This window comes from Scleropages formosus, chromosome 18 (assembly GCF_900964775.1).
Source record: "Scleropages formosus chromosome 18, fSclFor1.1, whole genome shotgun sequence".
In the NCBI taxonomy this organism is placed as follows: Eukaryota; Metazoa; Chordata; class Actinopteri; order Osteoglossiformes; family Osteoglossidae; genus Scleropages; species Scleropages formosus.
Window position 1 is genome coordinate 3259523 of NC_041823.1, and position 63574 is coordinate 3323096.

The following is a 63574-nucleotide window of genomic DNA, read 5'->3' on the forward strand; positions in this document are numbered from 1 at the left end:
ACGGTAAAAATTACCCTGCTGTGTAACTGGGTAAATTAGTGTAAGTAGCTTAATACTGTGAGTCACTTTGTGTGAAGGACTTCCACGTCCTTCTTGGGATTTGTGTCTAGCTCCTTGGCTCATCCATAAATGGGCACCACAAGGAGTGATCTGGGGTGGCTCTCCTCCCAGCTCAACCTTCTGGTCTAAACCGTGTCTCCCACCGATGGGCGCGGAACTCGTGGGTCCCCCGGGGGCCCTCGACATGGCCGTTTCGCCGCCCCCCGGCCGGACGGAGGGCCACGCACCGGCTCGTTCGCAGCCCACCTTCTGAACTGCAGCCCTCCTGCCCGGAGAGCGAGGGTCGGCCAGGGAGGTTCACTAAAGCCGTCAGCTGCCCCCATGACGTTAACCGGCAGCCCACGGCAGCAGCCGCGCTTCTCCACGAGTGACTCGAACCTGCAGTAATTGCTACGGCTAGCAGCAATAAAAATGTCCCTTCGGCGCAGCCGTTCTGCCCCGTCAGCGATGCCGTGTTTACGTTCGACGTAAAGGACTCGGTTCGGCTTTCGGGGAATGAGAACCACCGCAGGGAGCTGTTCGATAGTCCAAAGACGGGAGAGCAGCTCCATAGAAAGGGATCTGAGAAGAAACGCTAAAGACCTTCATCAGCATAAAGCGACGTTTTACTCACAGTATAAAAAAATACTGCGTTCCGCTCAAGAGTCAGACGAAAATACAGTACGATATTTGAGGGATAACTTGAGTGAAACATGGAAACTTAATCACGCATTGTTGTTTATGGATTTACTTCCCCAGGGTCTGTGAGCAGCCCTGCTGACCACTGCACCCCATAGTACCCCACTGTACCCTACTGTACCCTGCTGTACCCCACTGTACCCCACTGAACCCCACCGTACCCACCTGTACACCTCCGTTCTTCTCCCAGAAGACACTTAAATAAACAATTTCCTTTTATATTTTATTGCACTGGTAAAGCTTTTTTGAATGACATGCATAGTTGTAGCAGCAAACATTCGCAGATATACAGTATATGAAATAAACTTCCTTGCCGTTCTGTGTTGAGAGTTTAAGTCCAGATTATATTTTATGTTTAACTTTTTTCTCATACTGTAGATTAAAAATCCAGAAATTTGTTAAAGATTCATAATTTTATAGGCGCTGACTTTGATTTAAAGGTTTTCTGCGGTGGGGGGGGTTGGAAAGCTATTTGCTGATATGTCATTTGCACAATGATCAAGTGTGTGTTCAGTGTTATGTGTGTGTTGCTGGGACTATTTGCGTAAAAGGGGAAACTGGAATGACACTTAGAACTTAATAAAGTGTTACATTTCCCACACAAGTGATCTGCTCCTTCATCTCAGAGGATATGAATGAATGAATGAATGAATGAAACATTATTAACCACAGTGGGAAATCCTTCTTTGCTGCAGCACCATACAACGTACAACAGAAACAGAGACATACGCACAAACTTGCATACATTGAAGAAACAGAAATAAATAAGTTTGGTAACTATATTAATAACGCAGCACGTCGACACGTGCAAAGCTGGGTAAAAACAGAGCCGTTGTGTTTTCCACCCTCTGCTCTGCTTTTGATCCCAGAGGCCATGATGCTTTTCCAACCCGGACCGGAGCGCTTTGCACATGTCACGTCTGCTCGACTCCGACCCTTCGCGGGAAACTGGATACACCTGTCTGGGAGCGAACACTTTAAAGAGTCGAGGATCCGCCTTTGCTAAGTGGGAGAACTGCGCCGCACCGCACCTTCGCTTCAATTAACAGTTTTCGTCCCAGAAGAGCGCACGACCCTGGGGTCACCGTGCGCCGAGACCCCACCGCTGAAACGGCGAAGGAGCATTCCGCGCGACTTGGCTCCGCCCCCACCTCTTAGCATTACTTTACCACTTTTACATTTATTTTTCTTTTCAAATATCTGCAAGCCATCTTTTTGGTCATTCGAGCCAACGCTGCGGGGTAAAGTTTCAGAAGAACACTTGCGCTCGGGAGAAGGAGCGTTTCGTGTGTTTTCTGCGCTCTGTCATGCGCTTGATAAATGGCCTAAAGGTATTTTTCATGAAAACAAATGATTTTTCCTGTTTACCGGGGATCAGCGTCTGAGAAAAGGCAGATCCTCACAAATACATTTTTTGGGGTCAGAATTCCTCAGTTTTGCTGTTTACGGAAGAAAACTGAGCACTTTTCCGCGGGGTTTGTCTCCAGGCCCCGGGGTCTAGAACAGACACCGTCAAGTGCTCACGGCAGCGTGAACCACAACGCACCTCACTTTCGCTCTGTGTCCCAAAAAAACTTCAATAAAACACGAAAAAGAAAAGATCTGAGCCATCTTTTAGAAATTAAGCTCGTAACTTGTGCCAAAATGGAATATGGAGAGAAAACTGAATTAAAAGCAACGGCTCGAAAGTTTTCGTGTAACCAAGCTGGACGTTATTAGGACTTTCACATCCTGATGTTTTTGAGTAGGGTTCCAAGCACTCTTAAATAGCAAGAAATTGTTGAAAACACATCAAAATACAACAAACACCCGAAAATCAAACTGCTTTTCTACATCACAATCACACAAAAACTTAAATCCATAACCACGGAACAAACATTAGACTCCGGCTTATAGGGTTAAGCTACTTACGATTGTTCAGCCATTCACACATCAGGGTAATTTTTACTGCACCGGTTCAGGGTAAGTACTTTGCTCAATCTTATGGCACGGGAGGTGGGAGTCAAACCCGGGTCCGTCGGGAAGCGGCGACACTACAGCGCTACGTGACCTATTGCTATTTTTGTGTAGGTCATTAGAATCAATTAAAAATATTAATATGAAACATTTCAGAATCTGGATGAGTGCTCAGATCACGCTGTTCGGCCAAGAAATCATCCCAGTCCGAATGCAGAATCACACGTTTAAGTTGGGCTAAAAAGTTTCGCCTTTTCCTTTTTCCCTCCTTTTTCGTTACCTGGATCCTAGAAGACAGGACAGCGGTGGTGGTTGAGGCGGGGGGTGGGGGGGGGTGGATGAAAAGGGGCCGCGGACTGAAACGAAAGTAAAGGGGCCGGAGCACGAGGGGGGCGTTATTGAGTCGAGTGCTGAGTGATCTCCACCGGCGCTCCCCGCCACCCAGGTCACAGCGAGAACACCCAGACAGGAATTCCAGGCCGCCTTATCAGCGGCCCATCAGCAGGGAGCCCGACGCAGGGGAGCGGCCATTGTGCCGCCCGGGATTAGCGGGAGGAAGCTCGCCGCTCGGGCTCAGGGGGGAAGCGCTTCATTAGTGTTACCAGCAATCGCCGGAGGTATCCGTCAAACGCGGCAAAGGCGGCCGCCGGGGGTCGGCGGGCGGCCGGGCGAGTCGTTTTTTGGGGGAGGGGGCAAAAGTGAAATTGTCACAAAGATAACAAGAGTGCCCCCCCGCCGGAATCACTTTAGGCTCTCGATCTTCTTCCGCCGCCCCAGCTGGCGCGCCAAAGTTTTCGGAGGAACAGCCTCCACGATCGGCGTCGCTAATGCTTCATTAGATCTCTGTAACACGGCCCTTAACGGCGCTAATCCGCTCTCCCTGAGTCCGGGTGCGAGGCCAGGCTCCTCCGGGCCCGTGTTAAAGGTTAAACCCGCGCGGTTACCGTTCCGTTGACGCGGCCCACGTTGACGGCTAGGAGCCGTTAGCCCGCGTCTCTCGCTCCCGGAACCCGAGCGCAGACTTTGCCAGATGGCAACAAACAAGTGTTTGTTAAGCCGTTGTTCTTTTCACCATTTAATTGTCCCCCTTCCTGCATTCCTGAGATAGCGCTCCCCCTTTAGAGATTAGGCCTTAAAATCACTCGCAGAGAAAAAAAGCTAAGAGCACGTAGCAGAGATTTTCCAGAATCTTCTGTGCGTACCTACATTTACGTGGATGATGCTTTTCTCCAAAGCAACTTGCAATGTTAAGTTTACAATTATTTACCCATTTATACAGCTGGGTAATTTTACCCAAGCAATTTAGGGTACGTACCTTGCTCAAGGGTACTACAGCCAGAGGTGGGGAACAAACCTTTTGGTGGGGCTCCTGACTTTTGGGTCCAAAGGCAGCAGCTCTAACCGCTATGTTACCGACTGTCCCGGAGTAATTTTTGGATACAGATTTTGCTCAAGAAAACTACAGCTGGAGGAGGGATTTGTACATAACAGCGGTAGCTCTAATCACTCTTCCAGCAGCTTCCCCATCCCTCAGCATCATAAATTTGCAGTTCAGGGTAGGTTCCTCAGTCAATTGTACTACCACAGGAAGCGGGATTTGAACCCAGAGCTCTAACCACTACACCACCCGTTGTCCTTGGTGCGTGTTTCAAATGAGCGACTAAAGGATGTGAAAGCCAGTAGGAAGCAAGGTGTAAAGGCGCAGAGGGATACAGATTACAGGAGTTTCACACTGCAACATGTCCCACAAGTCAGAAGTTTCCACCTCATTTGGATTATGAGTTTTTATTTTGCAATGTGGAAGGCGGAGCACCCTTTCTTCAGTAACCAATGTAATACATCCCTGGAAATTCATTAATTAAGCACAAATTCATTCATCGAAATGGCAGATAAGCATTTTTAGACACATGGCATCTAGCTTGTTCCAGGCAAGAGCAAAAACCCAAACACAATAAGAAATAGTATTCCTGTCTCACCATTGTCAAAATGCCCAACAACCACAATTATCGTCTTTGTACTGTACGTATGGAGAAGGGAAATGGAGGAATATTAGACCAAAAACCTTAGAAAACAGAAAATGACTGGACTCGTCATAAATTATCCTAAAGAAACAATCAGTTTAACTAATTAGTTAAAGGAAACCAAGAGCCAAGAAGGTGAGTAGCGTAGCGAATGATTCAGATTCGTTCTACATTTAACAGTAAAAATTCAGAATACAGAGAGCACACGCAGCCACCTGGAGCAATTGTATGAACTAATAGAACCTTCATTCCCACAACGCTCAGCGCCAGTGACAAGTAAACACTGAATCGTTAGGTGCCAATAGGAAAGAGGGCTCCGACCAAAAAATTTGCCAAAATTTGCCTCGTACAAGAACGGAAACGTTTCTGCGTGCAAAGATCTTGATCGTAAATGAGAATTAAAGGTAGAAATTTGGCGGGATCGAAAATTTGAACGCTCGCAAACCAGGAAATGGCTCGTACAGTTATGACACGAGGGACCGACTTTTGTGTTCCCTCCTGTCTGCCTTGGGCTGGACGCACTGCTGCAACGGGCCCCTGCCCCCGCCAAAGAAAGTGCGTGTGTCCAACACACAGCAGATCCCATTGTTTTCACGTGCTGTCCGGTCGGGGGCCAGAGGGGGAGAGAGGTTTCTTCCCAGGACGGCTGCGGTGCCCTCCTCCTTGGCCTGGACACCCTGCCCTGCACCTTTGACCTCGTTCACCTGGTCGTCACCTGCCCGGTTCCTCCACCCGACTGCGGCCGAGGTCCAGCTCCTCCCGCAGTCCTTCCCGTGGACGTGTCTCAGCGGACCGCATCTTCCCATTTCCACTCAGTCATCGCAAGTCGTTCATACACGAAAGAGTAGCACACACTCTACCGCTTACTGCAGACATGTAGTAAATCACAAAATCTACCATGTTTGCAGTAAACACTGTTTAAATTGCTTTAGCCTAGTCTGCAATCGTTAATGATTGTCATGATCGTTACGTACGGGGGGGCGTAAGGCAGCAGGTGGTGTAGTGGTTCGAGTCACCGCCTGCGGAGGTGACAGGTTCGAGTCCCACCTCCAGCTTTCTCAAGGAACTCGCTCTGGATTGATATAGTAAAAGTTACACAGATGTATAAATAGGTAATCGGTGGAATGACTTAGAGTTCTTTGGAGAAAAGTGCCAAGAAAATTAATTATTGGGGTTGTGGTAGATTCTCCAAGGAGTCGTTTGGTTTGTTTTCTTTAAACTTCTCGCCCTGAGTTACGTCCCCCAACTCCAGCTCATCTCATTTTCTCAACATGCTCCGGAGGCCGACCATCCCGCCCGCCGCGGTAATGGACAACGTGTCTGTTTACAGCGTACAAATATTATCCGGCCCTCGACAGGAAGGCATCAGCAGGATCCGACCGTCCCTGCGTTCGTCTCGATTAATTCGCCGTATTTCTCCAAGTCAGCAGACTTACGAAACGCACCAGAGTGCTTCATTTTGCGAGAAAATAGGGCGCTTTCGCCACGGGGCGCCCGGATAATGCAGCTGTAAAACCTTTCTTTACGGCCAGCTTTAAAAGACCCTGTTCCGTAAAGGCGGCAGACGGAGGTGTGCGGAGAACCGAGCTGGAAACGGCACAAATATTCCGCATTCCTGTCCCTGTCCTGAGCGCGGCACTTCAAAGGCGCAAACGTGTCCTTAAAGCCGAGATCATCTTATCGCCTGAGAGAGCTCCTTGTTTACCCCTTTCACTGCTGACCAGAGTCCAGCAAAGGTGAAATTCCCCCTGCTTTCCCCAAGCGGGACCAGGAGGAAGGCGCTCTGGCATCCCAGCTGATGTTTCACATGTTATTTGTTTAGCTGGCTCTCTTATCAACCTCTTATCAGGACCAGTGAGGAGCTTTTTTTTTTTCTCCTCAATTTAACTTTGTGATGGTGGACAGCAGCCTAGCGCCTGCGTTGGCCTTTGGTACTCCAGCATTGCGAATTGGGCTCCAGACCTTTTTTTTTTTTTATTTCTCAACATATTCTTTCAGCACAAATAACTGCAGATTGTTCCTCCAGATAGAAAGGAAAGATCCACATGGTCGGGCGTAAGGCTCCTCTACAGAGTGGCGGACGAAATGATTTAACGTATTGGAGTAAATATGTTCTAGAATATAAGCGAAAACAAGAAAAAAGTTTTGGATTTAGTAGTGCAGTTGTACAATAATCCATGAACTTGATGTATGTTTTACTGTGTTTGGTAGCAGCCGAGGTTTTTCTTATGTCTTGTGGTGGAGCGAAGACTTGTAAAGATGTTGTGTGACACAGAGCCCAGAGTCTTGTACTGAAGGCAGATCATGCAGAGATGAATGAATGAATGAATGAATGAATGAATGAATGAGAACTTTATTAACCCCTAAAGAAACTGTGCAAACTTACAGCAGCATCCACAGAACAGCGTGGTGACCGAACAAAAAAAACATCAACACAACAACAGAAACGGAAACTGGACAAAGGCTGGACAGACGATGAAGCAAAGAAGCACATTTAGACAACTGTTTTACAAAAGGAATAAAGGTGTTTATACTGTAAACTGCTTTTACGAGGAGGAAGTGCTGCTACCTGGATGTCGGCTGCGGTTTGATCCGCCCGGGGCGGGCCGTCTGGATGCGGGCGTCTGATGCTGAAAGACTCCAAGTGCAATAAGAGGCTCCAAGGCGAACCGCCGATGACGCATCCAGGTGCGTCATGAAGTGCGTGTGTTTCGACGCCGTGATCTCACTCCTGCTCCGTGTGCGATGTGAAGACGGCCCAGGAGGGGAGGACCTGCCCTTCCGCAGCTGAGAAATCAGGACCCGAACCAGTTAAAAAAGCAAAAGCCAGAGGTTGACGATCAGTGTTTCTGACTGGGCAACCGATTTGGCCCTGAGTTCACCTTTAATCCCCAACAGGGCGGTCCAGGGAAGGGGTCACTGAGTGGTACGGGGGGATGATGGGGAGGGGGGGGGGTTTACCCTTATGACCGAACAGCTTCCGCCAAATCCTGCACAACACGCTCTCACCGATTGGACCTCCTTCCCGAACACAGTGCTCACATGTACACTTTCACCTCGGGCCAAACTGCAATCTGCAGAAAATAAAAACTTGGTCAAAGATTTTCTGTTTAAAAACGTGAGAAAGCGAAATGGAAACGGGCAGAAATATTGTTTTATTTTTTCCCCAATATGAAAACATCTTGAAATATTTTATCAGAATAATCACTGGATTTCTTTACTCAGTTGCTACACAGATTCCACCGAAGCATTTTTATGTGTCAGTGCAATGGAATTATTTATCGCTGCCGTTTACGTCCAGATTTTTGTCAAGGTAAGTAGTAATGGAAACAGTCTTTAGTGCTGGTTGTAACACTTGTAACAGCGGTAATAACGGTATTAGTGGTATTAGTAACAGCAGCTCACAGCGTTTTCTCAACAGGGAACCCTCCCCCAAACACAATCCCCTTTACATGGAAATATTCGAACTTTGGGGGCCAATTAGCAAGTGGCAAATACCTCTTTATCTCACATAGCATGTGATTAACAGACACCAGAGGTTGACACAGTGGCACGGTGACACAGCGACTAGCGCTGGTGTCTCAGGGTGCCTGGGTTGTGCAAGAGGACTTGGGTTCGATCCCCACTCGGTCTGTGTGGAGATTGCATGTTCTACCGTGTCCGTGTGGGTTTCCTCCGGGTGCTCTGGTTTCCTCCCACAGTCCAAAGACATGCTGTTCAGGTTCCCCCCATAGTGTGTGAGTGACAGAGAGTGTGTGTGTGTTCCACTGATGTATGGATGAGTGACCCAGTGTAAGTAGTGTATCAAGCAGTGTAAGTCACTTTGGTGGATAAGGTGTGTGGGCTGATAACACTACACAGAGTTCATTGGAAGTTGACTTGGAGAAAAGTGTCTGATAAAGAAATAAATGTAAATATCCAGCAGAGAACACAACATCTCTGCTGGCTGTCAGGGAGGAAGGCGCTCACCATGCTGGCAGGAAGACCTCAGACCTTGGCCACCGGGCGGCTTTCTGATAGAACCCATACATCAGCGGGAAGGTGAGGCAGCAACCATCTGGGATGGAATCAGGCTATTCATCGCACTGAATCTGACTTGTGTAACGCGGCCCGGGAACGAGTCGTGCTCCGGGTTTCACTTCGCTCCTCTCTGTTTATCTCAGTGCCGTTTTTCCATGAACAAGGGTGCGAGTGTGACCGTCACGTCCTTTCCGCATACGCAGGTGCTGTTGACGGCCTTCACGGCCGCTGGCCAAGGTTTCCCCGGGATTAATAAGTTTGAGTGAGTCGAACCCAAAGCCAGCCCTCTCTCTCTGAGCGACTGTAAATTACAGAAAAGCAGAGCTCGTGCAACCTGGTATTTCACAATGGAACAGAGCGTATTTTAACAGCTGCTTTGAAAAAAAAAAAACGGAGGCGTCCGGCTAATGCAGATTGTTATGTTAATATAACGCAAATCCGGAAATTTGAACAAAAAAACAGGGCCAGCGCTGCCCCTTCAAGTGGGCTCTGAGCCACAGGCAGGACTTTCATGTGAGAATCCTGTTTATGCTGGGGCTTAGCGCCCGCATTAGTGTCCGCTGAGCGTTTGGTCCTCGTCCCGCGGTACACGGGTCCTGCGCGTTTCCAGGCATCTGCCGTGTCGCCCGTTAACCAGGTCCTAGATTCAACAAAGCCGAAGAGTGGAAGCGCTGCGGGCGGAATCCCTTCACCAGCCGCCAGCCAGGGGACGGCCTGTCCCTCACCTGTGCTTGCGTTCGGAGCCGAGAACAAATGCTGCCCTCTACAGGCCGTTTCACTCGGCCGATTCGGAGCCCTCGTCCCTCCTCTGCACCACGCTCTCCCTCGGTGCTCACGTTCTCTACAGGACGGTCAGAAGCTTCCTTCAATGATGGCAGCAGCCATCCCTTGCACAACCACAGCGCTGTCTCTTTAAACACTGCGCCCCCTGCTGGTCTCTTTGAGACTGGAAAATCAGCCAGGGACACATGGTGTGGAGAAGACAGACCTACATCAAGACTTTTTCTGCCCATTTGAAACATAGATATTGAAATTCTTTCTTGTGCTGCTCTTCTATTTATGCGTCATACTGGAAGAGAAGAGAAATAGCTCAGTGGTGTAATATACTGAACACTATACACTGCAGTACCATAGTTCTGCTGATGAGCAGTAGTGTGAGATTGTTTGGTGCACATAATGTAGTAAAATAATTATTCATCATTTTTTATATGGCTCCTCTGTCCAAAGAAACTTGAAACGTTTGCATACAAACCTACTTACAATTATTCAGCTGCTTTGTACAGCTGGGTCATTTTTGCTCGGTCACTTTAGGGAAAGTACTTTGATCAAGGGTACAACGGGATGAACCCAGATCCTTTGACTGCAATGTGATGCTCTGACCTCTACAGAATGTTTTGTAGCTCGTGCAGAGAAGGAGGTGAAATGTGACGTGTTGTATGTATAATAGGTGAATCTGGTTTTTCTGCGATGTCACACGACTCGTAGTCATTTTTAAGACCATATTTTAGGAGGATCAGTGTAACATCTGGTCAAGTCTGACAGTGTTTTAGGAGCTCCATTGCTTTGGGGAACCGTTTCCAGCTGAGGTGTGAGAACTTTCCAGGCCGGTGACCCGCGGACGCCCTCAGGAAGGATCCCGAACGCTCTCGAGCCACACGGCTGGGACCCGCTACACGGCTGAGCTCTGCAGGATCCTTCACTCATGTGACAAATCAATCTGCACTCAGACTTGCACTCTGAACATACGCATCTGAACACACCGTCAGCTTCCGTTCATGTCCCCAGGCGTGCCAGCAAACAGAGTAAATCCTGGCTCTGGCTCAAACCAGTTATAGCTCTCATCCATAAGGAAAGTTAACATTAAAGTAAAAGTGGAGAAAGAGGACAAAAAAGGGCCGGAGCCAAATTCCCCGATTCTCTAATGTACCCCTGGAGGAGGCCTGAGCCGGAGCCAGAAATACGTGTTGAAAAGAAGGTGGACCGAGGAATAGAATGACACGTGCGGCACATAAAACAGCCGTCGTGGTGGGCCAGACCCTGGCCGTTTGTGAGACGGAGAAGGTTACGGTTCCCAGGTGCTGCCACTTGCTCTGTGGACATCCTGAGGTGTCACAGTAGTGTTCGACTCTGGTGGTCCGGCAGCACAATTCCCCCAACGAAAGAGAGAGTCCGAAACTCGTCGAGAAGACGTCAGCGATTAGCGAGTACCGGCGGCCGCCCTAATAGCATCTGGGAGCGATCATCTGACCCCGCCCACAATCTGGGGAGCACAGACTCCCTTTCCCGAGCAGCAGGCTTGCTGGCAGAGCCGCGACAGTCGTTCTCTAATGGGAGATGGGCGTGGACTGCGGCCGGTGGGTGTCCAAGCTGCGAGACCACCAGAGGAGTCAGCAGCCCTGTTCCTCCTCGTATGTTTACCCATTGTACTCATAATTGCATGTTTAGAGTTCATCCATTTATACAGCTGGATAATCTTAGTGAGGTAATGTGGGTGCCTTGCTGAAAAGAGGTGACTGTAGCTTTAAATCCACGGTACGTTGGGCCCAAGTCCATGTCTTTATCACAACACCACTGTCATCAAGTGTTGTGTACTTTCTTACGTGTCTCCAATGTGAATATTAAATGTGAAGTTTGTACGCTAAGCAACTTACTCCAATTTACCCATTAATACTGCAGGGTAATTTTTTTACCGTATCAAGGTAAGCACCTACATCAAGATTACTGCAGCAGGAAGAGTGGGGATTTGAACCTGAGTCCCTTCAGTTTTAAGGTAAGTCAAGCCACTACAGCAACCCCCCCCCCCCGGACTACCTGCTTTCATGAAAGTAAACTGGTTGAAGAGACTCAGATGGACTACAGTTCCCTTCCTGGGGTTTAATTCTGTAATCTGTTCTGCCATGTTTTGCATCTGGCAGCATGTGTTGCCAACCATGATCAGAAGACCAACCAGGTGGTGGATTCAACCGCATTGATGATAGACACACCCCTGAGGGTACAGGTGGAACAGAGAACTTTCTGGAAGAACTCTATATCTCAAATGATGCGAGTGAGCTTGTCGTACTTTGGAGACGTCATGAAGTAGCTTTGCGCTCCTCTTGAACACATCACACAGCTGACTGAGAACAAGCAATTTGCACCATTTGAAAGAGTTGCACAAAAACCCAGAGGATTGTGAGACATCCCTACGGGGCTGGATATGTGGCAAAGACTGAATAACTATCTTATTGGTTATCTATAACAGAAGATAAGAGATCAGAAGAATTCAGAAGGTCAATAATCCCATAGTGTTGTCAATTTTTATAAAAACAGTATCACCAGCACTGCTACCCAAAGATGGCACCCTACAGTCAATACCTTCTGGAACATTATCAGCTTCATCATTTTGAAGCTTCTTTATTCTTGTTTTCATGCAATGCGAAAGAATGTTGGAGATTCATTGAGCTCCCTGCCAGTCTCGCACCCTTGGTTGACCACCTGTGCTGGTGACCCCAACCATCCCACCTCACCGAACTCAGGTGACCCTCTGAAGTACAACCAAACACATGCCAAAGATCCTCAGCTATGGTCCTTCAGGGTCTTTGGGCATTCACTTGATCTGAGCTCTTAATTGTGAGATTAAGCCAATTGTTGCTTTAAAAGGGGGGCTTACTTCTCCACCACCCTGGTGGGGAACGCAATGACTGCTGAGAAGAGCCCTACCGAATAGAGCTGCCTCAGCTCGAGAGGCAGGGAGATAATGATGACAAGGAGAGCTACCTCAAGGGGTCAAGGTTGGTAGGGCCAAACGATGGTATGTTTGATTCTGCACTCATTTAAACAGAAAAACATTGCAAATTTCCTCAACACGGGAGACCTCAGGAATACAGAACTTGCACAGAACAGTAATCCCACCTTTGTGTTTCCACAGAGCTACTCCAGCAATTTTTGTTTTGTTTACACTCAACTCAGTGGACGGAAAACGGCTGCGGAGTTCGACTGCGGTTCTGCCATCGCTTTCTGGATAGTGCATCCCATGGCGGGCTGCGGTTGTGACACCAGCGGGGGTTTTGGGTGCACAGGCCATCCATGTTTCTATCCTTCTCCCTCCCAGCTGATACACAGGTAACTCATGTACTGCACTCTAGTCAGTTATTCATGGATTCTTGGATGTGGAACTTGGGGCCGAAGAATGATCCCGTGTAAAAGAAAAGTCAATTTCCATCTTATAGATTTATGGCTGTGCAGGTGGCAGCCAGCACTTTTATTATCGGAGCTCTGACTCCGTTACACTGCAGCGTAGTCGAGCGCCAGCGGGGAGGGAATCTGTGAAAGTTTCCATTTCCTTTTACACCCCGATTTACAGCGGACACAATCCCGTGGCCTCAAGTCGCACCCCAAATCCCTCCCCCCTGCCAGCTAACAAAAACACCTGTACAAGGACTGGGTCCTGCAGAGCTGCGTTTCCATGGTGATGCTTCACGCCAGCACATGGCGGAAGAAAGAGACGGGCCCGGGGGTGCAGGAGTGAGAGCGAGAGGGGCCACCGGATGGAAAGACGTCCCTGGTGCCATTTATCTTGGCCTGGCACCAACAGTGGACCGCTGTGTATGTTTGGTTGTTCCCTATGGCTTTACAGCAGCCCCTGAACCCCTTCATGTGGTGGACCGTCCTGAGTGTTCATCAGCAATCCTGAAACCGTGAAACCGCACTGCTGACATTTTCCACAGCAGGGGGTGGAAAGCACATCTTCCCAAACCGCAGAGTCACCTGGGGCTCGGGAGGGGGCCGCGTCCAAGGCTGAATCCGGGGCCCCTCCCTCTTTAATGTGTTCTGACAGCTTTGTCCCCGGAAAACTCCCATATTTCGACGTCCAGCCTCTTTCGTTGAGAGATGATAATTTTTGGAACGTCAATGTAAAAAGCATGCCTGTGCACTTAGGGATGTTTAAAAATAAACAAGTAATTTGTATTACCCTGGTAAATTTACATTTGTCCAGTTCTTAATCTAAGGCAACTTGCCATGTAAGGTTTGTATAGTAATTTAGCCATTTATCAAGCTGGGTAATTTGCATTGAATCAGTTTAGGGTAAATCTCCTGATTGTGTCACAACAGCAAGAATGACTATGTGAACTTAAAACCAGTCATAAGCTGACAGGTGTTGTATGTCTGCTCCTGCCAGGAAGACCGTCACACCACCGCTGCAGTGGGTTTGATCCTGGAGAGATGTCAGCACAAGGTGGTGTGAACCAGGAAAAGGTGTCCAGACCCCAGAGGGAAGTGTGATCAAGCACAGCACATCCTCGCCTAGGGATTTCAGAGAACCTCTCCTGCTTCCTGAACCTTTATCATGATAAGAGCAGCTGGGACCATAAGACTCGGGGGTTTTACAACCGGTCGCACGTCAATAAATGTCAATATCGGCGCGGCTCACGCACTTCCCGTGCCCACACAGAGTGGGTTTATGGACTTTAGAGCTGGTTGTTATCTGCACTGTAACGGTTTCCCGTAGCCTGGTGAGCAATTAGGAACTCGCACATCCTCATAGCGGCACAGCCCTGGAGGTCCGCAGCTCTCGCACCCTGGACTTTGGCCAACAGGAATTTAGTGGAATATTATTTTCACATTTCTCTGACCCCTTTAACCAAAGTTTGTACGTGATGCTACTTGCTTCATGCTACTGATTGACCTATTTATGCAGCTGGGCCATTTTACTGTATCAGTTTAGGGTAAGTACCTTGATCAAGGGTACCACAGTTGGTGGGGGGATTTGAATCCAGGCCCTTCAATAACAAGATGACACCTAGCCACTGCGCCACCTGCTGCCCTTAGAAGAAAGTCGCCAAATAACACAGAAAATGGGAGGGTGTTTTGCTGTCCTTCATTCTGCAGTGTGGTTGATGTACCTGATTACCGTGGTTGCGGTTATGGTATGCTAATTATTTTTTGGCTAGGGGGAACTGCCTGCTTTCCTCCAACCACGGAAACATTCTGCCCTCCCACAGCTGGTGGAACTGCGACAACTGATTTGTGTTTTCGTTTGGACTCCCCTGCCCTTGTGATGGAGCTGATGTGAGATGGGTGTGTGTGTGTGTGTGTGTGTGTGTGTGTGTGTGTGTGTGTGTGTGGGGGGGGGGGGGGGCGTCAGTCTAACTAGTCGATCTCCAAGCCTCCGTGATGCCGGACTCTTGCAGCGACCTGGCGGGGTCCACCCTGCCCGGCCCTCGGCGTCATTGCTTGGGAACTGAGGGAGTTTTGACAGCTGTGTGCAGATTGCTGCACCGGGGGCCTGGAGGCTCCAGAAAGGGGTGGCGTCTTTGTGTGTGTGTGTGTGTGTGTGTGTGTGTGTGTGTGTGTGTGTGTGTGCATGTGTGTGTGGTAAACCTTGCAAATTTATATCTATCAGCAGAAGTGAAGATCCCCAATATTTGATGCAGTATATGCTTATTAAGATGATTTGTATTGTGAGTCTTTCATATTTATATTCATTATATTAGATATATTATACTTTACTGTGTTAATGTTATGAAAAAGTGTTATGAAAAGGCAGGTCTTCCACCACCATGTACACCATCAATGAATCCCTGCAAAGTGTGTTCTAGTGTGTGTTCTAGTAGCCCCTTTCAGTGGTGTTTTGGCAAACTTATGATAACCAGTCCACCTTAAACATCTCCTTGGAGTGTGAGAGGAAACCAGAGCACCTGGAGGAAACCCACATAATCACAAGGAGAACATTTGATCTCCAGACAGGCTGGGCTGGATTTGGATCAGCATCCAAGCCCATAGCCCACCGTGCAAGGCTTCTTGATACAAAATGTTTTGCCTTTAAATAAAATGCAGAATGGGTGTGGTGGTGCAGTGGGTTGGACCACAGTCCTGTTCTCCAGTGGGTCTGGGGTTCGAGTCCCGCTTGGGGTGCCTTGTGATGGACTGGTGTCCCGTCCTGGGTGTGTCCCCTGTGTTGCTGGGTAGGCTCTGCGACCCCATATGGGACAAGTGGTTCTAAAAGTGTGTGTGTGTGAAATGCAGAACCAACACTGTAATCAATAGTGCAAGTGGGTAGAAGGTGGTATTATGGATTCATTAATCTTTTTCACTTTAATAAAGCATCTGCCACCCGCTCAACCCTGAGGCATTGAACAGTGATGGTTCTGCGGAGCAGGTGGAACAGCAGTAGGGCCCATTGCCTTACACTCATGTGCCACCTCCTGCTGTGGTACTCTTGATCAAGGCACTTACCCTGAACTGATATAGTAAAAAATACCCTTCTGTATAAATGGGTCAATAATTCTAAGTAGCTTACAATTGTAAGTGGTTTTGGACAAAAGAGCACAGCAGAGTAACTGCAGGCTTCAAAAATGCTTTATTATTTTTCTCAGTATAGAAACATCCATAGGAAAGAGTGGGTTGTCCACACTGCCCCAGTGGCCCATGGGAAACTCCACTTTCACACCCTTCATTCACTCACACACGCGCACACACACACACACACACACTTGTTTGGACTGGCACTGTGAACCACGTGGGCTGTCATGTGATGCCACCTGGAGGTAGATCTTTGTAACTGCAGCTGGTTGCACAGGTACGTTGGAGGAGGTAAAGGAGACCCAGAGACACCTGAACACCTGAACGTTTGAGAGGAAGTACTGTATCGGTGTCATTTAGCGCCCCCTAGTGCCGGAGTGCTGCTCTGGTAAAGACCACAGCAGGTGTGAACCCTCTTCTCCACCCTGAGCAGTTAGGATCTGTGAGCCAAAGAAAAGAACAGTGGTTAGAGCTGCTGTTGGATCCAAAGGTTGCAGGTTCAAGTCCCCTTCTAGCTGTAGTACTTGTAAGCAAGTTATTTACTCTAATCCTCACCAGTCTACCCAGCTGTATCAATGGGTAAATAAAGTCAGGTAACAACATTGTAAGCTGCTTTAGAGAAAAGTGTTAGCTAAACAAATGTAAGAAGTGGATGATGAAAGTGTTTACAGTAGTTGTGCTTCTTTGTCTTAACAAAATCAGAAAATAGTTACTGGCCCTCAAATGGGGTGTCTCACAAAGGGCGTTTTCCACAGTAAAATAAATGACATTGAAAAAGCTCTCAGAAAAGCTGGCAAGTAACAAATCTAATGAATTTATTTATGATCTAGTAAATGTATTTGTACAATTTAAAGTCACACACTGACATTGCTGCCTTGGCTCTGTGTGCAGGGATTAATTGACCATTTATAATCATCCAAAGGTTGCTTTCATTGTTGTGTCACAAAAAAAAAAACTTTTTCATAAACCATGATATGAAGCTGACTAGAAATTATAAATTGTGAAAACTTAAATAATTAACTGAACTGAAAAGATATCAGTCGAAACTTGACTTTGAAGGATGTGTGCAGTTTTTCGGCCTGAGTAAATGGAATAATGGTATTGCCCTTTCAAAAGAAATCTTATTAACTTATTATCTAAAATAACTTATAAACTCTTGCTCAAAAAAAATGATATTAAATAAAACTGGATGTTTTACTGGTATCCACTCAGTGAGTACCCTGCCTCGGCCCCGAGCTTCAGGGATAGGCTCTGGACCTCCATGACCCTCTACTTTACAAGTACTTCTTGATAATGGAAATGTGATAAAATGTAACATTTAAACAAACTCACAGATGTTTCACTTTACCAAAAAAGTTCAAAACTCTTGTTTTTCCTTGTAACTTTATCTAGATAACTGATCTTTCATAGTGAACAATACAACTGTGATTTTTTTTTTCTAAATTGCATAATACAAAGTATACTTAAAAGAAAAAATCCAAAATCTTGGGCAGCAACATGACAGAATTTTAATGAAAAAAAACTGTATTAAATGGGTTCATAATAATAGTCTTGGGGCAGTTTGTTCTGACCTCACTTGTTCCGACTCCCTGCTAAGCCTTTCAGTAAATCAGCAGAGGATCATGGGAAGAGACCCATCAGCTCGTGACCCAACCGAAAAAAGGTGAGGAGACAGCCAGTGAATCCACCAAATCCTCTAAAAGGGCGACGTGTGCAGCCAAAGGCACAGCCTGCGCAGCCGTTACACGTATATAAAACTGCGAGAAACCGTTTCCCACAATGCTTCACTCAACCATGCTGCTGGCACAGCTTTCGTGGCTCCCCATGACGGTATATGGAGCGCTCAAAGCTCCTGTGCATCGCAGTGGATGGCAGTCCTCTCCATTTCAATGCAGAGACACACCGCGTGTCCTGGTGTCCCGGCCCAGTTCTGCACATACTGGTCACCGAACGCAAAGTGAGCAAATAATAATAATAAACATTCGTAGGCATAATATGTGTCTGAAGCTCTTTGCCGGTGGTTGATGCACTTCTGTCGGAGAGATGCTATTAAAGCATCAAGGAAGCCACTCGTCCCGAATTGTTGCACGGATGAGAAAAGATGCCAATCTGCTCTAAACCGTGGGTTACGGCTGAAGTCCTTCTGCCGCCAAGTCGGCGCGAAAAGCACCGAACCGAATGCCAGCGGCCCGCAGATGTTTTCTGCAGCGCCTACACCCCCAGCGCACCGCGGTCGCGAAGCGCATGAGCTCAACGAGAAGAACGTGAAGTCATGCTCCGCGAAACTTTACACGCGTTTGCCGGTCATTACCTACGATGGCTTTGTGTTAACTTTGGCAGAGAGGCGCTTGGCTCGCTGACGAAGGGCGATGATGTATTTCCTCTTATTTATTGTTTGCACTCGGCTACTGCAGAAAAAAGGAGGGAACGCGGGGCCCGCGAGCGCGGCTGCCGGACGCCAGGAAAAACAGGGCCGAGCTTACGCCGGAGCCTCATTAGCGTGTGCGGGACGGGTCCCGGCGGACGACCCGGGGTGTAAATACACTTTAAACACAGCAGACTGCAGCGCCGTCTCCCGCCTCTTTCCTTCCGAGAACGCGGCACGAGCCCAGAGCGGAGGGTCCACGGCGCCGCGCCTCTCATAAACTCGGTCGAGGAATTCAAAGTGAATTTCGGGGTCCGTAGCGTACGCATGGGGAACACCAAAGAGAGTAAATAAAACGCAAGTTTTCCGCACACCGGGACGTTCCCGTGACCCTCGACTCTTTCCGGACGACCCCTCATTTACGGGGCTGCAGAGGAGCTCCAAGGCCTCTTCGAGGGTATGGGACCGAAGGCCTTGCTTTGACAAAAAGTATTTTGAAAATGACTGGTGAAGGTTCAGAAAGCCATGGAGAATAGAGCACGGTAAAACGCAGCCTGGTTCGTCTGCCTCTTGAAAGTATTCAGACCCCTGCACCTCCTGCACAGCTTTCTGAGGGGATTGAACTGATTCTTTTTCTTTTTTTTTTTGACCTTTAGTGACAAACGGGAAACGTGTTTTTGGAATTTTTTTCTTAAAACTCCCATTTATGAAAGTATTTACACCTTTGACTCGGTACTTTGTGCGGAAGTTTCTTGAAATGGCGTCTTTTTCCTCAGGTTCGTTACAGAAAGTGGTCTCGTGTCAGTGTGTGACGCAACGCGCACCTTTGCCTCGTGCGCGTGCGATCTCTACGTACAGCGGTAGTCGTGGCCGAGTGGTTAAGGCGATGGACTAGAAATCCATTGGGGTCTCCCCGCGCAGGTTCGAATCCTGCCGACTACGATGTGCTTTTAGTTGAATAAAAAAGCAGGAAGAAGGGCCATTAAGTCCTTAGAATTCCAAAGAAACTTAAGACACTGTTCACGTAAAACACGACGGTTGTCAGTGTAACGACGGTTACCGTGTCAAAGTGACTCGAACGAAGGTGCCATGTTTCTAGCACCGCTGGAACGTCAGCTCGTAGCAATTCATCGCATGTAAATAATTAAAATGAATTATTTAGAAAAACCAGTAAACAGTACTGTTTGTGAAGTTACAGCGCCAACACAAAAATATGAGCAACAGGGAGCTGCTACGTCACAGCTAGACGTGCGCGCCTCCTGCGTCTAGTAGGCGGCGACGTGGACGCGCACGCCGGCTCCTAGCAACGGGAAGCGGTGCGAATGGCGGCGGGCGACTTTTAAACATGGCCGACGACTTGGACGAGCTGTTGGACGAAGTGGAGTCGAAATTCTGCCGCGGTTTCCCCGCGACGGGCCCGCGCTTTCCGGCCGGGGACGGGAACAGGGACGGGAACAGGGACGGAGGGCGGCCCTCGAAAAGTGACCAGGAGCCGGAGGGGAGATGCGGAGCAGAGCGGTACCGTACTGAGCGGAAACAGTTAGCACGAGCAGGCTAACGGGGACAGGGGGGGAGGACAGGGACAGGGACAGAGACAGGAACAGGGACACGCACGAGTGAGCTGGGAAAGCCCGGCCACGAGCGCTTTACTTTCTTTTTATTTCCTTTTATTTCTGTACACGCTGTGTGTCATTTACCCCGTTGACCGCGACTTCCGGCTTCTCCGCGCTGACAGACCGTGGCTCTGAACGTTCTGGAAAAGCGCGCGCTCTCCCAGCAGCCCCCGGAGCGCAAGTGCGAACATGTGCGACAGTTGGAAGCGGATGATCGAAGAGTTCGTACCAGTACGGGTTACTGCTGGGGTGTGATGGAAAGTGTGTTGGAGCAGCATAGTGGTCAAAACAGGGCTTTGTAACCTGAAGGGCGTGGGTTCGAGGCCCGCTCCTCAGGCTGACTGCGGTTGAGGACACATATAGAGCCTCTGCACAGAGTTCTGAGCTCCGCTTATGTCCGTAGTGTTGAAATGGTGTTGTTCACCGTGTGGGTGCTTCTTCTTGTCCTTTCCTTTGTCCTCCATCTTTTCCAACCTTCACTCTCTTTTTGGGACAATCCAACCTTCTCGTGACGTCTCCAAAGTACGACAAGCTCACTCATCATTTGAGAAATAGAGTTCTAGAAAGTTCCTTGTTCCACTTGTGTCCTCAGGGGTGTGTCTATCATCAATGCAGTTGAGTCCACCATCTGGTTGCTTCTTGTTCTTGTCTGCATCTCTTCCAACCTTCACTCTCTTTTTGGGACAATCCAACCTTCTCATGACGTTGCCAACGTACGAGAACCTCAGTCTCATTTGAGCTTCCAGTGAAAGTTCTGATTTAGTTTGATCCACCATCCATCCGTTTTGTTTCTTGCCTGTCCAGGATGTCCTTAAGTCTCCTCCAGGTTCACAGTCCAAAGGATGTTTCTCCTGCTTCTTCAATGTCCACCATTTGCACTAACACAGTGTTCTAGAAAATATCGTTGACTGAACAGTTCTACTCGTTGTCCTCGTGGACACGACGACACATTTGTGGACTTTCCCACGTCTTTCCATGCAGCTCCACCAAGTGCTCGTCTTCATCGTACCTCCTAACCGCTGGATCCCTCGGTTATTGATTATTGATCCGAGAGACAAATGTCTCCCGCGACGTTTCCGCTCTGCTTGTCCAGTGGCTGCCGCTGGTTTCCGCTCTCGTACCCTCAGCCAGCGACATAACCAAACAAATATTAGGGAGTAGGAGATACACAGGCGGCTTGGATCTCATGAATTTCCATTAATTTATCAGTCACAAGGACCTTCTCGTTTCCTACCGGTTCTTTATGCAATTTGCCTAAATCAGAAAAGCGTTTGCTAAATGAATAAATGTCAGTCTGCAGTCATAAATCATAATATATGACAATCCAGTAATAATAATAATGTATTTCAGTGTGACCTGTAGTTAATAGTTTTTTCATACTTGTAGTCAAGATTTAGGACAGATCAGGTCATTAACGTGATAATTATACTTACTGTGTTAATTATTTATATTGCCTGTGACTTCATATTAATTACATTCATATTGACTGACTTACTTATATTAACTATGTTTATTATTTATATTGACTGTGACTATTCGTATTGACTTTGTCAGATACACATATATATTGGCAGTTTATATTCATATTAACTGTGCTTGAATTATATTCATATAGAAAATTTGCATTCACACATAATGAAACACTGAGTGTAAAAGTGACCTGATTAGTGATTTACCTTCATGCGCCGTGGGAAAACGGACATTTTTGTTATTAATCCAAGATATGTGACACACGTGTATTTTATAGATGAGAAAATGCTTGGTGGCGGCGTTACTGTTAAATTGTTAAACTGTTTCAGGACTAAGAAGGCTGTGCCTGGAGAAGGTGATGATGCTGAAGACATCGACGCTCTTCTTGAAGACATACTGGACGACGACTACGACTGCGACGCCCTCAACTTGGATGTAAGCCGCCGTTCCGCTTTTTATTTCATTTATGGAATCTGGTCGTATGTGTGCAGCTCCACTGCTTAAAAATCACAACCAGTTTGGTCGCGTGCGTATGGCAAGTGCGGTAGGTAACGGGAATGTCCTGCTCGTCCACAAAGCAGAGGTGGGGTTTAGCTCCCTGGGGGTTCAATCTAATTCTGTGTTGTAAATTTTTACTTTTTTTTTTAATGTATAAATTTACAGATGTCCAAAGCAGCGAAGAAAGACCATAAGAGTTCATCACTCCCTCCAGCAAATACAAAGTAAGGGTAAACTTTTCATTTTCACTTATCAGACACTTTTCTTCAAAGTGATGTGCATCTCAGAATAAACAAAAGTGCTTCAACAACCGATGTGCTTTATACACACATACAGGACTATGGACACAGATTATGTGTCGGATACCACCACGTTGCTGGTTCACATCCCACCAGTAGCTCCTATAGAAGTGACATTGAAATGGAAAATACATAGATAATCATAGCAGATGGTGTTGGACTCATTTATGGAGAGAGAAGTGGCTCTCAGAGATGGGTTTGAAACCCTTCTTTAATGTGGGAGGGATTCAGCAGCTCTGAGGGACAGAGAACAGAACGGCTGCATATAGAATTCATAAGAATCAATATGGGGTTGTAACATATGTTTAAATATGTGTTAATGGAGCCGATAGGAGATCAGGGGAGAAGTGGCTCAGAGAGATATGGGTTTGAGACCCTTCTTCAAATACTGGGAGGGATTCAGCAGTTCTGAGGGAGTGTTCCAGTGGCACACCGCTCACCAGGGTGTCTTTGAGTGACCGAATCATGTGACACAAGATCAGCTCTGAATTTGCCTCTGTTGTTTTTATGTGCATTTAGGTGTTGCCCGGTTTTCCTTGGAGGGACTTCGGTGGCTTTTGGGGTCGGAACTCGCACCTCCCAGAGGTACAGTTAGGAAAAGGGCTGAAAGTGTTTAATCTATTAATGTTTTCAAATTTATATTATTTAACTCCTTTAAGTCCTTTGTCCAAAATACTTTACACTAATCTACTTTGCTGATTTACCCACTTGAACAGCAGGATAATTTTCACCATATCAATTCATGGTAAGGACCTTGATCAAGGGTATTACAGCAGGAGGTGGGTTTTGAACCCAGGTTCTCAAATGCATGGTGAGAGCACTAACCACAGCACCACCTGCTGCCCTGTTGATAGTAAAAAGCGATATTCGAAGGTCTGTTCATCCATTGTTAATAACTGCTTGTTTAGTGTAGGGTCATGGTGGTCCGGAGCCTATCCTGGGAGCACAGGGTGTGAAGGAGGGTACATCCTGGACAGAATGCCAGTCCATCGCAGGGCAATCTCACACACACACACACACACACACACACACACACACACACACACACACACACACACACAGGGCTATCGAGAGTCCCCAGTTCACCCAAAAAGCACGTCTTTGGACTGTGGGAGGATTCGAACCCATGTCTGAACACGCAGGCCAGGAGCCATGAGGCACCAGCACTACCTGCTGTGCTGCAGTAAAGCACTTAGTTTGAGTAAAACTATTTCAGCATCAAGGGGGGGCGCGGCGGCGCAGTGGGTTGGACCGGGTCCTGCTCTCCGGTGGGTCTGGGGTTCGAGTCCCGCTTGGGGTGCCTTGCGATGGACTGGCATCCCGTCCTCGGTGTGTCCCCTCCCCCTCTAGCCTTACGCCCTGAGTTGCCGGGTTAGGCTCCAGTTCCTCGCGACCCCGTATGGGATGAGTGGTTCAGAAAGTCTGTGTGTGTGTGTGTATTTCAGCATCTTGAACATAATGCATTTTGGTTTTCATCATCACTCTTATGGGCTTTGTTGTATTTTACTGTGTTGTGAACTTTGTCCTTCTGCTGGCTTCTGATTGGTGGACGAGTGGCGTCCGTCAAACCGCTGTGTTGAACAGAGTACAGCTACCTCTCGGCCGAACGCGCGCGCACACACTCACTCACACACACTCACACTATTGACACAGCTGTTATTACACTGAAATGGCAGCGGTCTAAGTTTCTGAATACATCTGGATGCAGCAGCAGCATCGCACACCACACACAAGGGCTATTAAACACGCGCCGGGCGGGGATGTGAGAGCTGGAAGCAGCGGGGGGGCGCCGGCGGCCCTTTTCGGCTCCTCTCGTAAAGCCAAGGTGCACGAAGGAAGTGCTGCTGGACAAAACTCTCCGTAGCCATGAGGTCATCGCAGCGTGCCTTCGCCTCCCTCCGTTTTCTCTCTCTGTGTGTGTGGATAGGCGGCACCCAGTGAGCATGAGGGACGGACTGCTGGGACTTCTCTGCCACACCTCGCGTTTTAATAAATGGACTGTAGAATTTTATAGAATGGAAGGGTATTACAGCTGGTCACAGGTTTGAATCCCACCTCCAGCTGTAATGCCCTGTAAGTACCTTGCTCGAGGCTACTACAGCTGGAGGTGGAGATCAAACCTGAGACCTTTGGGTCCAAAGACAGCAGCTCTAACCACTACACTACCAGCTGTCTGTATTACTCTGGTAAAATTAGCTAGCTGTAAAAGGGTAAAGAATTGTAGGTAACTGAAGATTGTGAGTTACTTTGGAGAAGAATACATGTAAAAGTACTGCAGAATGTGATGTGTTGTAAGGTGATATTATAATGTGAGCCAGCAGGGGGCGTCGTTTTTAGAGCGCCTGCCTCCCATTTGATGGAACTAGGTTGGAATAAATAATAATAATAATAATGTGGATAGAGCAGTATTATTCTATTGTAATATTTCCATGCTGTGCTTTTATTTTCACTTTCATGTCTGAATTGTGTTGCTTTTTCTGCACCACCAGAATACTCACATTTTCATCTGATAGGTAGTGTAAAAAGCGCGGTACCCAACCATAGCAGTGCATGTGCGCCCCCCACCACTGCGTTGAGCCCCTCTGGGCCTCATGTTTCCACACTTCGGTGACCCCGAGGTGTTGGTGGACGCCCCCCCCCCCTCCCCAACGCTCACTTCGGACCCCGTGCCGGAGGAGGGGGTGCTGCTCTCTATCTCCCCACGATCTCCTCACTCCGCATCACACACGTGTGTTATTTTAGCAAGTGAAAACCAGCAGCAGGGCCGCCGTTCAGGGGGTCGCAGCCCGGCTACGAGCCGCTGGGGATGGTCTGCCTTCATTTCGATGCGCCGTCACAGAGATTCTCGGGTTACCGTGGTACCTTTTCCGTACGGCTCCACGTTCTCGCACACCGTTTTCGACACTTTGCTCTTGACACGCGTGTGTGTGTAGAAACGATGTCCTTTTACAGTAACGTGAGAGCGAAGGTTTTCTGTGCTGCGTCGGTGTGTAGAAGTGAGACGCCTTCGCTGCCAGCTAGTGTCTGGGTTACAGCTACTTCCTTTGGATCAGAAGGGCCTGGGTTCGAGTCCTACCCTTGATCAAGGTACTACTTACCCAGATCTGGCACATAGTGATATGACCCTGCCGTATAATCGGTGTAAGCGGGTTTGGGAGAAAGGCATCAGATTAAGGAATTATAGGATAGATGAATAAGTGGTGGAGGTGTGTGCTTGTTACACGTTCATTTCCTCCACGTTCACACCTCGCACCTTTGACCGCAGGGCCTGCGACCAGCTCAGGTGCACTTCCTGCGACTTCCGCGTGGCCACGTTTGACGACTGCGAGTGGGACCCTTCTTGCGACTACCTGTTCTTCAGGTGAGGCCTCTACTCCCCCCACCCCCCTATACAAATGCGCCACAAGGGGGCGCTGTAAGGCCGGGCTCTGGGGGTGTGCCAGGTGAGAGCGGTACAGGACACTGTGGTCCAACAGTAAACATTCAGAATGCGATTCACAATATCGTTTAAATAGTTGGCCATTGTCTTCCACTCGAAGGATGCAGGTTCTAATCCCACCTCCTGCTGTCATGCCTTTAATCAAGATACTTACCCTGAGTTGACAAAGTAAAAACTGCCCTGCTCTATAAATGGGTAAATCAGTGTAAGTCCCTTTAAGTCACTTTAGAGAAACACATCAGAATTAATATAAGGTCTGAAGTACTCATGTAAAGGAGGTAAAACAAAAGATTGTAGAGTAAACCATGGGCTCCAGGTTCACTATCGTGTTCATTGACTAATTTAACTACACCAGTATTTACCAGTTTTCACACCTAAATTATTCGTAGTTTCAAAGCATCATTTGCTGGAATCTGAACAATTACTGTATTATTCTATATACTGTATTATATTCTGTATTATAATAATTTGAATAATAAGTAGTGGTGTTGGACTCATTTATGGAGCTGTTAGGAGACTCTTCTTGAATGCGGGAGGGATTCAGCAGCTTTGAGGGACACAAGGAGCACATTCTACCACATAACTTCGATTTTTTTTTTTAAAAAAATGTAAAAACTTTTCACAAGAGTCTTCAGCAGTGTTTTTACTGACATTAAAGTGAGATCAGCTTCTAATGGCCAAAATACAAGTTAGAGTGTTTTACGTAGGAAAGTGATTTTTAACTACAACAAGAACTGAACAATAGCATTCTTAAAGTAACGTTTTTTTGGTCACACCAGCCGCACCTCCAAGGGAGATGTTGCAATTTGTGTTAAGAATGTGTGTCATTTCTCCACTAGCCGCCGTATCTAGATGACACCTTTTACAAGTGCTGTTCTGTGTGGTAATAACGCTGTTGTGGATGAGTGCGGCCACCCCCTGTTTCCAGCGCCGATGTTGCAATCGATTGTTTGCCGCTCCTCCATCGCCGTGGTTATTTTCTGTTCATCTCCAGTTCGGGGTTGGAGTCGCAACCTTGTGCCGCACGGCCTCCGGGGCTGTCTGCTATTTCACCGTGTGCAGCGAGGGGAGCCTGCGGCGAGCAGAGTAATGAGCACATCCTCTATTGTGTGAAATAAATTGCTTTTCCATTTTTCACGTTACATTTCGAAGTTCTGGGTAAGGGAAAGGGGCATCGACCAATGACATGTCTTCTTGCGCGACAGATAACATGGCTTCATTTTGCTGGTTTTTCGTCTGTCGGTTGCAAGTTGTAGTTTCAAACTTGTTTTGAAAAGGAACCACTGTTTTAAACACCCTTTTCTGTAATCATCCACCCGCTCATCTGCTGTCAATAACTGCTTATGCAGCAGAGGGTTGTGGTGGTATGGAGTCTAGCCTGGAGATGTAGGGTTTGGGTTGGGATGGGACACCAGTCCATCCCTGGGCAGTCACACACACTGACATACAAGAGGGCAATTCAGAGTCACCAGTACATGTGAAAGACATGCCTTTGGACAGTGGGAGGAAACCAGAGCACCTAGAGGAAACCCTGATAAACACGTAAAGAGTGTGCAAGCCCCACAGACTGAGCGGGACTCGAACCCACAGTCCAGGAGCTACGAGGCACCGGTGCTACCCGCTGTGCTGCTCACTCTTAACATGACAATTTTATATATGTTGTCGGCCAAGAGGGTGAAACACCATGTTTACCGTACGATGGGCGTTGGTGTTTCTGCCATATCAGAGGAATCCATCTGCCTGAAGGCAGTTCAACAAGCAAACATGAGGTGTCTATCTATGGCATCCATCACTGGCAGCAAGCATGGTGGTTACCATGGCGATGAAAGTTGTTTACACTTTGGAAGACTAAAATGTACCAGTAAACATCAAAGTGCAGTTGAAATGAGGTAATGAAACCCGAGTGCAGTCTGGTGAAGGGCCCTTTTGGATTAGTTCTCATCGGGAGGTAATTGAAGAAACGGAGAAGCTAAATATGTGGGCGGAAATGTGTGGGTAGAAGGTAACGTGCAAAATCATCGGTCCCCTGCTTTCGCATTTTTTTTTTTTTTTGTCTGCATGAAGTGGAAAAAGATTGCATCTGCAGACCAGTTCCTGTAAAGAGCCGCACCATGGGACTTTGCTTTTGTAATACCACGGTACTGTAAGTAGTTATAAAGTGAAAGTAAAGTGTGCAGAGATGGGCTGAACAATGTGGTATTATCTGTATAGTGCACTTATAGAGTACCCCAGTTACACTATAATTACACTGCTGGTACACTATAAGTATAGAAGTGAGTCACTTTACACCAGCCGCACAGTTACTCTGCTTCCGTATTTTTAAAAGTCCATATTTTTTTAATCTTCATTCAGACACACTTTTCTCGAGAGCGACTTACAATTATTATAAACCCAGCCTTACAACTGGGCCATTTTTACTGTATCAGCTCAGGGCCAGGACCTTGCTCAAGGGTGCTACAGCGGGAAGGGGATTCGAACCCAGGCCCACCAGTCAGAAGGCTTCACTCCTAACCGCTGCGCCCCCTGCTGAAACGGCGGGGCGAGTTCACTGTGCACCTGAGCTCTCGCTTTTCTCTGCAGGAACAACATGCCCAGCTGCGAGAAGCTGCGTGCCAAGCTGAAGAGGAGGCGGGGCATGAGGGCGTACGCCTGCCAGTGCAGCTGGTGCTCCGTCGTGGCGCTCGGCGACGTCTCCCAGCAGCCTCAGCTCAAGTGGGTGTGCGGGAAACACGAGGCGTGAGCTGAGCCCGTCATTGTGGCGCCCTTTGGGGAGGAGACTTCGTGCTCTTCATCGCCGCTCTCTTCGGAACCCCTCCGCCCCCTGCAGCGTCACCGCAGTAGGAAGACGTTCGTAGCTCAGCCCTCCGCCATTGTCGCACAATGCGGAGCGCAGTCGGGGGCCACGGGGACCTCAGTGGGAGGTGGTTGAGAAGCTGGACTCCTCACATGGGAAAGTGCTCCAGTTCAGGGAAGACTGGCTCTCTGGAAGCTGCTAAGACTTCTGGGTATACAGCTTGTGGGTCAGTAGGGGGCGCTCTTCTAACAAAGGCCACAGGCGACACCCTTTCCCGTGCCGTGTTCTCTCTGCTGGTTCTGCTTCGGCGGCTGAGGAGCCCCGAGGACGGCCGGTCACGTTGACCATTAAGTGTAGCGCGAGTCCAGCTGGACAACACCTGCGTGGGACGAACTGGACAGAGGAGTGGAAGCAAAGCAACACGCGTGTCCCACATGTTCCGGAAGTGCAGCATAAGAGCTATGAACACGCGGCAAACTGGTTCACTGGTACAAAATACAGGAGTTTCCGGAAAGTGGAGTCTCACCGTGCGCCGCCGCTCGAAATGATCCGACCAAAGGTGCAGAGATTTAAAAATAATAATAATTAAATGTGTGGTATTATCCATCTTCTTATGTAACCAGTTACTGTTGGTAAAAAAAAAAAAAAAAAAAAAAAGTCTTAAGTCATGCCTAATGGGTTGACGTTAATAAACATGTAAAATCTTGAGAACGTATTTAAAGTCCGGATGTTTTCTTCCACCCGGAGAGAATCCATTTTCCGTTTGTGAACATTTCAAAATGTACAAAATATTTACTTGCATGATATTAACTGCTGTCAGAGTTCCAGTCGACATAATAAATGATGTATATGAAAATAAGATGTATAACGACATGTATGTATACAGTATAGATATATTTAAAACCGAATTAAAAACCAAGTTACTCAGGACTGTCTGTTTCACCCCCCCACCCACCCCCGTTGACTGGGTTTATGAAGTGTCGTTTGTACCAGTCTTTTACCTGAAGAAAAAACACTTTAAATATTAATTTAGCATTTAAAGCATTAGTGAAGGTTCATGGGTCAAAATTTGTTTAGTTTTTTTTTTTTTTTTTTTTTTTTTAATTCCTTTGGAAAAAAAACAATTTTGCACCAGACGATGCTCACAGCACCTTCCATGCTGGTATTTCGCTGCCACGTCAGAGCTGTGACCCGAGGCACACGTGTGACCCGTCCGTCCAGGTGGCTGTTTCACCGGGGCTCTTGGGTTCCATTGGTAATTTGTTAAAGGTCCAACAGCAGGGCTCCTCCTCGTATCCTTAACCGCTACGCCACCTGTTGCCACCACACGCAACGTTTATAGCGCTGAAACAGTGTCAAAGTCTCATGTGACGCTTCGATCATGATCATCTGTGACGTGACGTGCTGTGCTGAAGATCACGAGTCGGCGACGGTGTCGTAGTCGCAGCTCGAGGAGGAGCTCGAGGACCCTCCCTCCGCTGGGGGCACAAACTCCTGTTCCACCCCTACATTCTGGTAGTCGTCTTCCGAGGAGAAGCTGGACGAGTCGTCTGGGAGAGAGACGGCGGACGCAGTGAGACAGAGAGCGCACGCACACTTTCCACCTTTGTTTCTGCAGCTAATCCCTGCTGTTGAAAAACCTGCCTGCAGGGCACCGATAAATATTTAAAGGGTTATTTTCTGAGCAGAAGCAGAAGGAAAAGCACGTTTTACTAAACAGAAGAAGTACACAAGAAACCCCGTTCCTCTGCAACTCGAGCGGAAAGAAGCAGGATCGTGACGAATGTTCACGCGGAGGATTTATCGACATATCGTGCCATTGATATTTCACCAACTGGTGGCACTAATTTTCAGTTAGAAACTCTTTCATCATTTAAAACTTCCTGATCATCATTAATAACCGCTTCTCCGCTGCAGAGTCGTGGTGGTCCAGAGCCCATCCTGGAAGTACAGGGCTGAGAGGGCGCGGGCCGAGGCTGTCGATTACCGCAGCTGGGCGGGTCCGGCTGGGGTGGGACTCGGTGGTCACCGCAGGGGTCGTCTCCTGGGTTACCGCTGCCTGTGCGATGAGGGACGGGCGCCTGCGTCACCTCCTGGGAAAGCCAAGGGCCGGCAGCACCTGCTGTGCTTATGAGAGTCGGTTATTTTCGAGCGTCCGCAACCGTGCACCGACAGCTCATTAGCATAAGGCAGCTCACGCCGAGGGTCCCCGAGCGGTTCGGGAGCCGAGACGCACCTGGCACCAGCAGGTCCTCCGCTGCATGTCCCGTATTCTCGTACTCTTCTCCGGACGACGTGCTGGAAGAGTCGCGCGGATCCGCTGCGGCAGAGGGACAGGGGCCGTCAGGGCTGCTGCACAGCGACACGCGCGTTTTACGTTCACAAACACTGCGGACACTGTTAAACGCACACGTCGGTAAGCGCGTGCTGCTGGGTAACGGCGTGGCACAGCGGGTAGCAATGGTGCCTCGCAGCTCCTGCCTCTGGGTTCGAATGCGGCGCGGTCTGTGTTGATTATCAATGTGTCAGGTAACATTTTATACAACGGACCCTTCGTTAAAATTACTTTGGATGTTCCTTTTACCCCCTTTCTCCCCTTTCCTTTCTCACAGAGGCCACTCCGTCTTCCTTGAGCCACTCGAACCTTTGCCCCCCTTCTAAAATTGCATTACGCCACCCGCTGGCCCCCACGCACGTCGGCCGAGGTCACGTCTCTCGTCGGCGTCTTCCCCGCACTCGCCGCTCGCCAGGGCCGCAGGTGCCGCGTCGTTGATGTAGTCCTCTCCAGAGGATGTGCTGGAACTGTCCGCGTCCGCCTGCTGGTGGCGCTGCGGGTATGAGGAGCTGCTGGGAACGACGCCTGGAATGCGACGAACATCTCGAGTGAGTGACGTGTCAGCAGTCGTCCTCCTCGTGGGCCTGGAAACGGGAGCGTGGTCTTACCTCCTCCAGGCTCCGCCCACTCTTCCCGCAGGCTCAACAGGGCCGGGACCTTCATCACCTTGCTCTTCTCCTCCTCCTCCTCCTTGTCGCGCACAGAGTCTGCAAAGGTGACAATGACAGGTGGCAATCGTGTAAGGATTTTGCTTCGCACTATGAATATGCACTGTGTGGATTCTTACATTTTCGCAGAAGTACAGAGAAACACACGTCATTAATTTATTAATCACTTTAGCCAAATATCATATACACAGGTCCAATTTGCGAATAAAAAACCTATAAGCAGTATATACACACTATTGAGGAGTGTAATAATAAGGCCATTAAGACTGCACGTTATTGTAATATTTTTAAGGTGCTGATGTAATGCCTGGTTATTGGAGTGTTTTGTAATTTTTTGTGCATTTATTTTATTTATTTATTTATTTATTTGTTTGTTTACTTCCCCCTGGCTAGGTTTGACTGTTCTGGATTAATCTTCTTATACTGAGTGTTTGAATTGTTTAATTAAAAGAAAAAAAAAATTGAGGTGGTCCTCGACCTGCGACGCATTCGACCGGCGCGTCTGGCGTTCGTGTGTGGAGCAGCGACTGCCGTCCGTTTACGCAACTTTTCGCTTGCGACTCCGTTCAAGTTTCTCTTTGTCCGAAAGGCCTATCGAGCAAAAACGCGAAAAGAACAGAAAAGGCGAAAGAAAGATGTAGCGACAGTAGAACACCGCACTGTATTTATTATTTCTCTCCATTAGCATTATTTTAACACAAATACTGTGTGGAAAGAGTGAGAAATAGAAGAAAACCCTATTACAGACACTGGCATTTGTGCACACAGCCATTCCCCGACATACCGTACGCCCCAGTTCCGTTCTGAGCGACCGGTCGGATCTCGAATTGGGCGACAGTCGGATGTACATTAGCATGGCACGTAGAAGTCGCGTACCTGTACGACGTTCTTTTACCCTACTCAATTTCTATCATGATTATCTCGTTTTTTATTAACCAGCTTTAATAATTGACGTTATGATTCTGCAGTTTTCTTTTTTTTTTTACCTTTTATTTAAGATTCTTTAGTACATATTTCATCATTTTCATTTTTTACATTATGCAAGTTCTATCATGATTATCTCATTTTGTTTAACCAGTTTTATGAACTGAATTTTTTTTTTAATCACTCTGGTTTATGTTAAAAAAAGATTTGTTTATTTTTTACCTTCTTAAGTCTTTTTATGATTTCACAAAACACAGTACAGTAGTCCACATAAACTCTTTGGATTTACTCGAATAACGCGCGCTTACCGAATGGAAACTGAAAGAGATGCTGTGATGAACGCAATGCCAGATATCGTCTGACGGTCACTATCATATGCACACAGCATTAGCACCGGCGTACGTACAACCAAGCCGAATTTTATATTTACATAATTCTTTCTTTATTTTTTTAATTTATACTGTATTTTTTTTTCGGTCGTATGTACGGATGGTCGTAAGTCGCAAAGATCGTAAGTAGGGGAGAGTTTGTATATGTATTTATTTATCCCTATGGTTCACACACAGGTGCATCCAGCTGCCCGTCCTCTAGGTATCACCTGGGGTTTTCCGGATGGGCTGCGAACCAACTACAATTTCCCCCATAAGGAATAATGGGAAATGGGCTCCCGTTGTCCGCCTGCTCGTCATCCAGCCATCTTCAGGAACGCATTATGGGCGCAGGGCGGCGCACACCTCTAGTTACAGCATAACAGGGTTCGGGATTTACGACGAGGTTATTGGAACAGAACCCTGTCGTAAGTCAAAGACCCCCTGTACTCCTAAGAAGGCTGCCTTGTTCAATAGGTTTGTGGTGCAGCAGGTGGCGCAGGGGGCTAAAGCCATCAGTTGAGAAAGAAGTTTCGTCGTTATTATCATACGAGCCCTGCGAAGACGTGCAGGAGGCCGACGCCCCGCCTCACTCTTATAGGCCGCCAAGGCGACGGAGGGCTCCACGCTGAAGTCGTACTCCTCGTAGTCCGAGCCGCACGAGGACCGGTCCACGCTGTCCTGGGTCGGTAGCTGCCGGGGCTGCGACGGCACTGAGGAGGGACGGCAAGAGGTGAGCGAGGACAGCTCGTCTCCCTGCGTTTCGTGCGCAGCGACCGCGGACACACGCACCTCCGTTCCCCGCGCCGTCGCTGGACACGGTAAGCAGGTCACCCGAGCGGCGCCGCTCGTCGTCCCCGTTCAGCCTCAGCGTCCGCAGGCCGGGGTCGCGCTCCTCGAATGCAACACCTGCAGAGGGATGGAGAGGGAGGCGAAAGGGCAACTTTTAACCGGGAAGCGCGTCGCCGCAATCCTACAACCATCTGAACATTTACTGTGGCCGGTGGGATGCCATTCACAGGCCCACGGGGGGGGCGCTCCCCATCGCACTGTCAGAAAACGGCTAACATTTAAGACAGAAAAGCCGCGGGTTGCGGGCAGCAGTTCCGCTTCGCCTCCACCCTCGCTTGTCTTGCCCAGGGAGGGGGAACATGGCAATAAACACATCCTCGGCACCTCTCCGCAATAAAAGTGAACGCTGGAAATACTGCGTTTCTCACACCTCTAGAGTACATCTGCAGTTGTGCAGCCTGATGGGTGGCTGAGTGTAAATGTGGGGGGGGGGGCTTAGTGGTTTGAGCTGCTTTCCACTTAAGGACCTGGGTTCAAGTTCTACCTCCTGCCATTGTAGTCTTGCTCAAGGTACTTACCCTGAACTGAGTGAAAATGACCCCGCTGTATAACTGGGTAAATCACAGTAAGGAGCTTAAGACTATAAGTCACTTGGAGAAAAAGTGTCAGATAAACACATTTAAAAGTAAATGTAGGTCCTGCTTGTGGATCTGAATGAGGAGATAAAAGACAAGTGGAAGGTGAAAAGTGACGAGTCTGAGTCATATGGGTACAATTCGGACCTGGACCTGGACCTCTGCTACAATGACCACTTGTCATGAGGACTCCACAGTACCGCGGTAAAATGTGACTCCGCCAGCTGGATTCGATTGACCGGTTTGATGAGGACACGAGGAACCATGTCCTCCCAGATCTTCCACCGCAGGTCAAGGACACGTGTGACTGTGCCGGAGTGTCGCTCACCATGTCGCTTCCGGTAGAGCCAGCAGATGAGAACGTTCACCACAGGGACCATCAGAAGGATGAGAGTCAGGATGATGCAGCCGACAGCAGCGGGGGACAGCGGTGGGGACGTGTCCTTGAGGGCCACCATGGTTGTCACAGCTGAAACATGGGATCGATAGATAGATAGATAGAGTACTGCTTGAGAATAGTGAACCCCTTGTGTCCCTTAGTTTTACCATGAAATCATTATTTAATGAGAACAAAATTAATTAAAGGTGTGTAATGAACAATTCTATATGTCTCTCTGGAGGAAACCGTGTGTGTAGTAAAAACACACCCCCAGGGTCTCGCTCATGTAGGTGTAGAAATAAGTGAAGCCCAAGTTACTTTGGTTAAACCAGGTAGGTAAGTAGAACCAGGTGTGTAAATCACAGTCATTTATTTGTTTTATAACTTTAAGATTTAACATTTAGATGTTATTAGTTTGTTTTAAAATTTTATACAGGAATAATGACCATCCCCACAGTGTTCACATGCTTTCAGGCAGCTCTGTAGAAAGATATATAGACAGATCTGTGTGTGCTTTACAAAGTCGTCCGTTTGTGCAGCGTGTCCCATGCTTTACCTGTGCTCCAGGTAGAGACGGGGGCACTTGTGTCGTTGGCAGGAAGAGCGGGCGTCACAGATGCTGTGTTGGAAATGGGACGATCAGAACACTTCCTGGCACCAGTTCATCGCCCCACGGGTGACATCGGCCTCGGGAGGGAGACTGCTACCTGAGCACACGACTCCCGCGTCCTCTTTGTGTCCACAGCTGCCGTTGTGGCTCCTGGAGGGGCAGTCCCACAGGTGCTCCTCGGTGCCGCCGCAGTTCACCAGGAGGATGTTGCCGACTCCGGGGCCGAAGGCGCCGCCTTCCCCCGGGGCAGCGAAGGCCAAGCCACACCCCAGTTGCGCGCAGACCACGGTGGCGCCCTTCAGGTCCCACATGTCGTCGCACAGCGTCTCCCACTGCCAGCCGTCCCACACCTCCACCCGTCCGGCGCAGCGGCCGTTGCCTCCTACCAGTCGAACGTCACGGCGCCCTGAGAGACAGCGGATGCTGGAAATGAACCCGACTCATCGGGGAAGAGCGGCGCTCCTCTGGGTCGGACGTCGAGAGGAGACTTACGGCACGTAACGTGGCTCATGCTGGAGCACGGGCGCACCGTGCACTCGTCCAGCTGAGTGCCGCTGTAGACACAACCCGCCACACAGGTGCTGTTGGGCACGGCGGCCCGTTGGACGGATTCGTGCGCATCTCCACAGCCAAGGCGCTCGCATGTGTGCCGCGCCACAACCTCCCGGGACTCGGGGTCGAGCTCCACCGGGACGCGATCGCTGCCCAGCAGCACCTCCACGGTGCCCGAGCAGTTATTGGATAGCCAGGGGGTGTAAGGTCCAGCTGTGGGGGAGGGGAAAGAACATGACGTTCATGACATTAATGCATGAAAACGCAGCAGGTCCAGGTGTCTCCTGCCCCCTTGAAATGGCACAAAACTACACTGTCCCTTCCGCAGGACACAAACCCATCTCTGTATGGTATGACTGAATGCCGTCATAAAAGACCTGTTTCCAGTTGCTCTACTAGTGATGTTCCTTTAAATGTTAATTACACCTTAATTAAACTTAAATACACAACTTACACAGTTTGGACCTGAAATCTTTTTGAAATTCATTTTGTTTGTAACTCAAACGGTTTTTTTTAACAAAACTTAAAAAACACAGACGTCCGTCGATTTCCAGACGAGGTTCTGTAAATGAATACCTCTGTAATAAATAAAAAATTTACTGTATTTTTTATGTAAAGCTACATTACAGTTAAAAATAATTTTAAATAACTGGTAATAAACATGGCATCTCAGGGTCCAAGGCTGGAGGGGGTGGGAACACACCCAGAATGTGATGCCAGTCCAGCTACATTTATTTATTTAGCAGATGCTTTTCTCCAAAGCGACTTCCAATGAACTCTATGTAGTGTTACCAGCCCACACACCTTATTCACCGCGGTGACTTACACTGCTAGATACGCTGCTTACACTGAATCACTCATCTATACATCAGTGGAACACGCACACACTCTCTCTATCACTCACACACTACGGGTGAACCCGAACAGCATGTCTTTGGAGTGTGGGAGGAAACCAGAGCACCCGGAGGAAACCCACACAGACACGGAGAGAACGTGCAAACTCCACACAGACTGAGTAGGGATCGAACCCATGTCCTCTCGCACCACTTAGGCACTGTGAGACAGCAGCACTTATGGGTACTTCCTCAAGGGGCCTCTGTGTAAGAACACACCCCGTTTCGATGCGACTCGGCGATGGCTACAGGTTCGTCTTTCAGGACCCCTGCAGAGCGCGCGGTGCAAGGCCCGCCCCCGGAGGCGCGTCTACGTCCTGCAGGAGCGCACCAGGCGCCGCACCGCTGCAGCATCACCGCATCCTGTGAGTCACTTCCTCTGGAAATGTCAGCGGTGCCCCCGAGTGCGCGGGTTTGAGCCGCATGCGCTCTTTTTAGAAGCCCCCTGCACCAGATTCCTCAGCGCGCTTCTTCACGGGGCTGCGCGGGCGCAGGTTCCAGGCCCCGCCACGTTTGTGATTCATGCAAGCTGTTGTGACGCGACGCTACGGTCCTGCTGTATCCCGTGTGGGCGGGTTCGACAGCGCGCTCCCATGCCCCGCCAAACGAATCGTAGCTGAGACCCTGTGGTAGTGAGTGACTTCCCAAAATCAGGTTGTCGGCAGGACATTCCTCAGAACACACACACTTACATCGATTACCCCTCGATACAGCTGGGCCGTTTACTGTATCGATTCAGGGTTAGTACCTTGTTCATGGGTACTACAGCAGCAGGTGGCATTTAAACCTTCTACCTCCGAGTCCAAGGGCAGATGCGTTAACCGCTACGCCACCTGCTGCTGCTGCTGCATTTTAATATTCTGTCTGACACTTCAGTGATCCAGAGCCCAATCCCATCAAACAGCTTCCAGCTTCTTCTGAAGTCCACACAGTAAGGGTGTACAGGTACCGCGGTGAGGTCTGGTCCTAAAGGTTCCTAAGGGGCTGGCGGAGAGTAGGCAATGTGGCCACAGCTCCTCAGGGGGGTCTTTCACGGTCAGTCCATGATTTCTGTGAGCGCTCTGAGCCGCAGATGCTGTAGGAGTGAGAGCTGCCGGGTCCGAAGTGCCGCCGACACGCCAGAAACAGGCCAACGGCACGGCAAAACAGCAGAACGTTTCTGGCAAGCAGCAGCAAAGGCAGCAAAATTTTGTCCTCTCCGAAGTTCGGGTTCGAACACGTGACTCGAACCTACCTGTGGCTCAGGGATGTCCAACCTCTTTTCTCCAAGGGCCACAGTCATTACTGTGAACAGGTCTGAGGACCGCACGTGTAAAATCCTGGTAAGTAACATACCGAATCTTAATGAAATGACTGTTGATTTTACTGTATTTTACTTGGATGCAGTGTGTGTTAAACTGCATTACCATACGGTTCAATATCATTTGTACTGTAGTACGTATATATTGAGGTATATAATAATATGTAACGTAAAGTATATATTTATTTACATTTACATGTATTCATTTAGCAGATGCTTTTCTCCAAAGTGACGTACATCTCATAGAAAATACAGTTTGTGTATTTAGTATAGAAATTTATGTTTATATAGTATTTTACTTAGATGTGGTGTGTGTTCAAGTCAAGTGTGTCTTCCTGCATTATCCTGCATTTCAGTATAATTTATCGTATTCATGGTAACGACGGTATGTATTGAAAAAAGCCGAAGATGTGCTCAATTCAGGATAAGAATCCAGTAAAGGTCCTGGGTGCACAGAACCTCCCGGCAGATATGAAACTATAGAAAAGATGGGAGAACGCACACACGCTTAGCGAAATGATTATATTTTTCGTAACGGGACGGATGCGTTTCGGCAGGGTGTCTTCATCAGCGTTTATATCCATCCTGTGACGAAAAATAGAACTGCTTTGGAAAGCCAGTGTTCGCTCTCCTATCTTCCTTTCACGTATGGTATATACTAATAAGCATTCAAATATCATGTGGGCTGCATGTTGGACACCCCCAGCCCCGCCCAGCAGACTGCAGTTCCTGCCCAATGATTCCCCCACAGAACAGCCCAACATATGGGTGTATGAAGGTCCCTTACTGCTCACATAGCCCCCTTTGACTCCATATGCTGGGATTTTTGCCTGTTTTATGCCATTTTTAGCGATATACCAATTCTGACTTCCACACTGAACTCATTACAGTGTTACAAAAATTAAAAAAAAAAACACGAACCATACATGAGCTGCCCTGTTCCGAATTTAAAATAAGTGCTCACTTTGCAATAACTCAGGTATTGTGTCCTGTCCATGTCAGTGTGTAACTGCGCTGAGTACTGCGGTACAGACCGCACATGTGACACGTGTTCTAATATAAATAATAATAGTAATAATAAGTGACGGTGCTGTGTGGGAGTGGCTGAACTCAGATGGTCCCATTTCAAATGGGGTCTGTTGAAAACATGGTTCACTGTGTGTCCCCCTCCTTCCCACGAAAAGGGATCTGCACTGTAAATGTGTCCCACGTATTAATAACGATTGCAGCCACCAGCTGGTGCTCGAAGGACCTGGGTTCAAGTCCCCTTCCTGCTTACCCTGAATTGATGCAGTAAAAATTACCCAGCTGTATAAATGAGTAAATCAGTATAAGCAGCTTAACACTGTGAATTACTTAGGAGAAAATTCACTTACAAATGAATTTATAAAAATCGTTACAAATATTATACAAGACAGCAGAAAGATCATTTCACTGTTTGCAGGGTCTTCTGGTATTTTGGTGAGTCCGATTTTTAAATATGACTCCGTGGGTTCTGTGTCATATTGTTGGGAATGATGTGAGCATGAATAAATAAATACATAAATAAGCTATTAAACTATTAAAATTATTAAACCATTACAGAGATGGTTATTAATCTTTTATGAAATATTACAATAAAGTAATAAAAGCTAAATGTTAAACTTACAAAACGAATAGATAAATAAATGATTATGATTTACACACCTGATTCTTTATAGAATATATAAATATATTTAAATGTAATGTTTATATTTATTTACACATATACTGCATATATTTTTTTATGCACATTTCTGCTGCAAAAACATCTCGCTTTTCTCCTGCAGAGACCTGGTGCTGAAAGTTAAAGCTGCACTTTTTGAGTCACATTAGATGCAGCAGCTGCTACAGAACGGCCCCTTTGCAGAAATGCCAGCATCTCAAACACACACTGCCCTCTGAGAAACATCAGAATGTAAAACACCCTCTGACTTCCTACTCAAGTCCTTTTGCTCGGCCTCTTACCCCTTTTTGTCACACATTTGGCTGGACAGAGAAACGAGCTCTTATGGATAATTGAGAAAACTGATTAATAAAAGAGCAGTTGCACACTCTCAGTGAGCCAGTATTGTTTTCCTTCGGTGAAATACTTAGATTTTTAAAAAAAAAAAAAAAAACACTCACTTTGATTTATTGGTTCTGTACTGTTGTCTCCTGGGGTCGGGGGGACCTCTCCCTCGACGAGTGCCGTTCGAACCAGTGCTGCAAGACAGTAAACACAACGCACATGAAAACACCAGTGGAACACAGAGAGGCAGCAACCAAGCCGGGATGGAAAGGGACCCAAATTGGCCTCCTTTCGTGTGTCCCGTTTCAGTCCAACACACACAAGAGGAATTACATTTATCTGACACTCTTCTCCAAAGTGACTTACAATGTTAATCTACTTACAATAATTTACTCATTTATACAGCTGGGTAATTTTACTGAAGCAATGTAGGGTAACTACCTTATTCAAGGGTACTACAGCTGGCAGTGAGACTCAAACCTATGACTGTTGACTCCAAAGGCAGCAGCTCTAACCACTACGCTACCAGCTACACCAGTAAAAATAAAATTACAGATTAAGGTAGCTCGCTTTAGATGCCAGAACTGACTGACGTCCATCAACAAATGCAGAGAGGTAAGCGTTCCCTCAAACCCTCGGAGGAGGATCTAGACGGGTCCTGAGGGCAGGAGAACACCATGATTTGACACTCACCCATCTCTTCTCAGCAGGAGCCCGAGGGTTCGAACCTTAACACATGGTACATGTTCGCTTGGTCGGTACTTGGATGTCCAGTACAAAAGCACAAAACCGAGTCTGGAAAGATCACCACTGCTTTTTACACTTCCTGTACCTGCACTTGTCTGTAAATCACTTTTTATTATTCATTTTTCCGATATTTTTCACTAAAGCAGCTAACAGTGTCACATTTGCACTCTCAGCTACTTACACTGATTTACCCATTTACACAGCAGGGCCATTTTTAGTGTTGTAAGTACCTTCATCGAGGGTACTGCAGGAGGCGGGATCCGAACCTGTGCACTTCGCAAGGCAACGGCTCTGAGCGATCCATCGCCTGGTACCCCAGATGAAGAAGAAAACCTTCAAATTAAATGTGTATTTTCTGTCTCTTTGCTGCGAACATTATTCAACAATTAAAAAATGCACATGCGCGCACACACACACTTCGTAAAAAAGCTTTAATGAGTCCGATGACATGTTCAGTTGAGGTCCTACGAGGTGTTCCTGTATTCTGCTCCATTTCTTTATGGAGGGTCCAGCAGCAATGACCTCATCTCCTTCTGCAGGACAGTGACGTGGGGGTCCGCGCTCTCTGGACGACCCCCCAACGAACACATTTGAACGTTGGGTTTGTGCCGCACACGAGACCCGACAGAGGTACAAAGTTCATGCCAGAAAAATCCATGTCTGACATGGCCGATGTGGCCCTTTGCATCTTTCCAAACGACGTTGCCACGGCAAACATACGCAAAACATGAGCAGAGAACAAAGAGCCAAACGTCCTTTATAGTTTATTGTTTTCGACGCTGAAAATACCGCAAAAGATTCCGACTGGCCCTGCAAACGCTTTTTTTGTCTTCACACTTTTTCCCTTAAATTATGAGCTAACCTACAATTAAGACCTGGTGACAATTTATTAATTGCTGCCAGAATAATTTGACGACAAACGTATTAGAGGTAAGACACAAATAAAAATAAAATAAAAAGAGCACCGTCACCGTTTGTTTAACCTTCGCTGCCCGTCAAACTACTCAAAGCAGGTTATCGCAAAGCACAAGAACGGCTGCGAGAAACTCATGCAGCGCTATTGATTAATATTACTGAAGCGCCTTTATTATATTGCGAAATTAATAACAGATGATTGCCAGGAACAAATGTTCTCCATTTGGACCCTGTTTACATGTCATAAAGGGATGAAGATGACCACATGTTTTACTGCATTTATTATTATATTGCAATATACTTTTTTTTATTGTATATAATATATTGTAATACATCGTTGCAATATAATATATCGTAACATATTGCTTTCTATGTAGCACCATGGTCCTAGAGGAACGTCATTTTGTTTCACTGTAGACTCTACCAGCTGTATATGGTTGAAATGACAATAAAGCCACTTTCACTTTGTCTGATGACCCCTCACTGGCCTCCTGCTATCGCCGATGTGTTGGACCCCACGATGGAGTCAATGGACACCGCAGCGACGCCGCCCGCAAGGTTCTGGACGCATCCGAATGGAGGAGCCAGCGATGCTGATTTTGGCCGTCGCTCCTCAGCGGACTGCTCGTGAACCCCGGGACAACAGCCAAACGGAGCAGAGGTGTTGAACACCTCATAAGCCTGTTCTGATGCATCTTGGGAGAACTACACCGAACCGTGACGCTGCTCGGGGATGGAGGGGAATGAGGTCCCGCGCGACTCCTCATCTTTTCATCGAGATGTGAGCTGAACGTTTTTTTTTTTTTTTTTACAGCAACAGCGGAACGACCCTGGAGAGCCATTTCTCAGGGTCGGTCCATGAGGCCAAGAACAACCTGAGAAGCACGGGGGGGGGGGGGGGGGGGGTTCAAATACAAACTAGAATATCTGCTGGACCTGATCCCTCCCTACAGCCCAGAAAGAGCATTGAGCTCCTCCACCTTGGGCTGCTTGGCAGTCCCACTCACAAGGGTCCAAAACTAAAAGTTCTCAGTTTTGTACCCGATGTGGTGGAATAAACTCCCTCTGTTCCTCAGAGCTCTTTCAGAGCTATTAAATCATCTGTTACAATCCTCTATATTGATTCTCACAAATTTTAAATGTAGATACTCATGTTCCTCAGAGCTGCTGAATCCCTCCCACAATCAAGAATGGTCTCGAACCCATCTCTTCGGACCACTTCTCTCGTTATCTCCCTACAGCTCCATAAAAGAGTGAAACACAATCTGCTATTTGAACATCACTTCTATAGCACCTACTGGAGGGATGCGAACCAGCAACACGGTGGTATCAGACACACAATCTGCATCCATAATCCGGTGTCTGTATCTAAAGCTCTTCATCTGTTGTTGATGCACTTTCGTTTACTCTGAGTTGTACATCACTTGGACAAAACTGTCCGATTAAGAAATGTAAAGTAGAACATCAGAATTTTGGCTAAATTTCGTGCTCCATGTGGAAGTTAATGGTCTCGGCCCGTAGAAAAACACACGCCGTAAACAGCGTTGCCGAAAAGGCCCAGCTGAAGTAATGGTACTAAACACAGGCCTGGCGACTGGCGCAGTTTTTTTGTTTCTCCAGCGCTTTAAAACACATCTGAACACGAGGGCCGAGGAAACACGTCCGTTCTGGAGCTTCTGAGGATATTATTTTATATTTAATAAATTGAGCATTTAGAAGCATCCTTTAGCTGGGACAGCTAGGAGCGGAATGGTTAGAGCTGCTATCTTTAGATCCAAAGGTCACAGGTTTGCATCCCACCTCCAGCTGTAGTACCCTAAAAAGCTCCAGTAAAATTACACAGCTGTATAAATGAGTAAATAATTGTAAATAGTTTAACGTTGTAAGTCACGTTGGAGAAAACTGTCAGATAAATAAATAAATACTTGGCGTGATTAGTGTGTGGGGGATGTTTAATGGCAGATAAGGTGATACGAACGTGAAAAATTATATTCACACTGAAGCCAGTGTGTACTTTATTCCGGCGGACAGTCTGTTTAATCTCAACTGAAACCAATCGATCCAAATGCAGCGCACATAAATGTACGAAAACGCCCAGATCAAGTAGCGAAGGTTGGTGCCGAGGGGGGGGACGAGCTGCGGCTGCCGCAGAGTTCGCCCTTCGCTTTGACACACGAACCCATTTGTCCACCACAAACGTATCCATGAGGCGCGAGTGACAGGCGGTCACACCACATGCGCCGTTGAGGCCTCATCCCACTGACCTCTCGGCGCGTCCCTAGGCGACCGACCGCCTGCCGCACCGCTACAACTTCACAAGAAATTGTTCCGTAAAACCAGTTTTCACGTTAACATTTGCCACTTTTCATCCTCTTAGGTGTTTCCAGCTGATCGGTGTGCAACTTGCCCTGTGTGTTTGAATGTGTGTGTGTGTGCTCTTGATGAGAAAGTGACTCAAACACACTGTTCAATTATTCATATTTTCTCATTTTCATTCCAAATTTCCTTTTCACGGCATTAATAATTTAATATTAGTGCAAAGAGGTATAACAAGTGCAGATTAAAATATGTATTTTATATGAATAAAATATTTATTTTTGTGCATAAAGATAATTCAGTACAATGAAAAATAATTAAATGATAAAACATTTGTGGCTGTTAGTGTGGTTATTACACTGATTTATCAGTCACGGAGAAAGGCTCCATTGTTCACTCGTGTCCCGCAGAGTTTCAACTCGTCACGAATGTTTCCGCCGTTTTTTCAGATTTTTAATTTCTTTTTCTTCATTCCGTTTTTTTAATGATCACATAGATGATATCATAAAGGGTTTGATTTTAAAAGAGGGGGTACAGGTCCCCCTGTACTCAGCTGGATTATTATCATCATCATCACCACATTATTGTCACTAAATGTCCTGATGATCTTATAAACAGCCTTTTATGTTCATCCTCCTGTCCGGCTATTTAACTCAAAGATTTTCTGAAGAAAAATCAGTTTAGACTAAATTAGCGCAAGAAAACGATAATGGAGGTAGAACAAAACAGTGTGTCGCCCTTTTCATACAATGAGAAGAAATTTCCGTTCGTATTTCTGCCAAATTTGAACAATAGAGACACTTCCTATTGCACCATAAAGTATCATGTCGTTTATTTGTCCCTTTTCTGTTAGTGTTTATATACAATGTGGGGGGGTCACACGGTCCATCATAAATATCTCTACCTGTGAGGAAAATGCACAGCCTCCCCTTTCGCTGATGCGAAATGAACAAAAACGGATGAAAAATGTAAACCCAGGCAGGCGGTGAAAGACCACACACATTCAACAGATTTTTACTCAAAATACAGTAACGAAGTAGATCGATTAGTTCTTTAAATGGACGCTTTAATCTTTTTTCACAGCGAAATTGTACCATAGGCTGTTGATATGTAGATGCAACATATCTGATGCTTTGTTCTTGATAAATAATGAGAAGTGACCAGGTGGCGGCCTGTGGATGTCGGGCTGGGAACCACCGACCGTACGGCTGCTGTGTGTTATACACACACAACGGAGAGAAGGGCAACACAGCAAAGGTATGAGATTATAAGTGCCCGCTGACCCTTCACGTGTGGAATGAGAACCCGCGCCCTTGCTGAAGCCCCTTCTATTTATGATGCGAAAAGACCATACCTTGGGAGAGGAGCAGGATGTGAAGCAACGCGAGTGCCCCGGCCAGTCTGCCACTCCACCTCATCTCGAGGGCACCGGCGGCTCGCGGGCCGCTCACCTCTCACAGGCACAAAGGGCACGAGGTCTTCATGCGCGCGTCGTCGGCAACGTGTGTCGTGCTCGCAGCCCCGCCACCTGTTTGTTTGTGCGCTTGCAACATGTGGTTTCCGAGTGGCGGCGGCACGGCAGGTCACGTGAGCGCGCTGCTCTCTGCACTCGCCTCTGTGCTCAGCGCGCAAAGGGCACCGGAGCCACTTGCGATCACGGCTGAAACAGAGGAAGCGCGTCGTCTGCTCCGTTCCCACACAGCGCAACGGATCTTGTGTGGAGTTTCTGTGTTTGCTTGGTTTCCTCCAGCAGTCCACAGACATGTGTTTAAGGTAGACTGCTCACTCACATTGTGTGTGTGTGTGAGAGAGAGAGAGAGAAAGCGAGAGAGAGAGACAGAGAGGCTGCCCTGCTATGGACTGGTGTCCCATCCAGTGTGTACCCTGCTTAATGCCCTGAGATTCCGGGATAGGTCCTGAACCTCTGTCACCCTCCACTGAACAAGTGCTTACTGATGATTTATGGACGAAAGGTAAATGTGGGGCGCTGGTAATGTAGAATTCAGAGCTGCTCCTTTGGACCTAAAGGTCACAGGTTTGAATCCTACTTCCAGCCATAGTACCCTTGCTTAGGGCACTTAACCCTGAATTGGTCCAGTGAAATTACCCAGCTGTATAAATGGGTAAATCAGTGTAGGTAATCCAACGTTGTGAGTCATGCTGGAGTAAAAGATGTAAATGATTGAAAAGCACATATTAATAATGGCAGAATATAATTAAATTACAAAAGAGAAATTTGACAACGAATCAGCTGACAGACTTTTTTGGACACGTTAACGAAGCGCAGGGGTTCATTTATGATTGAGTGCAGCTGTTGCGACCCATACTGTGGCTGTGAAATTATAATAAGTCTGTACCTATGAGGAAGGGCCAGGGTAGTTACAAGGGCTGCAGAGCAGCTGCAGTACTGATTGTCTCCTGCAGAGGGGGCAGTAGCTGCAGCCTCACTCAGGTCCTAATTCATCCAGGGAAGCAGCTTCATTTGGGACAAGCGGTTCTGAAAAAGTATTTATTTATCAGATGCTTTTCTCCAAAGTGACTTCCAATGAACTCTATGTAGTAGAATCAGCCCACACACCTTAATCACCACGGTGACTTACACTGCTAGATACACTACTTACACTGGGTCACTCATCCATACATCAGTGGAAGACACACACTCTCTCTGTCACTCACACACTATGGGTGAACCCGAACAGCATGTCTTTGGAGTGTGGGAGGAAACCATAGCACCCGGAGGAAACCCACACAGACACGGAAAGAACATGCAAACTCCACACAGACTGAGCGGGGATTGAATCCATGTCCTCTCGCACCACCCAGGTTCTTCATTTATGTTCAACAATAGTTTGATTTTTATTCTGTCCACCAAAGAGCAGCATGTGACAGTAATAAAAATATTTTTACAAGTAACAACTTGTCTTCCTTGTCATTAAAGTGGTTGGTTTTTAACTGTGTTTTTATACGGTTGTTGCTTCTGTATTATTATTGAACGTGAACTCACTCATACTCACACATCTCTAAAATGAACAGAATTCATCCAGAAAAAAAACTCACACACCTACATTCTGTGGCTTAACGTCGGAAAAGTCGGCGAAGGATTTTATTCATCTCAGTCATTTCTCCCCCCCAACGACATCCATTAATGAAGTCCGTTTCTGGAACATGTTCCATTACCGCCGCCCACGGACACACTACGAAAGACGACAATAAATGACCGTTGCCATGACAGTGCAGGCAGAAGTCAATTCCCCTCTCTCGCAAGGAGCCCTTCTCGCCACTGTTCCTCGGAGAGGAACTCACGCTCAGAGAGCCTTAACCGCTCCTGCCTGCCGAAACGTGACCACCGCTTGTTCCGGACTCGCTCTCTATCCTATCATATCACGGCAGTTTCCGAAAAGTGTCAAAAAGTGCACTCTTACCGTGTCGCCCTTTCGCTCTGAAAGGCTGGTGAGACAACAGAACATAGCCATGGGTATGTTCCAGAAAAATCCAAGAACGGGACAGTTTCCACAGTTGGGCACGGACATGCAAACGTGATTCCAGTGCCACAGCACTATAGGTAAAAGCTCCTCATGGGCAGCAGGGGGCACAGTGGTTAGGGTTAGGGTCAGTGCCCACCAACCAAAAGACCCAGGTTTAAATCCCACTTCCTGCTGCAGTACAATTGATTAAGTTACTTACCCTGAACTGACATGGTAAATGAGTAAATCAGAGTAAGTACTTCAGTACACAAACCTCACCCCGCAAAACCACTTTGGGGAAAAAGTGTCAGATGAATGAATTAAAAGAATTTTTACCTGTGCTGCGCCTGATCCTCAACCATCCTTATGGTCTTCTGTTTCTCTCACTTGACCTCTGACCCTTATTGTCATTCGGATATATTTCCTTAAAGTTGCAAAAAAGTTCTTTAATGAAAGTGCTACCAATTGGTAACAGAACAGTTGAGTAATTCGCAGCTGCAGAAAAATTAAGTCTGCTCACCATTACTTACTCACAGCCCTGGGAGTCTCTGGACTCTTGTGCTGCTCATAATCTGCTCGTTGTCACAATGTCTTTGTGGGTCATGATACAAAAAGCAAACCGGCAGAGGAGCTGCAGATTATACCTCATATTTACATACTGCCACCTTCCGGTCTACAGAGCGAAAGGCTGCGGCAGCGTTTCCTCTTTCCTTTTCCTTTTCCTTTTCCAGCTGCTGGCTCAAAGTCCAACATCACATGGGGGAAAAAAAAAACAAGATCAGGTGGTCGGTCTGAGTGCCCTCCGGGATAAATCTCAAAATGCTTTTCGAACGAGGTTGTCTGGGTCAGCATTGCTTTGTTTAAACTCTCTCACACTAATTTACCTCTTTACACACCTCTTTTTACCCTAGCAGTGCAAGGTAAGTGCTACATCAAGAGTATTACAACAGGATATGGGACCTGAATCTGGATCCTTTGAGTGCAAAGCCAGTTCCCACCACTCTGCCACCTATCATGACTCTTCCATGTACGAAAAACTCCACTTCTTCTCACAATGACATTTCGAAGAAGGAGTCAAACCCGAAACACGTGCGATATACAGCGTCATGAGGGTGCGGATGCAAATCTACAGTGAACCAGCTGTTCCCGCACTTGACCCCCTCGGCTCTGCTCCTATAAGAGTCTCTCATCTTTCCAGTCACGGTGCAGCTCAGTTGCTATTAATGGGCTCCTTCCTGTACCAGTGGTGTGCGATACCAGAGTAAACATGTGCAAACACCACAGAAGCTTCACTGCAGGGCAGGAGAGACAAGATCTGGGCTGTGTGTATAGTAACCATAGCAACAGCCTCAGTTTCACAGACACAGGTGACGGCTTCAGTTCGTATCGTTAATGCCAGTGACAAACATACATTACTGGGCTGTTCTGAAAAATTTCTAAACGGCCTTTATGAAGATTTTACTTTGTTAGCACAACAGCAAACAGCCTAAAGGGCCAAAAAAAAAAGGTCCTTGAGGTAACACAAAAAGTGAAAAAAATTGCACGAAACATCTGGACACGGTGGCACAGTGAGTAGCGCTGCTGTCTCACAGCACCTGGGTGGAGTGAGAGGACATGCGTTCGATCCTTGTTCAATCTGTGTGGAGTTTGCCTGTTCTCCCCGCATCTGTATGGGTTTCCTCTGGGTGCTCTGGTTTCCTCTCACAGTCCTGTTCAGGTTCCCCCATAGTGTGTGAGTGACAGAGAGTGTGTGTGTGTGTGTGTGTTCCACTTATGTATGGATGAGTTGCCCAGTGTAAGTAGTGTGTCTAGTGGTTACCTTGGTGAATAAGGTGTGTGGGTTGATAACACTACATTGAGTTCATTTGGAAAAAAATGTTGGATAAATGTAAACTGACCTGTGAAAGGCATTTTTATGAAGCAGTGTGACACTGCACAGCCTCCACCATTCCCACCCCTGGAGTTGGAATCTATTTACATTTATTCATTTAGCTGATGCTTTTTTCCCCCCTCTCCAAAGCAACTTACAATGGTTTAAGGTTACAATTACAAGCTTACAACTACTCATCCATTTATACAACTGGATAATTTTTTACTGGCACAATTTAGGATAAGTACCTTACTCAAGGGTAGAACAGCCAGAGGGGGGATCAAACCTGTGAGTTCAAAGGCAGAAGCGCTAACCATTACACTACCAACTGTTCCACTAGCAACTAACCAAACTGCAGGACTGGGAACTTTTTACTCTTCATGAGGAGCTTTTCTGACCTCACACCTGAAACCACATACCACACAACAGCCACAATGGCCTCGCAGGGATCGCTGAAACGCACAGCAAGGCGTCGAGCGCTCGGGATATTGCTTTCACATGGACGCACTTTGCATTCCTACACGACTCGTTACTCCTAAGTGCGGAGCACCTCCCGCAGGGTGCTTTTTAAACACAGCAACTCAAGAGAGCAGTTGCCATGGTACCACTGCGGCTACTCGCCCTCCCATGGTTTTGAGGTTAAACCCAGTAAGAAACCTCATTATTCACCCTGGAGGGAGAGCATCTTGGGAACACATACACATCCCAAAATAGGCCCATGATATATATATAATATATATACACACACACAGCTGCAATTTCTATACATGATTCTATTTAATATAATGGAGTTTCAGAAATTTGTATGTATGGGATGTCCAATCACAGCGATGACAAACATCCCATTTGTTTGTGTGAACAACAGAAAAGAAATAAATTTGCATCACGCATAAATGAGTCCAACACCAACTGCTATGACTATCCATTTGTTATTTGAATGTCACTTCTATAGGAGCTACTGGAGGAATGTGAACCAGCAACATACTGGTGTCAGACACACAAGCTGTGTCCATAATCCTGCATCTGCTTCTAAAGCTCTTTGTCTGTTGTTGATGCACTTTTCTTGAGATGGAGAGAAGTGTCTAATAAATGTAAGAGAAAAGGAAAAAGAAATACTTATTTTCTCACAGGACACACAGCCCACCTCTTTCCCGAGATGTGTAAGAGAAAACAAAATACAAACAACTTTCAAGATTAATCCCAGTTGAGTCCATTCCAATATTCTACATACAACAATAAGGCACATTTTATAAAACAATGTACAATATTTACTAGTCTAAAAAATGCTATTCATTATTTACCACTACAAAGTGACTACAGCATTAAGATACCTACAGCTATTTACCTGTTTATACAGCTGAGTGATTTTCCCGCATCAATTCAGGGTTAAGTACCTCGTTCAAGGGTACTACACCTGGAGGTTTGACCACAAAGTGCTGCCAGTTCAGTGTGCTCCACTGTGAGCTTATAGCAAATAACCACTACAATTATGCCAAACAACACACATGCATATAAAATTTCATACATCTCAATTACTGAGAATACCACCAGATTTGCAAAATATAACCAAAAAAGTTTTTCTCCCGAAACATAAACATTAAACCAAAACACGAGGGCTGAGTAAACAACTTCAAGGTCCATAAAATACTGCACAACAGTTATATTATAAACACTATACATTATAAAAATGTATTGTGTGAGTACTCTGTGCAAAAGTTGGGCATTTGGATGTTTCACAAAAAATATTTGTTTTAGATTGTTATTTAATGTCTTTTGCATTAGTGTAAATGGGAAAGAGGATATTTTACATTTACAAGCATTCCTTTTGCAAAACGTTATAGTATTACAGTAAGGGTTTTGTGTATGTTGTTAAAGAAAGTACACGTACACCGCCTGAGACCTTGTGTCCCAAGCAGGGTTGCGGCGAACCGGAGCCTAACCGGCCAACACAGGGCACAAGGCTGGAGGAGAGGGGACACACCCAGGACGGGACGCCAGTCCATAGCAAGGTTCCAGGACTCGAATCCCAGACTCAACCAAACCCTCCGCGACCCTGCTCGGAACAAGCGGTCGTTGACAATGCACACACACACACACACACATTTTCAGAACCGCTTGTCCCATACGGGGTCACGGGGAACCGGAGCCTACCCGGCAACACAGGGCGTAAGGCCGGAGACAATGGATCATGGTTACTGAGCTTTGTAGGAAGTTTATTAATTAAGAGCATTATTAATTTGGAAGCATTTCACTTTACAGCTTTTCCCCCCCAACCAAGTACCTAAACTTTTGCACAGTCCTGTATATTAGAACTAGAAGAAGTACCTGGTGTCACTGTAGCAATGACAATGATGCTGTATACTCACCTAATCATATTATATACTCACAAATCAATAAGGCAAACAAAATGTTACTTAATGACACTTGATCTCGCAAGGGTTCGATAAACGTGTACGTCTTTGTAACGTTTAACAATGAATGTACTTCAACTTGAAGCATCTCATGACGTACTCTGTTTATACCGTGGTATGTGACAAATGCATCAAAATCGTCTCTTTCTGTTCGTGTGGTGCACTCTTTGTGTTGTTCTCTGAGATGTTCGTCGCTTCGAACAAAAGTGTCTATTAAATTAAGAAAAATAAACGTAAATAAAAGACACGACCCGTGCCCCCCCTCCCCCACGAACGAGCCCGTCCCGCCTTTTTGATTCACAACATACGACTTCCGGCTTCCGGTCCATTTCTCTAAATTTTAAATTCTAATAACTGAAGCCTTCAGTCATTTTTGAGTCGAATATCGAGTTCCTAACAATAATTGTAATCATTGACGGGTTAAATCCTGCAAACTGCATTTTTAACACCTGCAGATGTATTTATTTTTTTTACTCTGTTTTGAATGTAAAGCATTTTCCTAACCCTAAAATTATACCCGACGCCTATTTTTTTTGTACATTGACATTCTCGAGCTAAATCTCACACACATGCTTAAATGCAGCTAAAATTGACTTATTAAAACATAGTTTTAGTTAGGGTGAACTGAGACAATTTTAATGTCACTTAATTTCACACTGAATTATTTTGGCAATTTTAGTGAAGGCCTGGAAGATGTGTTTCCCATATGCCGAGTGACTAAGTGTGTTATGCTGCGAAGCTGTATAAATGGTAAACGATTGTATTTCTAAAACCGAATTCCAGAAGGATAAATGTAAAACGCACGTACATTTACATCACATGTATTCATTTAACAGACATTTTTCTCCAAAGCGACGAACATTTCCTAGAAAATACTATGTGTTCATTACATTAACAGGAAGAGACACTTAGATGCAAATGCATGATACTCAAGTACAGTTAGTTTGTTTCTTTCCACCATATGAATCAATTTTCATCACATGGGTAGCTGTATAAAACTTAGCTAAAATATCGACGATTCTGAATCTGATCACCTTCCTAGTAATAAAGGTATACGCACATTTTTTAGATATATATAAACATTTATGTTGCGTTACAGAAGTAGCTGCGTAAAGGTTTGTCCAGCCATGATGTTAAAGTTATAGAACATGAACATTTACACCTTACATGAACTTAAGAGATGATGGACAAAGGGAGTCTGGAAGAGGTGAGTTTCAAGAGCCTTTTTAAAAGTGGACAGGGATTCAGCAGTTCTGAGTGAGAGGGGGAGCTCGTTCCACCACAACGGAGCCAGAACCGAGAACCTTCGTGCTTTAATTTTCGTGCCTGGGCCACCCAGCGGGCAGATGTGAAGGAGCGTAGCGGTCCGGTTGGGGTGTAGGGGATGATCAAGTCTTGTAAATAGAGCTTTTGTTGAATTTATCTGAAATTACGACTGAGTTAAGAGCCCGTGACTAAGGAACTCTGGAACAGAACGAACAGCTTTTGCATGTTGATGGCAGCTCAGGGAAAGGTGTGCAATGGTAAAACCACAGTATGTGCCAGCATTGCTGTTTGTTCTGAGAGTCACCGTGGAGAAGCCCTTAACAATCACACACACACACATTTTCAGAACCGCTTGTCCCATACGGGGTTGCGGGGAACCGGAGCCTACCCGGTAACAGAGGGCGTAAGGCCGGAAGGGGAGGGGACACACCCAGGACGGGATGCCAGTCCGTCACAAGGCACCCCAAGCGGGACTCGAACCCCAGACCCACCGGAGAGCAGGACTGTGGTCCAACCCACTGCACCACCGCATCCCCCTGCCCCTTAACAATCACTGAAGAAAACTGGAAGGACTTGAGTAATCAGTAGCTGTCCGACAGGCCAGGTAATACGAGGGGTATTTACACACACACACACACACACACACACACACATTTTCAGAACCGCTCATCCCGTACGGGGTCACGGAGCCTACCCGGTAACACAGGGCATAAGGCCAGAGGGGGAGGGGACACCAGTCCGTCGCAAGGCACCCCAAGCGGGACTCGAACCCCAGACCCACCGGGCAGCAGGACCGTGGTCCAACCCACTGCACCACCGCACCCCCTCAGAGTATTTACAGTGAAGTGGAAATGAGGTCCACTCTTCACTTATGTTCCCTTTCCCTGGCAGGGCAGCTGGGTGATGTCTACGGACATCGCTATTGTGCCCTGGTCTTTTTTGTGGAGTCTGTTTCGCAAAGGTCCCAACATTAGTCACAGTCACACACACACACACACACACACACACACACACACACACACACACACACACATCATCTGAAACCGCTTGTCCCATACGGGGTTGCCAGAGCCTAACCCGCCAACACAGGGAAAAGGCTGGAGGGGGAGGGAACACACCCAGGAAGGGACGCCAGTCCGTTGCAAGGCACCCCGAAGGGGACTCAAACCCCAGACCCACCGGAGAGCAGGACCCGGTCCAACCCACCACGCCACTGTGCCACCATGCCCCCCCCCAACCTTAGTTAGTGCCACTTAACCACGTAAGTTATTGTATTTCACATCACACCAGAGTTCCTTTCTTCCGTCTGAAAATATGAATTTAGATAAATCTGAGTCAACCTCATTGACTGACCTCTTCGATTCATCCCCATGGGTTTTTCTACTGAAGAAAAAGGGTTTGGTATCTTCCACAGGAAGGAGAACTCAGATGAGGTTAACATTTGAAAATTACTCTGGTATATTTGGTGATGGGGGGTGCAGTGGCACAGTGGTGCAGTGGGTTGGACTGGGTCCTGCTCTTCGGTGGGTCTGGGGTTTGAATCCTGCTTGGGGTGTCTTGTGATGGACTGGCGTCCTGTCCTGGGTGTGTTCCCCACGCCTGTGTTGCCGGGTTAGGCTCCGGCTCCCCGCGACCCCGTATGGGACAAGCGGTTCAGCCAATGAGTGTGTGTGTGTGTGTATTTGGTGATATTTATGTACTTGGCTCATGCTCATAAGAGGTGAATTAGGCTCTAATTAAATGTACTCTGAAAATGGAACTTGACAGTAAAATCATAAACATGACTTGAAAATGTTAATGTGCATATATATATTTCATAATGCACTGTATACACAATTATATGTGTGTTTTCCTGCCAAGGAAGTACAGGATTTACCCCAGAATAAGACACCAGGCCAGAACTGCATGCACAAAATCTGCACTATAAATGCTGATGTGTCACCCTATGTGCAAGTTGTTTCAGGGTTGAGGTATGTGCATTGCAAAAATAGAAATAAATAGGTATCTAAAGAGCAGCTATTGATTTGTCTGATTAAAACTGAAACCTTGATTGCTATAATTCACACTGCCAAATGGTCCTGTTTACTGTATGAGAGCTGTTACCATGGCAACAGCTACTTCCAAATGTGCAAAAACTGGTGCGCAAAAGAAACCCTGAGTGCTCCTAAGTCCCTGAAGAATTTTGCCCAAGTCGGGGAGTTCAGATCGGAAGTCGAACCTGGGCAGTGTCACACTCTAGGAATCACTGGGGTTCGAATTTGGGCTGAGATCAGGAAGTGTGAAAGTGTCATCTAGCAGTTTTCGTGAATTTGGTGTTCAGATTGACAGTGTAGTTAACATCTTTTGCATTCCTTCGAGGTCTCGGAAAGGTGTGTGAGGAAATTGTGTTATGGAAATTGTGTTATGGTGTGTATGGTTGTGGCCAAAAATATGGACACCCTTCGCACTTACTGCACATAACTCAGAGCGTTCTCTTAAAATAAGCCAAAATTGACCAAAGTGTTTGTTCTCCACAATTCTTTATGCCACCGTTAACCTTATGGAACCTTTTTAAAATTCAGGACTTTTAACATATTATTTTAAATCTGACAATTAAAATGAAATGGCGTTGACAAAATTATCGACACCCTAAACTTAATGATTTAAAAAAAAAAACTGCAATCGCATTTTTGATATTAATTTTTTCCATAAGCCATTGATGAGCTTCCCGCACCTCTGTACTGGCAGTTTGGCCCACTCTCCTGGTGTGAACTGCTCCAGCTCTCCCACATTTCAAGAATCCCTTCTACCAACGGCATTTCTGAGATCTCTGCACAGGTTCTCAATGTGATCTGGATCTGGACTCACTGCTGGCCACGTCAGAACAGTTCAGCGTTTTGTCTTGACCCAGTTTTGGGTGCATTTTCAAGTGCGTTTGGGGTCACGGTCATGATGGAAGACCTACGACCTTCGAGGGAGACCCGGCTTTCTGACTCTCCAAAAGGCCTTGGTCGTCTCCTCATTTCATGTTGCCACACACACATCGAAGGCACACAGTGCCAGAGGCAGCGAAGCAAAAGTCTGTGAGTCGAGGACTCGCTGTGTTTATAATGAGCACTAGAACTTGTCTCGTGATGTTGGTTTTGTATGAATTTGTATTGGCATAACAGCAATATCATGACAGCATGTGAGAAACATTATTATTATTATTATTATTATTGTTGTTGTTGTTGTCGTTGTTGTTACAAGGTTTCTACACAGAGCTACTTACACAAGAATCAAATCCCACCTCCTACTATAGTGCCCTTGGTTGAGTAACCTTCCCTAAATAATACAGTAAAAATTACCCTGCTGTATAAATAAGTAAATCACTTTTGTGCACAAACCTCACATTGTAAGTAACCTTGGAGAAAATGGTTATATTGTACAAAGGTGCCACTAAGTACATTTATTCATGGCAATAATACTGTAGCTATGCAGTAGTGGTTGCTATGGTAACCAAGCCCTTGTCTGGTGCTGTATTGAGATCTGTTCATCACATGTGCTCATGAGGTTGTTTTCGCCTCTTGCTGACACCTGTGCAGAACCTGGTTGCGGAGGTCATTATAATACGCGTCTCCCCTTGACCCCCGCGGTGGAGGATGGGTTCGATCACCGCCTCCAGAAGAAGTCGGAGTCGAGAGGGGGTTTGGAACGTGGCATTCAATCAAAGCACGGATACACACCGTCGACTCATAATTTGTACAATTATAATGAGAAGCCAGAGCGACCGAGAGCGCTCGTACTGTAATTATCCCTTTGTGTGCAGAGATGATACGCTTTCTCCGTGTTATGATGAGAAGCGAAGGAAGCAAGTTGGTTTTCAAAAGCGTTATGTCCATATTTCACAAGTTGTTCCACCGAGATGAACGAGGAGCTTGTTTTTCTCCTTAAACCAGGGATGGAGGGAAGTTGCCTCCGTTGTCTCACTCACATCCATCAGTATAAGGCTTGGTGATTCTTTCCCAATGGTGAGGTGCGCTGTGCTCCATACCGAATCCAGTGTGTCTGTAAGCGCCGGACATGTGGGGCACTGAGGATGACCAGCTTGGGCTCCTCATTGGCAGCGCTGCAGGAGGCCTCCAAATGCATCAAAAATGTGTGTTGCGGCAGGAGATTTAATTTAAGATGATAATCTTCCGGTGTCACACACATTTTGACCCTTGCCTTGGCCACCCACCGCGTGTGTGTGTGTGTTTCAGTCCCAGCAGTGCTTGTTATTGATTCTGGACTGAGCTGTCGATTAAATAAATGATATTAAACTAAAGGCTTGAGGTTTCATTGTCGTGTACCAGGAAGTGTAGACCTACTGTACAGGTAGTTATGTTTGTACACCTTTTCTCCCTGATAATATGGTAAATTACACTTTTGTGCTGAAGTTCATCAGATATTGCAGGAAATATACAGGTTATCGTGTTTAAGGTTTTGACAAAATAATTTAGTTCAAACATCCTTTGTCTGAATTTATTTTGGCTCAGTAACAAATAGATCTGTTTTAAGGTTCAGGATGTAACTTTATTAGGACGTATTCTGTAATATTTCCGGCACAAATCATCAGCACAAATTCACTTCGGGCCATCGGAAAATATAAAAGGGGCTCGACTAACGTGTTGTTGTCGATGTCTTAATGTGATTTGAACTCTGCACTGGGTTCTAATCGCATCTTCTGCTGTAGTACCTTTAATCAAGGTACTTACCCTGAACTGATATAGTACTAATTATCCTGGTTTTATGAACCTTCTTGGATAAAGGTGTCAGTTCATTATTATAATTATTATAATTATTATTATTAATAAGAAGAATTTTTATGACTTTCTCTCCAGATGTTGAGCACTGCACCCACTCCAGTGAGTAATACACTTAACACACCATCATCGGGACTCCCACTCACACAGAACAGCGTGTTGCGAGTTCAGCGGAAAGATCAGTGTGTGTGGAGGCGGAAAGGAGCGTTCTGTCCTGCGCCGCCGTCTTCTACCGCGTCGGCGGTTGCGCGTGCGCCGGGACAATGGGTTCCCGCCACCTCCGCGGTCCACTGCAGCGATTTGGATTTGCCGCGCGCTCGCTGGGCTTCTGCGTACGGCTCGGGTCCGAGCGGGAGGGCCCCTCGGCGACCGAGTTCCACTAAGTCTTAAGGGCGGCGCCGCTTCCAGCCGAACGAGTCGGGCTGAGAGCACAAAGAGTTCAAACGACACCAATTACTTATGTTCTCGGAATTGTTGAGAATCGTTGCACCATAAAAAAAAAAAAAGAAAAATATTAACAGAGAAAGTGAAACAGCATTAGTGGGCGGGTGGTAGCGGCGGCCTGGGGGCTGATGGCAGCACCACTCCTAAGATACAGGCCAGGAATGTGCTCAGTCCTCCCATCTGATCTCCCGTCTGCCTTGTCTGCGGCTGTTAAAATGGTAGTGTGTTGGCGGGGGGGGGGGGTAACGCGGTAATTGGCTGCCACTGTCAAAAAAAAAGTCATCGTGTCTGGTGTCATTTACATTGGAGGCGCTGGACACAATGATCCGCACAGCGTGTTTTGGGCACCGTGCAAAGGCTACCGATGGGCTCTATCCGGGATGCGGGGAGGGTGTGTCACTGAAGGAAGAGCACCTCCGTCGTGCTTCGCCCTCCGGAAACTTCTCCAAATGTGCAAGAAGAGCTGTAAAGACAGGGGAGGTGTCTTTCCAAAACCGCATGGCTATGTTCCCCGTTAAGCAGGGTAACTTACCCTGAATGGATAGAGTAAAAGTTACATATCTGTATGAATGGGTCAGCCAGCGTATGTAGTTCAATTTCAAGAAAGCACGATCAGGGTTTCGTAATGCTGATGTCATTTATGCTCCGCTGGGTGTGTAATTGTGGGGATCCGGTGTTTGCGAATGCGGGAAATTGAAGGCTTGTCGCTCTGAAGGGTTTCGAACACTCCTCCAGGGAGAGGTGGGGCTCCCCCCGCTGAAGGATGCGATCCATCCCCACGGTTCCATCTCATTTCAATACACATATTAAATGATGTTTCTAACGGAGAGACAGTTACCAGGAGACTCCAGAGGACCCAGAGCCAAAGCAGTGCATTGGGTCCATTTGGCTGACGTGCAGCATAATGTACATCTCTATAACGTGCCCCGCCTCCCTCCCCGTAGGAATGTCCTCTGCTGTCAGGTTTTTATTCGGCAGTTTAGCTGCTGCACAGCTCCTCATTTCAGAGTTGCCAGATGGTTTGTATCCAGCACCGAAAGGTTTTGGAACTCAACCCTCCGCTGTTCTGGATCCAATAGCGAAAGGTTCTGGAATACAGTTCACAGCTTGCAGTCGTAGCCTCCATCTGCTCCTTTCGCCAGAAGCCACTCGGAGAACGTCCGCACTCCCGGAGCGTCTTCCAGGAGCATCAGAGAATCGTCCTCGGGTAGAATTGTGTGGTTTGAGGAGCACAGGGGTGAAGATGCTCATCTGTCAGCTGGGCAGGGCCTGTGTGGACGTGCCTGGACACACCTTGAGACGCATACATGCTCCTCAGAAGTGTCACGTATGAGAGTCATTGTCAGACGTTGACATTCTGACTCATCTTCACCAGAGCCTTGACTCACTCAGAGAAGGAACGACGACATTTTCAGTGTGGTATTGCTGCCTAGTTTTTGTTCGTTACCGCTGTATTCCAGAAGTTACCTCACCGTTCGCTACATTTTGAACTCATACAGTCAAAGACCCTTGTTGGGCCTGTGGCTAATTTTTATTTTATTAATGTTACCTGAGCCTGGCTGACATCACCATCTTGGATGGCCAAGGAGAAAGATCAGCTATTTTACCAAAGTGAATCTCCTGGATTAAGGCTTTAATAAAATGGAATGAGTTTCACGAACTTCTGACAGATGTGGGAAAACGGCTCCTTTAGATGCCGTTCTCATTCACGCCCCTGTGGGAATGGATCAGTGGGGCAGCAACCCTGCGGTAACGCACCGATAGTGGTGTTGGGGCAACACCTTCCACCCGCGTATACTCATACATCCACACCACTTGACGCGTCAGGGTACGAGCTTCTCTTCTGCCCTCGCTCACCAAGGCCAATATGTCTTTTCTATCGATAAGAAAACTCATTGACTTTCCTGTTATTAGGGACACACTGCTGTTGCCTTGGTAACCTAGAGTGAGAGACAGCTGATGTGTGCAAAGGTTGGGAGTGGGGTGGATGTCCTTGATTCTCCTCTTTTATCCAGCTATGGTAACTTGGGTCTCTACCAGCTTGGACAGTCATGACCATGAGCTCGCAGAGGAGTGCGGCACAGATGTACTGTCAGCCTGGGCTCTGGGGATGGTGGGCCAACGACTTCACCCCGTCTTAAGTCCAGACATGATGGTTTTGAGAGATGATGATCAGCATGTATACTTTTAACAGCTCGCTATTAATTTTAACGTATGAATTTCACGTCTGCAAAATGCCAAATGCCCCAAGGAGCTGTAGCTGAGGCCAGTTCCTTCTTCTGCCCATTTCATGCAACATGAGTTATGTGTGATTAATTTCCTATGAATTTAATACCTTTTCAGCAGACCAGACTGGACGGAGCAAAAGCTGAGATTAATCTCGACTAGAACAGCTGTAAACACACAAATTTACAGGCATCCTTTGTGATGGAAGCAAACTGACAGAGCAGTGACATTTTGCCAGGTTGGAATGGAACAGTGTGAAGGCTTTTACTTTAGTGTAAACAAAAAAAAAAAAAAAAAAAAAAAAGGGCTGGTAACAGAACTGCTGTCTTTGAAGCCAAAGGTTGCAGGTTCAAGTCCCACTTCCAGCTGTAGTACCCTTTAGCAAGGCACTTACCCGAAATTGCTCCAGTAAATTACCCAGCTGTATAAATGGGTAAATCATTCTAAGTCGCTTTTGAGAAAAGCATCAGATACACGAGTGAATGTTAAATAATGCAGCACATTTGCATCTTGTGTGTTAAAGAACCATTGGGTGTAAAACTATATGAACCACAGATGTGAACCACTGGGTTTAACCCCATCTAACCTTTTGCCCAACATTCTTTCACAATTCACTGCCTTCCCTGGAAGTCCTTCGTCTGTTCCGAGTTTTATACACCTACACATTGGCGCATAAAGTGGAAAGAAACTAAGTTTACTTAAGAATCACATGTCTGCAGCTACGTCCGTATCTCCTAAAGTGATGCACAAATGGCATTTCTGAGATGTTCGTCACTTTGGAGAAAAACGTCTGCTAAATGAATAAATTTTACGTCCTCAAAAGACAGTTTACGGCCCCAGTGCTGCATTCTGCAGGACGCTTAGTGAAATTATTTTGGTTGTGGCGTTAACTTTTGTTGAGCACTTACTGAATTAGTGTTAGATGTGAAACTTTTCTCAATTTACTCAATGATAGCAGAGCATCCTTACCGTGTAACTGCAGGGTTAAGTACCTTGGTTAGGGGTATAATTTATTTCAGTTCAGTAAATCAAAGCAAATAAAGGGTATGAGAGCAGGAGCAGGAATTTGAACCCAGGTCCATCGGATCACAAGTCAACGGCGCTCCCCACAGGGCCAGCTGCCGTACCTTCCTTCCTTCCTTCCTGATCTAACAGCTGGATCCTTCCCACAGTATTTTAATCAAGTCTCCAGCAGTACTGGTCATACCCCTTTTTCTCCTTTATTTACTGTGAAATATTTAGATTCTCAGATGTGCGAAGTGTCTTTCATAACCATTTCTTTTCCACAGTCTATGTACAGCTATACCAAAAAAAAAAAATTTTTGCAACCGAGGCAGACAGATGGAAAAGTAGCAGCAGCTCAACAGGGACTCTGAGCAGAGGTTCAGTTTTTAATGCATTTCTCCAATTATGTAAAAATCAGACCACTTAATGTTGCTCAAAGGTTGTTTTCGGTGACACATAGCTACCGTTTCGGTTGTGCTCGCACTGTGAGTCACAGCACATTTCATTTCGCACGAGCCGTCTTATACGACACGCTGGAGCACGAGCGTATCCAGGAGCCACCGGTGCAGAGATTTACCAGTCGGCCACCTCCTCGGAGCTGCTTCTTTCAGCGCCGTTTCTTTCCTGGAAACACATACTGCACATGACTAACTCGCATCCCTGCTGAACTAATCCGTTTAATGTGAACGAAATTTGGTGGTAACTGCTTCCAAGGGAAAATCAGAACATTCCCCTGGGCTCCACATGGATTAAATATGAATCACTGCTTTGACTCATCAAGAGCCTGGAAGTAACAATGCACTCGGGTCTCTACTGCTCCCAGAACATCGAAACCACAACTCAATCCTACAGATACCTCCAGTATAACGTGCAGGATCTGCTCTCATCCCCACGCTCCTTAGAGCTCCACATCCAGGCCACGGCGACATCCTGGTCTCCAGACTCTGCCATCAAGCCCTACAGCCTATCAAGAACCACAGATCATATATCATGTGCTATATAAATTCACAGTTACTTAACTGTACTTAGCAGGTCTGTATGTTTAGCCGTTTTTAATCCGTGTATGTACAGGAGAAGCCAACACAAACGTAACATCGTAACGGTGAAGGGTTCTCAGGGCGCTCTCCTTGCTTCCGGGACAAGTTCTCCTCGGAGAGCACGAGCAACTGAATTTCAGCACCCGGCTCGATCAACCGCAACACCTTGTCCAGGGGCTACATCCTCTTCTTCACTCCATATTTAACAGTAGCCACACCCACTTGCCTCCTTTCCAAACTGATGACTTTAGCCACACCCCTTCATTTGCCAACGCGATACTGGTGTGCCAAGAACAGGTCACGCTAAGGAGAGTCTGTGGCTTTTGCAGTTGGTTTCAGTTAGTTTCCCCAACTTTCCCTTCCTCTTGTGATCGAACAGGTGTGCAGCTGAGAGTCGTCAGTTAACAGCACAGCACCGTATCTGCCCAAGAAGAATATTTGCAATGAAACAATTAGTGGAAAACCAAGCCTGGTGCCGCTCAGCCTCTGCACACCACCCTGGACAAACAGAGGAGCACCCTGAGCAACACGCTGGTCTAGGCGTAGCTCTCACTGGAACAGCACCTGAGGTCATCCGTGCCAAACGTCATCACACTGAAAGTGTGCAGCCATGACTGCTGTGGCACTAGGTGGCGCTCTGTAGCCTTTTCTGAATTCTGCAGCTGTCAACAACCATCACAGGATGTGTAAAGGTAAATAATGTGTATGAAAGGACAAACTGAGCACTTACTCACTCTCAGCTTTAAGAGACAATGGGACATGATGAGGAACTGGTCCAGCTGTCCCAGCTGGTTCCAGCATCTCAGACCTGAAAGGCGAAAGCTTTGCACAGAGCCTCGGTATTTCATGGTCCTTTACACTCCATTAGAAAAAGGAAAAAGATTTTAGCAACAGCAAGGGCTTGAGTGCAATATAGTTCCATTCAATGAGCACTTCAACAAAGTGGCAGTTAAAAATTGTCCATAAATTATCCTTTTTCAAATTGCACGTATTTGCAAGAAACAGTTTGCTACATATGTATATTTTCCGGTTCTGGAAGCCTTTCTAGGGGCAAAACACATTTTAAGAAACTAGATGTAGCTTGGCAACATCAGCGCAGGTATATCTGATGACCCTTTCGCTCATGTACTC

At 46.9% G+C, this 63574-nt stretch overlaps 2 protein-coding genes and 1 non-coding gene across 5 annotated transcripts; 2 read left to right on the top strand and 1 right to left on the bottom strand.

Annotated features, from left to right (window-relative positions):
• Positions 1-19241: 19241 nt before the first annotated feature.
• On the top strand, positions 19242-19323 carry trnas-aga (transfer RNA serine (anticodon AGA)). Its single transcript has one exon. It is a non-coding gene; the product is annotated as a tRNA-Ser (tRNA).
• Positions 19324-19663: 340 nt separating this feature from the next.
• On the top strand, positions 19664-28906 carry cfap418 (cilia and flagella associated protein 418). The gene is made up of 6 exons (XM_018763080.2): positions 19664-19899; positions 21794-21899; positions 22128-22186; positions 22781-22846; positions 25527-25622; positions 28281-28906. Exons 1-6 carry the CDS (start codon positions 19727-19729, stop codon positions 28438-28440), a joined length of 660 nt encoding a protein of 219 aa, XP_018618596.1. The 5' UTR covers positions 19664-19726; the 3' UTR covers positions 28441-28906.
• An 87-nt stretch (positions 28907-28993) lies between these two features.
• Positions 28994-45552, bottom strand: LOC108940731 (T-cell differentiation antigen CD6). 3 transcript variants are annotated; one of them, XR_003797119.1, is made up of 14 exons: positions 45312-45552; positions 40096-40173; positions 35698-35970; positions 35300-35611; positions 35152-35214; positions 34545-34685; positions 33582-33698; positions 33383-33502; positions 31438-31536; positions 31190-31354; positions 30731-30814; positions 30482-30616; positions 29646-30044; positions 28994-29120 (listed from the first exon to the last, which is right to left on the bottom strand). XR_003797119.1 is itself a non-coding variant. In XM_029245949.1 (13 exons), the coding sequence occupies exons 1-13, from the start codon at positions 45373-45375 to the stop codon at positions 29911-29913; spliced, it is 1785 nt and encodes a 594-aa protein (XP_029101782.1). In that variant the 5' UTR covers positions 45376-45552; the 3' UTR covers positions 29573-29910. The 3 variants fall into 3 exon arrangements, 2 of the variants coding, with proteins under 2 accessions (XP_029101782.1, XP_018618593.2); XM_029245949.1 differs by lacking the exon at positions 28994-29120 and having other exon boundaries at positions 29573-30044; XM_018763077.2 differs by lacking the exon at positions 28994-29120 and having other exon boundaries at positions 29573-30044; positions 35303-35611; positions 45312-45551.
• Positions 45553-63574: the final 18022 nt, after the last annotated feature.

Coding starts and splice junctions, on each gene's coding strand:
- cfap418 (XM_018763080.2), top strand. CDS start 19,727: ATGGCCGACGACTTGGACGAGCTGTTGGACGAAGTGGAGTCGAAATTC. Junction 22,187..22,780: donor CTCCCTCCAGCAAATACAAA/GTAAGGGTAAAC, acceptor ATGTGCATTTAG/GTGTTGCCCGGTTTTCCTTG. Junction 25,623..28,280: donor TGCGACTACCTGTTCTTCAG/GTGAGGCCTCTA, acceptor TTTTCTCTGCAG/GAACAACATGCCCAGCTGCG.
- LOC108940731 (XM_029245949.1), bottom strand. CDS start 45,375: ATGAGGTGGAGTGGCAGACTGGCCGGGGCACTCGCGTTGCTTCACATC. Junction 30,617..30,730: donor GGAGGACCTGCTGGTGCCAG/GTGCGTCTCGGC, acceptor TCATAAGCACAG/CAGGTGCTGCCGGCCCTTGG. Junction 30,045..30,481: donor GCCGGACCCGCCCAGCTGCG/GTAATCGACAGC, acceptor TCTCTCTCCCAG/ACGACTCGTCCAGCTTCTCC.